Here is a 72,089-nt window from a genome sequence, read left to right as displayed (position 1 = left end):
TGCTCTCAACTCTTGTTAATTAATTTATACAAAAATGGGAGATAATGATGGAAAATATTAAGTTAGTTTTCAAAACCATATCCTTGTCTCATATTAACATATCAAAAAATATCCAGATGTCTTTAATTTTTTTCTTCTTCCGGTAAATTAAAAATGCTACCCAACAGCTCCAGTGAATAGAAAATATGAAATGATCCCCAAATTATATATTAGAAAAGGAATTATAATAAAGGCAGCCTACCTTTTAAGACAAAATCAATTGAAACCAACCCCACACAGCACCCTTTTTTTGGACAATAGATATTTTATTTTATCTTATCCTCAATTTCTTTTAATGTTTTCTTACTTTAAAATAAAAATTAAAACATAATCTTCTAATTATGGTGTTTTCTTTTTTTTAAAAAAAAAAAGAAGAGGTTTTAACTTTAAGAATTAAAATAGAAAAACTTTTAATTTATAACATCCCAATCAAATAAGAGGGCCTTTGAATGAAGACTATAAGTAAGTACTTGGTGTTTAAGCGCGCCATTGAATCAAGAATGCAAGTACTATGCATTTCGTATAAGTGCCGGAACCGGATCCTCTCAGAAGCGAATTTCTCAGCGTCTCTCAGAATCTGCACATCCTGTCCGTCCATTCCATCATGAGCGTCCAGAAAGTGACACATCATGGAACATTTAAAATAGCATCTAAACCGTTCATCCCATTATAATCCTCACGGCCCATTCAATTCCAAAATCCCTTCGGCCTTCACAAAAATACCTTCTCAGTTTGCCGTGAATTTCCAACCTAGTCGGCGACGCAAACAGGGAGCTCCATGGTTATCGATGATTAGGCACCATGAGAGAATCACCATAGTTTTGCCGAAAGCAACTTATTGGGTCTGGTATCTACCTTAAAACTCTTCCTTCATATCTTTGTTCTTTTTCCCATCCCTTTCTGATTGCGCTTCTTCCTCTGCATCTCCTTGCTTTTTTCTGTTCTTCTTTGCATTTGTCTACTTATTTAAATTCCTGTAGCTATTGAAAGATTTTTTGAATCTTAACATCCCACCGTTTTTTAAGTGAATTTCCGTATTGGTGTATTTTAGTAAGGCTATGAATTCAGAGAAGCTAGAATGAGGCAACCCATTCTGAATACTATAATTTTAGTGCCCTTTTTTGGCGTGTTGCATTGCATTTGACTACCTTGTGAAGAATTTGGAAATTTGCTTTAATGCTGCCTTCTCTTAATGATTCGAGCTTTGGAGAATGGATGTTTGTTTTTATTAAGTATTTTTCTTTACTGCACCTGGATTGAATTGATTTGTAATTACGCGAATGTCAGTTCAATTTCTTTGCTGTCAAATAGAATATGTGCATATTTTTTTTTATTAACTCCTCAAATTCTACAATTAAGTATGATGATAACATTCATTCAAGTCTCAATATTTAATTGTATCCTGAAGGGGCACTGAAAGGATTGTGGTCAAATAGGCTTTATGTTCTTCAGCTACAAGGTTTACAACTAATGTGTAATTAGAAATAGGAAGCACCATGTTAAAAGCCAGATTACATGCCCCATGCTAACAAGTTGTTGATGGGCAATAAACTAATTTTAAATGGGAGAACCTTTTTTTTTTTTGGATGAATTACAATTTACTTCACAATAGGATCTATCTTCAGTTTGGGAACAATTACCCGAATGGGCATTAAAATTGCTAATATCCTGAGTTTTGATTCTTTCTTTTTTCCCAATAGCTTCATATAATGATAATGATTGCAAAAATTATTATAATCTATAGTCTTTCTTAAAGATGTCTTAGATTTAATATGATTCTTTGTGTCCAATCTTTTGTTTTCTTCCCATACATATTCAATCAATGTCCATATCCGTAGGATTGATTCTCATGTCATTAACTATTTTCATGAGATTGGAATCTGGATCGCTGGATGAATTTAACAATTTATGTTTATTTGCTGATTGGTTCTGCATCATATAGTTGATTGAAGCTTCAATCTACTTGATGGTATGAGTAGTCCCACGGTTTGTCTATGTTTCAATAATAGTAGAATGAAGCTAGTGATGAAATATTTCTGTTGATTAAAATGTTTAAGAGATTATATTAGTCACTCACTTTTCCTTTAATTTCCTATAAGGTCTGTTAGAATTTGCTACCACATTGAACAAAATAGAATTTGCCATCATACTTTACTCCTATATTGAACAAAATAGGACTTGTTGAGATCAAACTAGCTGTATCCTACCATACAGAAGAGAAAGTTTCTGCTTGCTTGCTGTCAGAGCCAGCTTTGGTACATAAAAGAAATCAAACCCTCCAAAAAAATATGAGAGATATTTGAGATAAATTCTTGCTACATGTATTTTGTTTGAGCTGATTATCAAAAAACGCAGAAGAACTTTCTACATTAAATGACTAAATTGTTGGATTTTGAATTGTCATTGCAGGGAGTGGTTGCCTTGTCATTTATGCTGACTAAATATTGTTGAAGCTATAGAAGATGGACCTTCACCCACTAGGAATTGATTGGGCATTGGTGAAGCTATAGAAGATAGACCTTCACCTTCTAGGAATTGATTACACATTGCTGAAGCTGTTATGGAAAATGGACCTTCACCTAATGACAAGGAAGAAAGAAGAGCAATGCAGATGTTAGTATAGTGTTATAAAGAATGACAGTTCTATTTGGCATCATGATGTATTATATACATTGATTTTAATAAAAGTGACAATTTTCCCTTAACTTTTGTTGTTTCTATCTTGTTTTGTTTTTTTTTTTTTTGGTTGGGTACCTGTCAATAAAAATTCCTCTTCTTCCAATGCTTCCAATAATTGTGTTGGATCATCTAAGGGAGCCTATAAATCACAAAGAAAAGTATGCATATTATTAACATTAATAGAATAAGTCACAAAGGACATTAATTTTGGACAAAAAACTTACCATCAACATACTAGAAAATGACTGCACTTGAGGTAGTACTTGTAATGTTGGAGGTGCAGAACATGAAATTGGAGCATTTGATTCCTCACTTCTTACATTGGCTAGGGACCTACTTATCTTTCCCAGACGCTCACGAAAATTCTTAAATCTTTTCTTTCTCTTAGTTCCATCTCTCTTTTTGATGCCCTTGGGTTGTTTATGTTTCATGTCCATCTTCTTTTTTTCATTGCTGCCCCCTTCTTCCTTGCTTCTATCTTCTTCCTTTTTGTTGTCATCATTTGAATTCCTTAGCCTTGAACGGAAGTCTCTTGCTTCTTTATGAAGCTTAATTATAGAGTTGTGGACAAAGGCAGAAGTCTTTGGACAGTCAGACATTTCAGCTGCTAATGTTATCATCATGTGACATAATTGTCGATATGTTTGTGTGCTTTGAAGCTTAGGATCCACTTGTATTTCATTTCCTCTAATATCATGTATTACACCATCTCTTGCATCTTTGGTCCATCTTTTCAAAATGTATTTTTCTGGTAATTTTCTCACTTCATTTAGCTCATATACTTTTAGAGCATGACAACATAATATTCCAATTGATTCAAAATTCCTACAACTGCACCATATAGAATCATCCTTTGGATCAAATGTCAATGTCCACATTTTGTCTTCATTAACCATAGTACCAATATATGTGAACAATGGACCTTTCTCATCTCGTGAGGAAATGCATGTGGCAAAAAAGAGATCCAATTGCTCTTGGAACAATTCTAACACAGGGGCAGTGTAAATTTTAGCAAGTTGTCGTAGTATAGGTGAACTTTGGACCATCAATCGTGGTTTTTTCTCCCTTGCTTCATACTCACATTTCATCTCATTATACCTCTTATCTGCAACAACCCGCTCAAACTTTTGAAGAATTCATCAATATTATGACTTGGGTTTGTAACACTCTTGATATCTGCATTGACGCTTTCACTAATTTGTGTGCTACGTATACCAAGAGTAATATAGTATTTCATATAACACCATGCCCATTTCTCTTTGATTTCATATATAGACTTCATCCATAAGTTGTCTTCCAAATTGAATGATGATATTAGAGAAGCCCATGTTTCTTCAAATTGTGATTTGTCCTCAATAGCAAACATACATTTATTGAAGTCCCGCAAAAAATGTGAACCACCCTTCATCTTATTTCCTAAATGTTTTATCCCATTTTGCTCAATATGCCATGTGCATAATGCATGTTTCACTTCAGGAACAACTTCATGTAGTGCTCTTGCCATTGCTTGATCTTGGTCAGTAAACATAGTTGCAGGCCTCTTTTGCTTGTTTGCTTTGAGGAAAGTTTCAAACAACCACTTAAATGATTCTGTGGTTTCATCATATAACAAAGTTGCACCAAAAATTATAATTCCTCTGTAATGATTAAGTCCTGAAAATATGGCAAGAGGCCTATGGTTACGGTTTGTGCAATATGTGGTGTCCAATGAAATTACATCTCCAAAATAAGCGTAGTCTACAAGCATACGAGCATCAGCCCAAAAAATATTTGTAATTTGATTTTCCACATCAAGTTGGTATGAATGATAAAATGAAGGGTTCTCAATAATCTGTTCTTCAATATAATTCAATAACCATCCAACTTCTCCATTTTCCATACTTCTTTTTTGTTTAATCTTCAAATAATTTTTCATATCAACTCGTGTGAAACTGAGATTAGCTCGCCCACCTGCTTGCTTGCTCATAAGGTCAAATGTTGTTTTTTGTTGAAGTCCAGCATCCCTAGCCAAATCACTCTCATTTGCTTGTGCATCACTTATTTTTCGTTGAGATCTCATCATATGCACTGTTTCTTGAAGATGTAATGGGTGGTTATGCTCTTCTATGAAGCTGGTGATCTCGTATTTACCTTGCACTAAATTAACTATCATTCCAGCTTTACAATTGGTTCTAGTCTCAGGACGATGGTTGGTGGCTGAGGTGTACCTTTTATCTGGTCTTCGTTCACCCTCTTTTGAACATTTATATCTATATGCAATAATAGTCTTCTTATCTTTTTTACTCTTTGTCAACCCATTTTTTCTTGCACTAAAGCCTACTCTGGAAGCATATTCATTCCAAAAACCCCATGCCTCCTCTAGATTATCAAATTGTTTTCCCACTCTAGGAGCCAAATCAGTTTCCATAAATTGAGACCTGCAAAATAAATCTATGCACCACACATCATAAAAACTTCTGTAAAACTTAGAAATTACATAAGTTAAATATAAAAAAACTACATTTGAAAGGAGAACTAAACATTTCACAACTTTGATCTTATGTGATGAAGAATATATTATATAAAGAGAAAATAAACAATTTAGAGTGTAATACTAGTGACAAAATGCAATGTTCTTTTCTTATATATATATATGAACCAAAACGCAACATATTTTATATAATCAATTGTAAATTGATAAGCACAATAAATAAATCTGCAACAATGTTAAACAAGGGCTGTAAAACCCTTCACCTCAAAATCATAAAATTCACTACTATGGTAGAAAAGAAATCTGTTAAAATGAACTACCATAGTAGAAAGAAATTTGCATATTTTTAGAAATTGACTTTCAAACTCGGGTCAAACCTAAACACCGTTGCATGCAACTAAAATCATTCATTCACATCCACTGGGCCTCCGAGCCTCCAGCCCGGGTAACAAAATACATCTACATCAGCCATACAAATGGTTTCCAACAACGTAAATCAAAGTTCCACAAACAATAGAAAGGGCTAGAAGTGAGAAGATACACTTCCTCTGGTTTACTATAAAGCCGGGCAATCAAAATATTTCAAAGGACCCTACTGTGGCAATATATGTAACATCCAAAGTTTTAGGCCTAGAAGTACCAATAATAGCCTGAATTAGATAGGCTATCAGACCCCTTTTTAGCAGAAGTCCCAAAGATGAGAAAGGAAGTCAAAGTAGTTTCAGGGACTAAACTGCAAAGTAAAAGTTTCAAGGGGCTAAAGTATAATAAAGTTAGAGGCTCCAGTAAAGTCTCGAAGGCCCAGAGAGAGAAAAGAGACTAGATATAGGCCAAAGGTTGAGTTAGAAGCCTCAAAGAGAGGATTATATGAAGTTAAGTCCAACCAGGGACTAAACTGTAAATTCTGAAAGTTATGACTAACAGGGGTAAAAATGGAAGAGTACGAAGAGAATTCCAAGAAAATCCTAGAAAATGGGAAATAATATTCTAAGGCTCTTCTATGAAGAGAAAAGATGAAAATACCCCTGAGGCAGCTTCAACAGAATTTATAAGGTTATTACCGGTAAAAAGTATACCATGTGAGGTAATTATTTAAAATAGCAAGAGACCTCAAAAATGTATACAAAAATGAGGTTAAATGTTGAAAGGTTGTACTAATTTATAAAATTAGTCCCGCAACCAAAAGACCAGTGGAGTGGCTTTAATAAATTAAAGAGCCGGTTTTGCCGATAAAAGGGCATTTTGGTAAATGAATTTTTATGCAAGGTTTAAAGGAAGTGTTATGGCCTAAGAAAATTCATAGATATTCTCTAGACAGAACAATTTTCTGAGCTCCGAAAGGCCATAAAGAAAGCCGGAGAACCGTGGGCCAAGTAAATTCGGACGAAGCTTATGAAACAAGTTTGATCCAACGGCTAGGATCTAATCTCCCATCTCCTCCACCACTTTCATGACACTTGGCATCTTCTAGAAGGTTGAGGTAAGCATGATGTAATAAGATGATGCAATGATGATGCAAAAGTCCACTTGAACTTCCAAATTTGCCCTTACCCTTTCTATTAGCCACCAAGGGCATTTTGGTCCATTCAAGCCAACTTTTTGGCTATAAATAGAGCCTCTTCCCCTTCATATTTTCAGCCAACATGAGTTTAAGAGGGGAAACTCTGCCAAAATTTAGAGAGAAAAACGTAGGGGTGAAGGCCAAGAAGAAGGAACAAAGTTCAAGCTTCAAGATCAAGGTATGTGGTGGCTGTAGCATCTGATTTGATACCTATTTCGAATTAGTTACTGTTCAAATCTGATTCTGAAATTTGGTATGCTTGTAGTACACTCTGTGAGCTTTAAATCCATGGGTAGAACACTTCATTTGGATATGTGTACGATTTATGGTGATTTTTCAAAGTTAGGGTTTGAAATCTGGAAACAGTGTTAAGCTTTTGGAAGGGTGTCGAGTTCCGTACAATTCTGGTACTGTTCAGCGTAGAATTGGTTCCTGAAACTATTTTTCCTTTAAATTTAACTTAATTAGCTTTCAGTGAGAATTGGAAGCACTCAATTTGGAGTTTTCTAGATTTAATTATGAATTTTCAAAGTTGAGCAAAAATTCTGGAGATTCTGCGTGAACAGTACCGCGAACCAAAATTTCCAGATTTGGTATTCTTGAATCTAAAGCCATCTAAAGTGGTCCTAATTGACAGGAAATAGATCATAAGGATGTAAAATGATAAGATTTATGTTAGAAAAGCTAGAGAGAAAACCCTAAGACTAAGAGAAAGGGTTGAGGTTCAAGAGAGCTAGCTTTGAACTTTATGTAATCTAGTGGTCCTAATAGATTGTATGATCATTATGACTATGTTTAGGACCTTTGGAACATCCAAGAGGATGTTTGATGATGTTGACCGAAAGCTAACATGGTTGGAAAGTCAAGGGAGTCAAAGGAAAAGTAAGAGGAAGGCTTGAGGTGCAAGGTAGTAAACTTACCTATTGTCATTGCTTGATGTTGTATGCTTGTGTGTTGCCGTGTACATGTTATTGAATGTTATTGTGACATGTTTTAGCTGCTGTGATTGCTATTCATGATGAGTAGATTATGTCTCCATGGCCATGCATCAAGAAGTTAGCTTTGAGCATGCTAGTATGTCACTAATTAACAAGAGAATAAACAAGTTGCGTGTAGTGCATGAGCATCCATTTAGCATGATTAATATGGTATTGTTTGCTACTGAGATTCCCCCGAATCTCACCCCCTTCCTAACCAACCATTTAGGTCAATCAATGATGGGCACTAATGGCATGAGAAGCAAGGAGAAGAAGTGGAGAATTATTAAGGCAAATGAATGATATTAATATTCAATGTATAATTCTCCTATGCTGTAAATTATGTTCTGAATGCCATTACTTCAATGTATATGCTTAGTATGTTTATGGCATGAATGAAAGTATATGAGTATGAATGAGAAAGATTAAGCCCATGCTATGTATGTCAAAGAAATAAAAAGAATTAAAGTAAGGAGATATTAAAGGATAAAACGTAGGTCCTGAAGCAGTTAGTTTTGAGCTTCAGTTTGACCTACCAAATGAATGAGTTAAATCACGAGATTTGGTATACCTATAGTGCACATCCCAAGCTTCAAAATGAGTGGTAAATCACCTCATTTGGATGTGTATACGAAGAGATATGAATTTTCAAAGTTAAGGCGCAGAATCTGGAAAGTCCAGATTTTACCAAACGGATAGTAATCTTAATCCAATAAACTGTACGTTTTCCATGAGGATGAGTTCAGTTGAGTATTTTTCCCTTAAAGAGCATTGAAAGAGCTTTCCGTAGAATTTTGGAACACCTCCATACGATTTTTCTAGAATTAGTTATGATTTTTCAAAGTTGGACCTGTAATCTGAAAACTGGACAGTGAACAGTAATTTCCCGAAAATTAACATCCAAATTGAAATTTTTAAGTTTAAGACCATCCAAAGTGGTTTGGAATGGTTCTAAATGAATGCTAAGGTACTATATAAGTAAGGTGTGACAATATACAACTGGTCATACATAAACAAAGGCTAGAGGCCTAAAGCTAACCAAGCTCAAGCCTCTGCGTCTCTTTCCGAAGGCACACGCCTAGAACCTTCACCTGAAAACATTGTAAACCACGGGGTGAGACAAACGTCCCAATAACCAACCTTTCCAATTCAAGGTACTACTAAATAGGTACTCGTGAGGTGTCAAGTGGGGCATTTCACAAGTAATATTATAAATGATAGCCACAACAATTCATGCAAGTGCAATGATACAATTCCCATCAACCATATCCCTCACTTTGGGGGATTTTTAAGAGCCAAACCCGGCCTATCCCTCACTATGGGGGACGTAAGGAGCCATAAAAGGCCTATCCTTCACTCTGGGGGACGTACTGAGCCAACCATCATGCATTAATGGAGGCCTTACCACGTGGTAGTAACTATCAAAAATTCTCACCAATTCCCAATTCATGCATCATGCTCAAACCATAATCAAATAGTAATTGAACATTTCATAATTAACTTCTTTCAGTGGCATATCTTTCACAATTCTAAGATTCATTCATCATCAATCGAAACCCCACAAGACGGTTTTCCTTTTTATATATACAACATACACTTTGAATATAATTGTTACTCGGAGCACAAAACATAAATCTACTCAGAATACCACAGAAGCAGGTACTAAGGATTGGAAAGTGGTTACCTCTCGCCTGAGCAAGGAATAACAACCAACAATACGGTCCGTGCACCAACAAGGCTCACAACCGGTCTACACAAGCACACAAACACACAACCATCATTATTAGCTTTCAAACTAATAATGTGGCCAAAACAACACTTGAGGACACAAAATTCCTAGCTCCAACCAAAACTCTACCCAAGTCAAAGGGTATAACCATCAAAACAACACTCCAAAGTCATAAAAGTCCATTAAACATCAAATCCCCTTTTTAAGCATCAATTAGAGTTCAAACCTTAAGGACCCACTATAGGAATTCAACCTCCAAACATCCCATTTGAACAATTGAAGTCTTAACAACAATCTAAACCAATTAAACATCCAATTTAACCCTCCTTAACATAACTCAATTCACAAAACTCAAAATCAACCTCTACATTATCATCCTCAATCACAAACCTCCCATTTCCATAAACCCTAACTTCAAAAACTCAAAGTTCTTCAAATCCAAGAAAACTACACCGATTAAAAACTTAGACTAACCCAAAGCAATCAATTAAACTCAAATCAATCGGTCAAAAACCTCAATTCCATCACAACCTAGAAAACTCTAGGGTTCCACCATAAATCCTCAAAAATTCCAAGAAAGAAAGTAGATTAGAGGTTAAAATCACTTACTTGAGGTAATGGATCCTTAGAAATGCCCCCTCCAAGCCAAAATACCGAAACCCTAGCAGAGCCTCTCTCTCTACGTCAGATTTTTCTAATTTTCGCACAACTGAACCCCTCCCGTGACTATATAGATTCGGACTCCTTCGCCGCGGTGAACCCATAACTTCATTGCGACGAACTAATCCCGAGAGGGATTACTCACCTGAAAACTCGACTTCACCGCGGCAAAAGCTTCTCGAGAGGAAACTCTCGCTCGCCCAGAAAATCTTCGCCGCGGCGAGACCTTCCCGAGAGGGAAACCTCTCTCACCTGAACAACTTTACCGCGGCGTCTCCAAGACTTCGCCGCGGCCAAACCTCCCCGAGAAGACACTCCCCCCTGAAACTCTCGGTTCGCCACGGCGAAGTGAAGGCGAACATACCCTGAGAGGGGTACGTTCACCTATTCCTCCAACAAACCTCAATTCCAACCCAAACACCAAGATCAACATTTAAATCACTAATCTATCCTCAAAGTCAACCAAAAGAGGTGTTTAAAACCCGATAAAACTCAGGATGTTACAAGGGCTATATGGTATATTTTATGAACTTAATAAAAAAACCCAACTTTAAATGGAGAAAATTTCATAAATTTTTTTTTTGTTTAAATTCCAATTATATCACGTAACAAACAAGATACATTTTGCAGAATCATTAGTAGATAGAAGATTAAATAAACAGTATGATATCGCAACAAATACTAAACAGTGAATATGTGACAATGAAGATTTGTCATATTGTCTAAGAACATAAAAAGCTACCATCTTTTTTTTTATTAAAAAAAAAAAGCTACTCTTATTTTACCTTGCCTCTTACGAATGAAAAATGAATAGCCCCCAAAGTAATCTTGCAAACTGAAGAAGCAATCAGCTGAAATAAGGAGTCTCCATGAATATGTAGGTGGAGCAGCAGAATAAGAGAAATAATGGCTTTGAAACTTATGGACGGAGATTGCACAACCGCGCCAGCAAATTGCTGGAATTTTCCCACCACGCAACTCATAAAGTGCGGTCATGATTTGTTGATAATGGACGGTGATTATTCACTTTTAATGTTTTGATGATGTGGTGTATTTTTAACTGTTGGATCATATGGATGGATAGGATTAAAAGATACTGAAGGATTCTGAGAAAAGGGACAATGAGAGGATCCGGTTCCGTAAGTGCTGGAACCGTGGTATGCAGAGGAAGTGTATCCCAACAAAAATGGAAACGATATAAGGAAAAAAAATCATTTTGCCGGTATCTGTACTTTCATCAATTTTTAAATTAATACTTGTATGTTTTGTCACTTAATTAAATATCACCTCATGTCCTTATGCAAGACTCAGTTAATTAATTGGTGAAATTACAAAAATTAAATAAATTGCTTTATTTAAAGTATTATATTACTGTTTTTTCCAAATTAATTTAGCCGACTTATAAACTGTTATGCAATCACATGGGGCAGTGGATACAAATGGGACGAGAAATGGATAGAAGGGCAAAGTGGGGAATATGAAAAGATGGGAATAATTCTGCTTTGAGTGGTGGGTCTTGTTTTGGGTATAAATATCAGAATATATGCGGCGTTGGTTCAATTGACATGTGAAGACGCACAAAGGAACACGACGAAGAAGATGGTTTTGAAGAAGAAGTCACTTCTGCTCCACTTTGCCCTGACCGTAGCCGCCGCAGCTACTTGGAGCGCCGGCGAAGCCACAAGCTCGCCGATTCTCGATGTTTCCTCTCTGAATCGAAGCAGTTTTCCGTCCGGATTCCTTTTCGGCACCGCATCCGCATCTTACCAGGTTGGTTTAATCATCCGTTTCCTTCTTTCTATAGGTATGGCCAATTAGATCTGAAACGCGCGTGCACTGTACGGATTCTGAGATTATAAAAATCATTTTGCTTCATTAATACATACATAAATATGTGTGTGTGTGTGATCATGCATGCAGTATGAAGGTGCAGCAAATGAAGATGGAAGAGGACCCAGCATATGGGATACCTTTACTCACAAATACCCAGGTCTCTTTCTGTCTTTTTAAATATTAATCTCATATATCGGCTTGTGTGTGTCTATTCTTGGAAGTGGAAAAAATATTAAAGGAAGCACTGACATACAAACTCCACTACTCTTACTTGGTAGAGGGAAATACACCAATTAAAACACTATTGTAAGAAATTTCACTCTTACACACTCCATTTCCATGACTCAATCTGATCTTCATCAAAAACCAAAAGCAGAAAAAAAAAATTCTTGTTTTTTCGTAGTATATTGATTTTGAGGTGACTTTTATTATTGATCATAACTTAGGAATATATTATAAGTAACTTTATATTTGCTTTTATATAAATGTTAACTTTATAAATGTTATAGATTTCTCAGCCCTTTAACTCTAGTTACATGAATCATATTAAATTACCTTATATACGTGAATCACACAGCTCGATGAATCACACACAAGTTTCACATCCCACTCAAAACACCAGTTAGAGACACACATGTACACAACTGAAATCATTTTTGTTTGTCTGTGCATTACACACACACACACCAAACAAACACTCTACCCTAAGTAAAAAATCTCATAATAATAAATGAAAAATAAAATTGTATATTTATGTAAAGACTTTAATGATATGACTTATAAATAGAATCAAAAAATCTTCTTCCAATCCTCTACAAATATGATTCTATATGTTTATTTTCAATCAATACGAAACGCCATATTTTGATTGGTCAAAAAATTTAGAGGTCAATGCATAGACGGATCCATCTTAAAAAATGCATATACAATAATTAATTATTAGATGTTGTCGTTATTATTTAATCATTTAATTACTACCTTCAGTTCTAAATCTAGTTTGCAGTGCACTACAAACTAAACAATAGATGTTATATTTAGTTTCTAGACGATGAAATTAACTAATTAGATGTTTTCAGCCATGTAACGTCTTGGAAAAACAGTTCTTTTTTTGCCAACAGAAGATAGTATGTTTTTATAAACTTTATTCGCTATGGAGCGGAAAGAAAGAGTGCTTGGGGAACATAATCAAGTACTTCTTTAATGCCATTTTTAAAAAATCTTTGTTCCTGCTTTATAATACCTTGTTAAAATTTTAGGATGTTTTATAATATCTTTTCCCTTATACCTCTATGTAATGATTATTTTGCAATCCAAAATTAAAGAAATGATTTTATGATCTAAATGAAGTAGGACTTTTAGAAAAAAGGAAAAACATATAATTAGGGATAATAGATTTTGAAAATGAAAAAAAAAACATTTACACACAAGAAAACTTTCTTAGTCTCCATGATTTGGACAACTAAATACTATATTTAGCAATGGAGAGAGCAAAAACTAACTCGATATGGACTTGCCAATAAGCTTTATTGCAAATAAAATTCAAATAAATTACAAGTTTTTAACAAAACAGTACACACATTTAATGATTAATATCTTCATTAGAAATTTAATTTAATTTTCAAGATTAATCCAACGACTTTTTGGTCCAACAGTTTGCATATATTATTATAGAAAACGGTTATTGTAAAAAAAAATTTCTTTAATAAGAAGCAAGAACTTGTAGAAATTCTATTCAACTGACCAATTGAAAACTTTAATTTTAACCTGACAATCAAGTGTTTCTGCAGGACTAAGTATAGTAATAATAATTAGTGTTCAAATGATGTTCAAAGAATATTAAACATTTGGATGAAATTTATAGATAGAAATAACGAAAACGAATTAGTTATCAGCCCCCAACAAAGCCTCAAAATAATTGGATTCATCAAAGCCTTGTAGCTCAATGATACTAAACGTCCTTGCTAACCCTATGTTTGTTATGCGAGAAATGGAAAGGAGAAAAAATTTTAATGAGTTCCCCGGTACTAAATGGACCCGTAATCTTTCATAGACATGATTTGGTGAGTTGGAACTCTAAAAGTTATAAGAAACAATCTCATGGGATATTTACTGTGGGCCCATGGTTGCCCTTTTGGCAGTAAGAGAGTCACTGAGCCCCAAAACATAAATAAGAAACAAACGAAGAAGCCGACAAAACAAATGAAGCCCCATCGTGTCAGCCAAATCAGTAAGCTCATCGGAAGGGCCATATTAAACTTTGTACTTTTATAATTGATTTTATTGTACTCTTTCACAATTTACTGACAGATAATAACCTTTAAATTTAAATATCACAGTAAACTTTAAGTGTCGAGTAAATCAGTAAGTTGCGAGAATATAAATACGCGTGTTTTGTTCACTGGTGTGCAGAAAAAATAACGGATCGGAGCTATGAGGGCGACTATGTATAATTTGAAAAAGGTTGAAAACGAAACATGAAAATTTGGACTTTTAGAATAATTTTATTTATTAAACGCAATAAGTTTACTTCATTTTATTATTATTATTTATTGGGACCACGATGTCTCATCAGTAACGTTGTCACATGCATGCAATGGGATTAGTTCCCAAATAAAATAATGAAAACCTACATCATCGATCAGTTTAATTTTGTAGTTTTGCCCCATAATTTTTTATACAATATTAATTTTTTGTTTATATTTTATATAGGAAGATGTTGGAATCATGAAGTATATGAATTTAGATGCTTACAGATTTTCTATATCTTGGTCGAGAATACTGCCAAGTGAGTTTCAGATCATGAATTTTTGTCAATATGACTTGTATACTTCGTTGAAATTTAATTTTCCGAGGAGGTCGAGTTATTTTTTATTTTTATTTTTTAATTTTAGTATTTATAAACCATAAACATTTCCAGAGGGAAAGCTAAGTGGAGGTATAAACCGAGAGGGAATCAAATATTACAACAACCTCATCGACGAGCTATTGGCTAACGGTCACTATCCAAGCCTAATTAGTTTTAATTATACATGTTTTTCTTTAAATTCATACCAGAAAATTAAAATTGACGACCATGGACAGGTCTAAAACCTTTTGTGACTCTTTTCCACTGGGATCTGCCACAAGCTCTGGAGGATAAGTATGGGGGTTTCTTAAGCCCTGATATTGTGTAAGTGAGAAATAATTAATTAAACACAATAATATCATAACAAATTACTTCCTTTCATTCAAAATGTAAGTTTCAAATCTTTGAATGGGTCTTATTTTTTATAAGTTTTAATTTGAATTTATCTGATCATTTAATGTATTTTTTTCATTTTTACCCCTAATTAATTATATATCTTTATCATATTTTTTCCTATCATTCCCTCTCCCACTCAACCTTTCAAAAAAATAAAGGTGTTTTAGGAAAATAAGTTACATTTTACATGTTTATTTTTTTAACTGATTTTAACCAACATGATCCATTTCATATGAGGGAAATGGATGGAAAGAGAGGGGGGGGGGGGAATTTTAATAAGCTCAATTTAAAAAATTAGAGAAGTAGGGTTAAAAACTTTTGACTAGTTAACTCTTTTATCTTGTATCTTCTATTTATTAAAACTTTACAACCCTACTTCTCCAATTTTTTAAATCAAGCATTAAAATTTTTTCTCCCCTCTAATTTTCTCATACCAAATATAGGTTTAGAGATACGCAATTCAGTTATTCAAAACTTACATTATGAACCGGAGGGACTATATTTATCGTTGTGTAATGAATGATACACACACACACACACACACACACACATATATATATTGCGTGTGCGCTTTCAGGAAAGACTATGGAGACTATGTGGAATTATGCTTCAAGGAGTTTGGGGACAGAGTTAAGCATTGGATAACGTTGAATGAGCCATGGAGAGTTATAGCAATGATGGGTATGCAACGGGCAGTTTAGCACCGGGTCGGTGCTCTGCTTGGGTCAACCCTAATTGCACTGGTGGCGATTCCTCCGTCGAGCCTTACTTAGTTGGTCATCATTTGCTTCTTGCTCACGCATCTGCCGTCCAAATCTACAAGTCCAAGTTTCAGGTCATCTTAGTCAATTAAATTACACACACAACAACCACAAGAAGTAATAAATCATATCTCTTACTACCTTCGGTACTTAATATACAAGTTAGATAATTAATTTACAGATATTATAAAAATTAGTTATATTTGTTATCTGTAATAAATGTGTACTAGTTTTCCTAAAGTACCATATTTAATTATATGCATTGATACTAGTATGCTACCCCTTTATGGGGATCTTTACAACTAATACGGATATTTTGGAAAAAATTATGAATTTGAGAGACAAAATAAATTGAGATCTTATATTTAGAATCAAATATAATCCCCATCAATTAGCTTTTATATTAAAAACGAGGTAATATTATATTACACCTATAATTCATACCATATTACTAGTTTCACGTACATTATACCTTCTTTCTCAAGTTTTCTATGCAAACGTTTGTACATGTGTTTGATGATGACATATAAATGCAGGCATCTCAGAAGGGTGTGATAGGAATAACACTGGTGTCTCACTGGTTCGTGCCCTTTTCAGATAGTAAACCCGATCATAATGCCGCTTCACGAGCCATTGATTTCATGTTTGGATGGTATGTACATAATAATCGGCATAAGAGCTAATATCATCTTTAGTATTTAAAATTTAGCCTTATTTTAATTTTTGTTGGTTAATAATGCAGGTTCATGGGCCCATTGAGTAAAGGGAATTACCCAAGGAAAATGCGAGCACTCGTGGGAAACCGATTGCCAAAATTCTCAAGCGAAGAATCGAAGCTTCTTAAAGGCTCTTTCGATTTTCTGGGCCTTAATTACTATACTGCTAATTATGCTGCCCATTCGCCTTCACTCCGCAGTTCCAGACCATCCTACCAAACTGATGCTCATGCAAATCTTACAAGTAATTAACTAACTTTTATACATATAATATACACACACTCTCCTACATATAAGAGAATTTTTCTAGGAATGTCATGCTACTATTTATAAGAGACGCTACTAGCATGTCTGATATTCGTGCTACTATCATTTTTCGTTTTTGTCCCTCTTGACTATCGGCTACTCTCATTACATTAATTCCCATTCATTTGTTCTCTCCTCATAAATAATGGTATTTTTGAAAACTAATTTGTACTACCTCTGATTCTAAATATAATATCTATTTTGTAGTGTAATTTTATTTATGACCATATTTATTATCTTGGGTTAAGGTGCATCCAGTGGCCTAAAGTAATTTATAGTGCAATTTTGCCCTCAAAGTAATTAAAATGGTGCACCGGTATTCCATGCTAACAGATCTGTTACTTTGACCGTTAAATTGATGAGTCAGCATAAGTTTGACCAAAATAATCTGACGTGGCATGTCTAATAAGCAGGTGATGTAGAATTTTTTCGGGGTTAAGGTGCATCCAGCACCCCCAAGTATTTTTCCAGGTGCACCCAGTGGCCTAAAGTAATTTATGGTGCAATTTTGCCCTCAAAGTAATTAAAATGGTGCACCGGTATCTTATGCTAACAGATCTGTTACTTTGACTGTGAAATTGATGAGTCACCATAAGTTTGACCAAAATAATCTGACCTGGCATGTCTAATAAGTAGGTGATGTGGAATTTTTTTCAGAGTAAGAAATTTTTTCAGAGATATTCCTCTGGTCCTATTTATGGGGTAGAGAGAGAAGATATTTTTTGGTCCTCTTTATAAGGCACTGAGAGAAATTTTTTGTATGAATGTACAATTTTACCCCTCATTTATTATTGTATTGACTTTGTTTATATGAGGTATAATGTATATTAAATAGGGATAAAGTTGAGAAGTTATTAAAATTTAAATGAGAGTTAATGAAATTTAAGGTTTTCCTTGGTCTGTGTGAAACATGCTGGAAGTGTCTTATAAATAGGACCAGAGGAGTAATATTCAGACAAAACAATGGAATTAACAAGAAAAGCCATGTCACCTGCTTATTAGACATGCCAGGTCAGATTATTTTGGTCAAACTTGTGCTAACTCATCAATTTCACAGTCAAAGTAACATATCTGTTAGCATAGGATACCTGTGCACCATTTTAATTACTTTGAGGGCAAAATTGCACCATAAATTACTTTAGGTCACTGGGTGCACCTAGAAAAATACTTGGGGGTGCTAGATGCACCTTAACCTCGAAAAAATTCCACATCACCTGCTTATTAGACATGCCATGTCAGATTATTTTGGTCAAACTTGTGCTGACTCATCAATTTAACGGTCAAAGTAACAGATCTGTTAGCATGGGATACTGGTGCACTATTTTAATTACTTTGAGGGCAAAATTGCACCATAAATTACTTTAGGCCACTGGGTGCACCTGGCAAAATACTTGGGGGTGCTGGGTGCACCTTAACCCTTATTATCTTTAACCAATTTTAAGCATTTTGTTAATCTGCATAATTTTATTATTTGTATCTTATAAAAATGACTGATAATTTATTCATTCACTTCAATGTCTCTATGTATTATGTTCACCTGTGTTAATTATTCTGTGGTAGCTGAGCGGAATGGCACACCCATTGGTCCAAGGGTACGTAATTAATCGTCCTATCTCACTCCTAACATCAATATTTTTGCCTGATTGATAAACATGTATAGTATTTGTCTAATGAAAGTTAATCAGTCCGCTTATTTATATATGTGCAGGCTGCCTCTGATTGGTTATATGTTTATCCTGGAGGAATTAGAGACTTGTTGCTCTATGTGAAGACTAAACAATCCTCTTATTTACATTACTGAAAATGGTACTCAATTATATATGAACATGTTTTCACTTTTCACTAATTTTCTTTTTATTTTTCTCGCAGTAGTAGTGAATCATAAATATTAATTTCTTTCACTTGTGATTTCCTTCATAAACATCTGTAACACAGGTATTGATGAGTTTGATGATCCAACATTAACATTGGAAGAAGCCCTTATGGATACCTTTAAGATTGACTACTATTTCCGCCATCTTTATTATATTCAATCGGCAATCAAGTAAGTCGCTTCCTATTTATTATAGATAAAACTACGCTACTTTTAGTTTTTTTTTTAACTTCATTAATATTTTATTTTGGTTCCTTAACTCTGTAAAGTGTAGTTTCACGTTTTTTAAGCCTAATACTATTAACATTAAAATTTTAAATGTACATAAAATATTTTTAAATATTGATATATGAAGTTTACTCATCAAAACTTTTGTATAAAATTAGATATACCTTTTCCTTTATTAAATTACTCATTAAATATAAGATCTCTCTCTTTCTCTTCCCTCCTACTTTTTTTTTGGGTTTTTTTTTTCACTCTCTCAAGGGGTGGCGTCAACGTGAAGGGATACTTTGCGTGGTCATTATTGGATAACTTTGAATGGGCCAACGGATACACAGTGCGTTTTGGAATCAACTATGTGGATTATAAACATGGCAATCAAAGACACTACAAACTCTCGGCTCAATGGTTCAAGAACTTCCTCCAAAAATAATAATCTGATGATGTAGCAAGCCATTCCTAATAAAGAATGATGTGGATTATCATGTTAATCATGTCAATACATTTTATACAATGATAATGATCATGATGATATGTTGATGTTACATACATTTTCCTCAATTATTATTCCCCTTTTTTCTTTTCTCTTGATGTGTTTTGACTTGCAGTGGCCTATAGATCTATCGATTAAATGGACAACATCTCGCCTTCGTTTTAGTTTGTTGGAATAAAAGTTGATTATTTCAAGGACAAGTGAAAATGAAACTGTATGAAGAAGTATGTTTTTCTTTTTTGGATAAATATGAAGAAACATTTATACCAACCACAAGTCTAAAGCAATTGCAAGTCGTTCAACAAAGATCGGCTAAAAAGGCATGGACCCCTTACACTAGAAATACAATAAGTGACACATCTCATGTCTAGGCCATTCATCAGGATATAGAGACATTTTGAGAACCATCTTTGGCCAATTAAAACCCTTATGCCTTGTTTGGTACTGTGGAGGAGTTTTTGGTAAAAGTGAAAATGAAAATAGAAGTGGGGTTGAACAGTGATTTGAAGTGCTTTGTTGCTTTAAGTCTTCAATGTCTTTTAACATTTGTCTCACATAGATCCTGTTAGATATGATTAGTTTTGATGATGTCAAATAATAGAGCAAAAAGTTTACATAAATTATTTATCTCATATTTTGACTAACTATCATACTTAATATCTTGAGTAGTTTCCTCAAGAAAAGAAAAGAGTTATTATGTTGAACTTTGAGTTGTCGAGAATGATCAAGAGGAAGAAGAAGAAGAGAGATTGAGAAAAGAAGAACTTGCAAGATCAAATGAAAATATCAAGATTCAAGTTCATAGATTTGAAGTTAAATGTTGCTATACTCAATCAGAAGTTTGGATGGCTCAGTCGGAAGCTAAAATATACAACCGGAAAGTTATACCATCATATATTGAGTCACCCTTCATATAAATATGAAAAATAAGCTTCAGAGGTGATTTTCATGGGCAATTATCGATCACTTGATCGATCATCCATTTATGGATCAAGTTATCGATAAAAACACATACTCTGTTATGCTCTGTTCTTCGTTCAGCTCTGACATAGGTTCGGTATTTCTTCAATATCTCTCAAATCACAAATCCGTTTGAGATGAAACTTGATTCCTATGAAACTAGACTCAGAACACGGTTCATGGACACAAAATTCACCTTCAAAGAGTTTCATATGAGAGAGATAAGCAGTTCGAAAGATTGCAGTAAGGATTAACGCCTTTATTCCGACCTTTAGTCATTGTGATGAAGATAACTTTGCAACCACAACGAATTTTGGGGTGATTCTTATTGCATTAGAAAGTAGACTCAAAGAGCTTTCTGGGGATAGGTCATTTGCAAAATTTGGAGTTGAATTGGAAGATTTATGATCACCCAAAGTTGACCTTCGTTTTGCTGGAATCAGACTTCGAATTTATTGAGGCAAATACCAGAAGTTCTACACTGAATGATTAAGTTCTCAAGCAACATGCTACTCAAACATGTTATTGAGTAAAAGCTCTAGAAGAGATGAAGAAATGAAAAGCCATTATCATATGTTACTCGAGCCTGATCAAGCGACTACATACTCATCGAGTTACTGGTACTATCTCCTCAATTCCTCTCTTTTATCTTCATACATATTATTAAGGTTTTATCAGTAACATGTTGGATAAATGATTTTTGGATAACGTTATTGGTGAATATGTTTATCGATCACCTAATCGATAACTGTCAAGGTTTTATCGATCACGTGATAGATAATTTAGTCTGCTCAATAACTTGCTAGATTGATCGATCAACTGATCAACTAATCGATCATTGGTATTGCCGCTTAATATAAGATGTTGCGGGAAATAATTGATCACTTAATCGATCAAACCTTTATCGATAACTTGTTCAAATATTACATGTCTTCTTACTCAATATAGTGCTCTGTCAAAACCATTCATTCAAAATCTTTTATCGATCAATTGATCGATCAAACATTTATCGATCAAATGATCGATTATTATCTCCACTGCATTAACTTATGTTGAATCATTTTTTCGATCACCTCATCGATCAGTCATTTATCGATAATATGATCGATCATTGCTCTTACATGTCTACCCTGTTTTTCACGTAACGTGATCGATAAATCAGTTCTTTGAATTTACAGGATTAAATCTCCTTGTTTTACTTTATCGATCACTCATTAATCGATCACCTATTCGATCAACCTACATAGCATGTGTTTTCTCCGAATATACTTTTGCTTATTGTTTATCGATAAGGTTATCTATTATTTGTTTATCGATAATGTGTTCGGAAAATCATTACTTAAAATTCTATTCTATAACACTTTGTTTATCAATAACCTTATCCATCATCCATTTATCAATAATTTGTTCGATCATCAATGACTGAAGTTTCATTTCTGTAACACTTGGATTATCGATAATCTGTTCGATCAACAAGTGTTCGATCACTTGTTCGATCATGGAACGTCTTCCGTTTAAACATCAGTCGACTATGATGATTCTTAAAATCAATGATCTATTTTCTTTCAAGCTTTTCTCAGCGTTCTTTTAACATATAACTCTTTATCGAAAAGACACGAAGGCAAACAAAACTTGAAAGGGATTAACCTTGCATATTTCATTCGGAGTTCACTGTGTTCATGTTTCATCATTTATCGATCATTTCTTCGATCATCACATGATCCATAACCTATTCGATAATTGCATATATCTACTATATCTTTTCTTCATATAATTAATCGATAATATGATCGATCAAAGGATTATCGATCAAGGCATCGATTAAGTAAGTTTATCTTACTTTCTGAATATCTGAAGATCTGATGATTGATTCCATGTTTTCCAACTTATTGTTTCTAAGATTATCAGATACTTATCACTTGATCTGAGGAAGATTATTTCAGGTAAAGAGCCACAACGAATTTATGAGGTGAAGAATCGACTTTCGTCAGAAGCTTCCAATGGCTAGTTTCAACGGTCATATTCTTCAAGCCAAACGGGAAGAAAATGCTCAACGGTCAAGTACCCAACATCATCCATAAATAGAAGAGCATTCAAAACAAAAAGGAAGAGAAGAGTCCGAGCTTACAACATCAAATGCTAAAATGCCGAATCAATATATTCTCATTTAGAGCTCCGAAAGAAAACTCCCTGTCTCTGTGCTCCATAGACGAAAACATATGTATCCGTAAGATAGAGAGGAGAGTTTCCCAAACGTGCTTAAGATTCATCTATCACTTCTTTGAGAGAAGAAATATTCAATCTTCATTATCATTATTAGATTGTATCCTTACGTTGAGTAAGGGGGAGTATTACCTCGGTGTGAGGTTGTTGTTGAATTAGACTGGTTAGTCTAAGAATTGTAAGCGGCGTCACAAGTGCCCGGATCAAACTTGTGATTGTAGTGGTTCTCAAGTACCCGTGTTAAACTTGAGGGAGATAGTCGATTGAAAATCTCAGGGGGAGCCTGGGGACTGGACGTAGGTCAGTGAGGACCGAACCAGGATAAATCACTGTTCGCATCTTCTCTTCCCTTACCTCTTTATATTTCCAGCTAAACCATTTTACTACTGCGATTATGTTTATCTCGATTCATTGTTTTTATACTCAGAATTTCTTATGAATTTCATTACATTGCGAAAAGATTTTTAATTTTAACCAACACCCAATTCACCCCCCCTCTTGGGTGTTCAGCCATTCCAACAGATCCGACGCTTAGGGCCGTTAACACCAGTTCCGTTGATGAGTTCATAAAATCCTCAAATGCTCTTTCTGAGCAAGACTCTTTCATATACTCCTAGATGTTTTCCTCAACACGCGGATAAGAGTGGAAAGGTGAGGTCATTTCCTTTAACCAATACTCCAAATGTGGATTCCAAAACCTATGCTCCTCTCCACTCCAACTAGAATTAAAAGAATCGTCAAAACAATTTTGTTTCCTATAGCAAAATCATCTCCTATAGAAATAGTGGTTGTGTTATGGGGACAATGTGAACGACTTTGTCCACGATAAGCAAAAGACACGCAAACATATTAAAAAGAATCAACATATTGAATGTAACCAAGATTTATGTTCCTTTTATATTGCCTGCTTTCATTTAAAGAACTCAGACAAATTATCAGTTCATCTTGTATGGAAGACAAGGTATTCATTTTTTTTCCTTGATGTTAATGCTAGTTGGATGCCACGTGAAATCTGCTTTTTTTTTGTTTTTTTTCGCTAAAATATTAACAGAAATTCTATCCTAAGTAACTAATGACTAGTAATTGTTTACCTAATCTTTTATAATATTTAAATTTATTTATATTTAAAATCTTGCCCTCGAGGATCTAAAATTGTAAAATGAAGATATTGTTGCTGAAAATGAAAGAGTAGCATTCGTGATACGTTTTTATGCGGCAACCCCCCCTTATTGAACAAGAACTTCTATAATAATTTTTCTTCTTTTTCCTCTAGTTCTTCTATTTAAAATCTTTTCTAGAACCAATACTGGAGGACCTCAAGATAGTCAGGTGGTGGAAGTCTAGCTTGCATAGAAGTGGTTGGACATGGTTTTAATAGTGACACATGAAGAGTAGGGTGAATTTATAAGTCTAAAGGCAATTCCAATCTATAAGCAGTAGCCCCTATTTTTCCTATCACTTTGTAAGGACCGAAGTATCTAGGAGCTAATTTTATGAACTCCTAGCTGTAGTTGAAATGTGTCTATATGGTTGTAGTTTAAGAAACATCTACTACCCAATAGCAAATTTTCTATCAGTCTTGTGGTTATCACTTTGTAGCTAAGTGGAACGATGTATTATACCACCATTCAACTTTTGTGCAACCCAATTACGCCAATCTTTTGACCTTTCCCACCACATGTACCTTAAGTAAATTTCCAAACGGCGATTAAGTTCCTCTAACTAACCATTCGTTTAAGGATAGGAAGTAGAGGAAAGCTTTTGACTAACTCTCAATTTGCTTAAAAACTCCTTCTAGAAATTATTTACAAAATAGTCAGTCATGATTACTTAATATTTTAGTAGGTGTCCCATGTAACTTGTAAATTTAACCCATAAAAACCGGGGCAGAAGTAGTAGCAGAAAATAGACAAGAGGGCATAAAATGAAGCCATTTCATGGTTTGTTGCCTAAGAAACATCTCCTTGCCAATAACCTGCTTTCTTTTTATCCTTAGCAACTCACCATCCCATGAAAATTTTCTAATCCCCATTAGCTTGTTGCACTCTTGTTAAGAGAGCAAAAACAAAATCATCAATTCCCTAATTGATCTTGACATTCTAGATAGTATATTAGCTACTGAATTTTCATTTTCTTTCTTATATTGAATATCATAATTAAATATAGCTAGCTTGGGCACCAAAACCTTTAAAATGAAGTGTTCAAGTGTTGTCCCAAAAGATATTTTAAGCTTTACTAATACATTCTTATAAGAAATTTCTACCTCCCAAGATATGGCCTCCAATGCAAAACAACTAATACCACTACCATAAGTTCTTTCTCATAAATTGGAATTTATTGGTGCCTTTGAGCTTACCTTTTTGCTAATATGGCCTAAATGCTCTATAGTAGCTGTAGTAAAGGTATATTTACTCTTCTTGACAAAATAACCATTGTCTTCTAGAATCCTAAGTAGTGTCCTTAAGTCTTCTTAATGGTCTGCAAGAGAAGTACTATATATATTAATATGCCATCAAAAAAACACTAAAACAAATTTTCTAAGAAAGTCTAAAAAAAAAATCATTGTGTAGCATCCCAAATTTTGGCTCATAGATACAAGTAATAGCACAAGGAAAGGATGATTACTAAGTCCAATACAACGACAGTTTCAGAGATCCCTCGAAAGGAAAAAGAGATTTTCCAAGGACAAATATGTAAAACAATAGTGTTTATGAACTAAAGAATGATGAACTAGAAACAACTAGGGGCTAGAGGTTATGCCAAAAACTTGCAAGAGATGGTTCTGAAGGTTAGGCCTAAGGAGGGACCAAATTGCAAAGAAAAGATTCCTAGGCCAAGTAGGGAACTAATTGTAAATAATAAAAGTTCTGGTCGGCCAATGCTCAGAGTTAGCAAAAAGGGCTCAAAAATGACTTAGAAAAATTCTAGAAGAATGGGAATAGGATCCTAGCGCTGATATAAGGCTGGAAATGGCCGAAATGCCCTAAGGTCATTCCAGGGTTTTAGACAATTTGAGATAGTAACTTAAATTGAATTATTTAAGCTATGAGATGGCCTCAAATAATCAAGAAAAACTGGAAAATAGTAGTTGAGGAATTTACACAAATTGTAAAATTAATTCTGTCCCCAGAAACTGACAAGGTTAGCTTTAATTAAATTTAAAGCCTATTTATACCTTATCCGGGGAAAGTCAAAATAGCTGTCTAGAGTTTGACTTTTGACCCGAGAAAAATTAGATAAATTTCTCATGATAAAAGAGAAAGAATGAAACCTAGAGACAGATCAATAGAGTTACAAGCCGATAAAAAGAAGTTGGAGAAGGTAACCCCGATTAAATATTATTTAATAATATTTCTGGGAAAAGGAGAAAGGAATATCATTTCCCTATAAATGCTATCAGAGGAGTATAGGGATGTATTTCAAAGGTAAAAAAATGTATTAAAACATGTCCCAGAGATATCAGGTAGGTCAAGACTTGAAAAGTACCCGTTACAGTGTAAACCGGCAAGATAGGTGAAGGGATGTTTGAGGCAATTTTTTACATGAATTTTATATAATTTTTCCTCCCTATCACATTGCCATATGGACAAGAGGATATGCATGGAATTATACAAAAATGTGAAGGGCACAATTGGATTGAAAGAAAGGATTTTTAAGAGGATGATTAAGAAGCTTAATCAAGATAATTAAGCTAATTAATCTTGGATTAAGTTAACTAATCTTGATGACCTAATCAAGATGACACAAGCAAGATGACATCACCCTAGACAAGTGTCACATTTCTTGGAGAGAAAGCATACTTATTCAAGAAGAAAGAATGGACAGCCGAGATCGAATCGGAATTGACGGCCAGGATTTGTTTTAGCTTTCTATAAATATCATCCCTCCCCTTTTTGTGTAATGTTTCAGCCACACCAAGGAGAAAGAGGGGAGAAGCCAAAATGGAGAGGAGAAGAAGGAGAAGAGAGAAAGCAAGGGAAACCATGCAAGTTCAAGCTCAAAATCAAGGTATGTTCATGAATTTTGATGTAATTTCTACCTCCCTTATTATTTTTGAGCCTGGTGGTTGGTTTGATTGGATTTTTTATTATTGAAATCTTATGGAGAGGTGCTGCATGAAATTGATTAGAATAGGAGAAGATGATATGGATGTTAGAAACATGTTTAAAAGCTTGAAAACAACAAGAATCAAGTGGTTTGATATTGATTCTTGGAGAAATCCAACTTCCCCTTTCATTTGTGTATGTTTCTGCCATGACTGGAAATTTATGATGGGTCTAGAATTTGATGATTTTGATGCTTCCAATAAGTTTAAATGATGATTTTGTGTAGGGATATATGTAGAAAACATGTTTGGAAGCATTAAAACTGAAAATGAAAAATGAAAATTTTGGACATAAGGAACCTATGTTTCGGCCAAACCAGAATAGGAGGGAAGGAGTTGGATTTTGATTGTTTTGAGCTTGGAAATAGATTCTACATGTAAAATTATGTGGGTTTAGTATGTGGAAATAATTTTAGGATGATTGGAATTAAAACTCAAAAGTTAGAATTCGATTATATTCAAAAGAGAACCAAGTAAGAAATAGGTTGGTGTCTTGGTTGTAATGAATGTTTGGCATTGTGTATAGATGTGTTTAGGACATTGGAACATCCAAGAGGATGTTTAATGGTGTTGACCAAAAATCTATAGGGTTGGAAAGACAAGGGAATCAAAGGAAAAGTAAGAGGAAAGCTATGTTACAAGGTAGTGAACTTACCTATATTATGTGCTTGATATGTATACTTGCATGATGTGATTGTGTTGCCATGATGTGACTAAGCTATGATAAAATGTTTGCAAAGTTATGTTTGTAAGCTTATGTTATGTTTTTCCTTGGCAATATGTTAGGAAAGCATGAAATGCTGTAGCTTACTTTCCATGGCATTCATGTGTTAATGTTATTATAACATGTCATGCACGTGCATTATGTCTTGCATGCTTATGGGTAGTGTTTTCTATTGAAATTCTCTCGAATCTCACCCTCCCTTAACAACCCCTAATAGGTGCTACAAACGTGAAGGAAAAATCAAGAAGTGGAAGTGCAAGATAAAGGGAAGAAACCAAGCATGTCTTATGTTTCCATAACATGCTATGTTATGTAACTATTATGTTAGTTGATGTTATAATCATGTCATGCATATTCGATGATGTTTAAAATGTTTATGGTATGTAATATGGAAATAGCAAATGTAATGACAACATGGGCAAATGCAAGAAATGAATTTATTTGAAAATGTTGAATTAAGTTAGGGAATTAGAGAGTCTCTAAATGAGCCACGAATTGGTGCCAATGATGAGACAAAGCAAATGGACGAATTTTGCCATGAAATTTGGTAAGTATTTAGAGCACATCTTGAGATTTAAAAAAAGTGATAGATCATGTGAAATGGATGTGTATGCTAAGAGTTATGGCTGTTCAAAGTTGAGGCAGGACTTCTGGAAAACACTGTTTTAACCAAATGAACTATAATCTTTGATGAATAAACTGTAGGAATTGGCAAGGTTTAAGTCTAGATTGTTATTTTTTCCTTGTAGAGAATTGAAATATCTTTATGTGAAAATTGAAACCACTCTGTTTTAATTTTTCTATAATTAGTTATGATTTTTCAAAATTGGCCCCCAAATTCTGAAATGTGCAGTGAACCGTGATCATACAAGTCAAACTTTAAAACTTGATTTTCTAACCTGAAGGCCAATGAATATGGTTCTGAATGCTTTCGTGCACTATAGTGTATAAAAGTAAGGTGTGACACATTGCTCCATAAAATATGGCCGATACATTGGTTAACCTAAAAGGCATGACTAGCCACTCATAATGACTCGAATGGTTTTTAAAGGCTATTTTATGTGCATCTTCAAGCACCAAGTGAATATGGTGGTATCCTAATCTAAGATCCAATATAGTGAACTATCTTATAGTGCTCAATTTATTAAAAAGGTCATCTTCCAAGGGAATAGTTTTTACACACTTGCTCGATATCCCATCTTTCTTTCTAACAAAATTTATAGGAGCTAAAAAAAGTGAACAACTTCCTTGAATTACTCCGTTTTGTAGTAATCCATCTATAATATTTTCAATCGCATCTTTTTGAGCTACTGGATAGCAATAGGGCTTCAAAATGATTAGGTTAGTCCTTTTTTAAAGGACAATTGCATGGTTATGTTCCTCTCTTAAGGGAGGCAACCCCTTAAATTCCTCAAAAATCTCTTGAAAGTAATCTAAAACTCCTTCATAAATTGGTAATAGCAAAATACTATACCACTTTGCTTTTTAGCATAACTAGTTATAAGAGAAACATTTGATCCTACTTCAAGTGAGCAGCCTCAATTCTTGCTTTGCACAATTCAGCTTCTGCAATATTCTTTTAGACCATAAAAACATGGTTAGAGTTTCATAGTCTAACCATTCTTAATGCTTTTAAGCCATTTCAAATCGAGAACTAGATCATATGTTTTAAGATCTAAAATTATAAATTAAAAGATAAACTCTTATCCCTACATCTTCTAACAGATATCCTTCTAAATCCCATATACTCTATACTTCTTGCCACCAAATAACTTTATCAAAGATACTTAATTTGTATCAGCCTCGCATACTAGCTTTTTAGTAAGCCTAAAGTCCATAAAATCATGTGTGCAGCCATTATCAATAAGGATTTGATGACTTTACCAAAGATACTTTATTTGTATCAGCCTCCCATACTAGCTTCTTAGTAAGCCTATGGTCTATAAAATCATGTATGCTACCATTATTAATAAGGGTTTGAATTACATGCATTCCTACTAACCTTGAACGCTTATAGATTAAGCATGATCTACCCTTTTAATGGCATGCAAAAAAATACAAGAGCTTCCTTCTACACTATCAACTTCTTCCAATTCAGGTTCATCATACTTAGCCTTTCTTTTTCTTCCAAGATAACAAAATAAAGCTTCAATTTTTGGTGCTGTGAGCAATTATGGTCATGAACAAACTTTTCATGACAACAAAAACAAAGGTTCTTTAAATGTATTTTCTACTTCCTCCTTTGTAGTCAAATGTTACATGGGTTCTTTGGTCTTGTGGATGAAGAAGATGAATTTTCAAACAAAGAGAAAGTGGATTATGAGAGCCTTGTCATGCTATGCCTTGAGGTTTTTAATCAATAATTAACCAAGGGATATAATATAGTGCAACCTGAGGTCATATTCACATTTGGGAGCCTTTATTGGTGTCTTAAGCTAACTAGATGCCATGAAATACAATAAAATGGGTTTTGGTTTGCAAAAGCAACTTAAACTATAACTAGATGAAGCGAATGAAATTAAACCTAAGTCACTATATTTTTGGTATTTGTTTATCAAAGAGAAATATATGATAGGAAATCTCTTCAAAACGGTTTTAATAGCAATCATAGTTTACTTAAGATAATGAGAGTTTTATAAAATTCGTTAGGCTTTCATGAATAACAACTTTAATGATCCATTGAGTACAATGTTTAAATCAATGTGCCTCATTAATAAAAACATTGTTAAACTCTCCTAATGTGAAATTTGAGAATAATTAATGCAATTGGTTTAATATAACTCAAAATCAACTCAATAACAATATGACCATACAAGATAACAGAGAAACAAAAGAGTTACAATAAAATATATATGTATCCACATATATTAAAGTATGAAACTCAACATTAACCAATCCAAATCACAAAATTAATCCATAGTACTTAATCTAAGCAACTAAGGTTCAGTCACAAACTACAACCATTCAAAGTGAATAATCATAAATCTATAACTAAATAAATGGATCAAAACAAACGACTCTCCTTCAAAGCTTGGAAACTCATGCCACTATCACCATCCTCAAGATTAGGAACCTTAGCCACTCAATTGTAATGACTATTTTGAAAAGTTAACCATGATAGGAAAAAATAAACCCTAAAGTCATGAAGACCTCTATCATGGTTAAAAAAAATTGACTTACATCACAAGCATCCCATGTGAGGATAGACTCTACCCAACTAACATGGTTTTACAATTAAGACACGCCCCTGATTAACTAAAATAACCATAATAAGAAATCCACATTTTTGGGCTTTTGAAGTCCAGAAATAACATTTAACCCTAGGCCCAATCATAAAATCATACTTCTAAACATCCAAACAGGTAAATATTATCATAATAAACTATAGAACTCTAGTGTTCAAAAGTTAATGGTATAAACAAAAGTATCGCATGCAATAATCTTAGAAACCTCTGGCCTTCTACTAGTACGCTTATAGAAAAATAGTTAATTAAAAGTATTTAGTTATAAATCAGAGTTAATAAGCCCTAGGTGGCAATGTACAACATATCAACACATAATAAAAAAGAGAGACGCCATACAATAAGTCATAGCACTCTATGCTTCCGAAACCTTCTCTAATTTACCGGTGCTAGAACTTTTACCTGAAAATGTTGAGAACTATGGGGTGAGGCAATCATCTTAGTAACCAATATTCCAACTTATCATGCATATTAGCATGTGTTCTAATAATTACACAAATATCAATTCATCATTATCCATAACTTAATATATAGAAATTATCTCGATACCTCCCATCAATCTATCCGAATTGCCTTATTCCTACTAACTACACCCATAGGCTAAGTATCTATCAATGTTACTAGCACTCGAAAACTAACCGGTCATCTGATGAGGACTATCTAAAATTTTCAGCACACACAACTGAACCATGGGTCTTTTTCTTGTCATTTAAATGAGGTGTCACAACCTCTCATTAAACTAGTGGGATAGAAAATGAGCTAACTATTATGCACCAATGGGGGGGCCTTACCATCTGGTAGGATAACCAACTCCATTAACAACCAAAACCAACCATTTCAACTATTTGCAATATAAAAAATAATGGGGTTTCATAAGATAGCCATAAAGCACTTGATCTATAAATGCATATTCATATAAGTTCAAATCCCATATCATACTTTTTCATTTCAAGTAAAACAATTCCCATAAGTCAAGTGTAAGTAAATATCATATCAATACCATTATACAAGTCCTCAAATCATATATAAATATACGTTCTCATAATTACTCATAAGCACACATCAACATATACAACAAGTAGAAAGTGGCTATGTCACATCCCTCTAATTCTGACCCTGAAAATGTGAATAATAAATTAGACAAAGGGTCAAGTAGTAAAATAGATTGAACCAGAACAACTCTTGAGTTGAGATCTGACTTTTGTTCTAACTAATATTTTTGAAATTATCGATCCAAGAAGGGAAAAATGAAAAAATTAGAGAAAATTAGAGAAATTTTTTTGAAAAATGGTAAAAAGAGAAATTAGAAGTTTTACTACAGAATTTTCTATAAATTGGGGTTTTTCGAAAAAAGATGGTGAAAAATTAGCTAGAAACAATTATTTTAAATATGCAGAGGCCTTAATAATTTTGAAAAAAACTATGGAAAAATTATTTAAGGATTTATTTGAGTTTATAAAATTATTTTCAGGCTCTGAAAGTGAAATAATTAATTTTAGAATATTCATTACCGAAATCTTATTGGTGAAACCTGATTTTGGAGAAAATTCAAAATAAATAGTTAGATGTTGAGATAAATTCTGAAAAAATTCAGAAGACCTCTATATATTAAAAGGGATTTTTTTTATGTGAAGAAATAAATTTTTAAAGGCCCAGAACTATTTTTGAAAATAGTAACCAATATAGTGGGTTTTGGTTAGAAATTGATAATTTATGATTGGGCCACATTTCTCTTTCTTCTCTAATTAGTTTTGGACTTTATTTGAGCCAAGGAAGCCCACAAAATTTGTACAACCCATGGCTCCTCTTGCCAAGAGAGTTCAAGCCCAATTTAAGCCCAAAATACATAAGAAAAATAAAAAGGAAGGAACACTTGGCATGAGCTACAATTCAAGGGTTAGAGAAGAGGGCCACATATCCCCTTATGTGGCAGAAAACGAGGCATTTCGAGGGGGTTAATGTCAGCTTGTGACCTTTATAAATACCCCTTTAAATAATGCAAAATTCAGCCAACCAAAATCTCAACTTTAAATAGCACCTAAAACCTTTCAAAGCAAGGGAAAATTAAGCAAGGATCTATTAAGGTATATTTAAGCTTGATTTTGATTAGATTTAAGAGTTCTTTTGGCTGAAATTTCATGACAAATCCTCAGTCTACATGCTGTCCAATTTTTGGTCACAATGAGAATGGATTAGGAAAGGATAGAAACCATGAATATGAGATTGGAATGGTATGTTTAATTGATGTTTGGATTGAATTTTAGAAGAAAATCAAAGTTAGGGTTTTATGCACCCTATTTAGCCGCTAAGAATTCTCAGGTTTAGAAATTGTTTCAATATGATTTGATGATTCTAATGAGTTTAGAAGGTGTTTTTGTGTAGGGAAACACCAAGGAAAAGTGTTTAAAATCATTAGAATCAAAAATAGAAATTTTGGATCCCTAAAAGCATACTATTCGGCCAAAGCAAGTTAAGGGGGAAGGAGCATGATTTTGTTAAATCTAATTTTATATTTGGATTTTGCATGAAAAATTGTGTGGTGATGGCCCAAGAGATTGACTGAAACAAAGAAGAAACAATTATGTCAAAAATCAAGGAAAAAGAGTTTAATTGAGTATATTGTTGAATAATGGTATTTATGCTTGGATTATTGGTAATATGAAATATGTTTATACTTGGATTGATAGGCATTGAGCAAGAGAACAAGGAGGAACCCAAAAAAATCAAAGAGGCCAAAAATTGTGGATTGAAAAGAGGTAGCATGGAATTTAAAATCTTGATGTTAACTCGCTTGGTTGTCACATAATATGATTCTTTGAATATATACCATATTGTATTGAAATTATTTGATGGTGATAACATGTTAGTTGGTTGCATTGTATGCCTTGGCAATATACATTAACATGTTGATTTGGAATGGATTGGATTGATACTTGTATGGCATAAATGTGAATAAATGATTATGAACTTGTTTGTAACTTACCTTGCTTGCTTGACATTATTATTGTAATTCTTTTGCTACTAAAATTTCTATAAAATCTCATTTCTCTCTATGTATAAACAACCAATAGGACCCTCAAGTGATATGGCCAAGAGCAAGGAGATAGTATTTCTATGAAGGAAATATGCTATGGAATCATATTGGAACTTTATGTACAGGTTTTGTAATATTTATGGGTACATGTTGGTGATTGAGCTCAAATTGTTTATATTATTTGATGGCATTTTCTAGGTTTTTGTTACACTTTTTGGCTCATTTTAATGATATTTGTACTTAATTGAGATTGAGAATTTTTGTTTTGAGTTAGTGTTATTTGAGGGTAAAATTACCATATTTATTCATTAATTGCATTCAATTGATTTTTGGAACAATCGATACCTTAAACCATTGCTTTTTATTTTAGGACAATCAAGAAGGAGAGCCAAGAGCGAAGGCTAAGGAAGTGCAGCACATAAGACGCAACAACGCTCTGCCAGGTTTCGTCACGGCTAACTCATGTTTCGTTGTGGCTAAGCAAGGATTTTCCACCTAGAAGTTGGTCGCAGCGAAGACACATCAGCAAGTAGGAGTGCTCTCAGCCATGGTTCACCGCGGCGAAACCATACCTTCACCGTGACGAACCCCTCAAATCAGCAACCCAGACCCGAACCATTTTCAGAAATTTTACCTACCCACTCACACAAACCGACCTAGTACACCTCATTACCAGTTTAGAAACCCTATTTTTGTGCAAGTGACATCATGCACTCCTACCACAGCCTCCATCTCCGTTCTCTCTCATCTCTCTCTCATCTAACCCTAATTGCTTTCATTTTCCACTGTCAAACCTCCACCATAGGAAGCTCAGATTCATTCCTAGTTGAGATGCTTTAGATTTTTATGTGTGGCTAGGCGTTTTCATTCTTCTTGAAGGTGTAGCAATGGCTGGAGTTCAATAAGCTAAGAAGGGAAGTAGATTAATCCTAGTTTAGCTATAAATTTATTAATTTCTAAGTTTAAGATTTGTAATTTGTAGTTGAACTACCTGATTATAGTAGTAATCAGTTTTGGATATTCATTTGTGTAGTAGATTGATTATTGTAGAACTTTTGAGCTTAAATCTTTTGAGCTTAAATATATGAAGTATCATGTATGTCAGTTGTGATCTTTTGATTGTCTCTACTCTTACACAGTTGTGTCTTGATATTGAATTGATTTTGATTGCATTTGGCCTGTTGCATTAATCAATCTTTCTGCACACATTAAGAGCACTTTACAGGATCTTGAGAAATGGAGTTCATTGATTAAGATTCTGGACTTAAAGAGTACTTTAAGGTTTATCATTTGAAACTTAGTGATTTCTACTCCCACATCAATTGATTTTGAACTATGACAGCCTGAGCACGCTTTTAAGAGGATCTTCATCATTGTTTGGTTATCTGTTTATCATCATTCATTGCTTATTTCCCTAAAATCTAAAAATATTTTGTTTATCATTCAGTTCAATTCACTTAATGATTTCGAAAAACCAAAACCCCCTGTTTATGTTCAAGTTTGCACTGCATGACATTTAAATTAGCTTAGGTCTATTTCACTAAGGCTCTATTTAAGTGAACTGACCCAAGGTTGCACCCTGTAGTGCAATCCTTAGATAAAAATTTTGATTTAACCTCCAAGGTCTAGAACAGTTTTTGAAAATCAGTTGGATGACTTTTATGGGTTGTAAATTATGAAGAATTACTTGTTATATGTAGTAAAATGTGACTAAATTATATTTGGAGTGGTTATGGTTTATTTTGGTAAGTTTTACATAAAAAGGATGAAAGTTGACCAAATTAAGGGCAATGTTTGACCACCCAAAATTTTGAGTAATTGATGGGGTTTGGATCTGAAACTTAGCAGTCTAATAAATTATATTTTTAGCTTTAAAATGAGTGGTAATTTATAAAAATTTGGAGTTAAATTAAATGACCAAATGAACAGTATACCTTAACATTGAAATTGGGCACACATGAGCTGGATTCATACTGTGAACGTATTTTTTCCTTAAAAAGCTCATTGCAAGCTTTAAGCAGGACTTGAAATCATATCATTCAATTTTTCTATAATTAGTTATGATTTTTTAAAATTTGGAGAAATTAAGGGTTACAGTGAAATTACCTGAGAAAATAAATTTAAAAATTCAAAATTCTTCAACTGAGTGACTTGGGAAATGGTTCCAAATGCTTCCGCTTGATGTAAAATTGGGTAATAAAATAAGAAATGACAGGTTACTATCATTGAAACAAGAAGAAGAATATACTGTAAGAATCCTCAGGTTGAAGCCACAACTCACAAACAGTTTACGTAACATAACACAACCACAAAGTCAAAACATAGCTACTTGAGTGGTTGTGTATAACAATTAGAGATCTTGGCCTTCTAAGCACTCAAATCTCACCAAAACCATAAATCAATCCATCTAATACTAAACTTAGAGTCCTAGTAGCTCAAATAACCCTCCAAGTCATCCATTAAGCTCAACTTATATAATTCGTGTAAAAATCCCAATTTCAGACTTAAGCTTTAACCTCAAAAATACCCATTTCAGTAATTCAAGTTCTATCAACAATCTAAACTAATTAATCATTAATCGTAACTCATATTAGCATAGCCCAATCATCAAAACTGATTTCTAATCTCCACATTATCATTAACCATCAAAACTTCAAGAAATCATAAACTTTAACCTCAAAAATCTTCAAAACTCCAAATATAAAAAACCTATTAAACACTTAATCTAACCCACATAAACCATTTAAACTCAAACTAACTGGTCAAAGTTTAATCCAATTCAAAATCGTCAAGAAACATCAAGATCCAACTATTCAAAGATATGAAAATTTAAGAAAAAAGAGTAGAAATCAAATCTAGGAAGTTTACTCGAGTGTTAGAAAGCTTAAAAACACCTCCAATGGGTCAAAAATCTTTGTTCTAGCAAAGCCTATCCGAAACCCTTCTTCTTACCTTCTTTTTCTTTTATAGCTAAAATCTAGTTTTAAATACTAGCTTTTGATGCGTTTGTTATAACAAACATCTAGGAAATGACATAGACCAGAATATCTTATTTCAAAAATTTATAACTAACTCTATGAATCTCCAAAATTACAAAATATGTCTCTTTAAAAAGCTTGAGATGTCTGTTTTTTTAATATAAAAGGTGTAACATCCTAAATTTTGGCTCATAGATACAAGTAATAGCACAAGGAAAGGATGATTACTAAGTCCAATGCAACGAAAGTCCCGGAGATCCCTCGGAAGGAAAAAGACATTTTTCAAGGGCAAATGTGTAAAATAATAGTGTTTGGGGACTAAAGAATGACGAACTAGAAACAACTAAGGGCCAGAGGTTATACCAGAAACTTGCAAGAGATGGTTCCAAAGGTTAGGCCTAAGGAGGGACCAAATTGCAAAGAAGAGATTCCTAGGCCAAGTAGGGACCTAATTGTAAATAATAAAAGTTCTGGTTGGCCAATGCTCAGAGTTAGCAAAAAGGGCCCAAATGACTTAGAAAAATTCTAGAAAAATGGGAATAGGATCCCAAAGCCGATATAAAGCTAGAAATGATGGGAATGCCCTAAAGTCATTCCAGGGTTTTGGATAATTTGAGATAGTAACTTAAATTGAATTATTTAAGCCATGAGACGGCCTCAAATAATCAAGAAAAACTGGGGAACAGTAGTTGAGGAATTTACACATATTGTAAAATTAATTCCGACCCCAGAAACTGACAAGGTTAGCCTTAATTAAATTTAAAGCCTATTTATACCATATCTGGGGAAAGTCAAAATAGCTGTCTACAGTTTGACTTTTGACCTGAGAAAAATTAAAGGAATTTCCCGTGATGAAAGGGAAAGAATGGAACCCAAAGACAAATCAACGGAGTTACGAGCTGATAGAAAGAATTCAAAGAAGGTAACCCCAATTAAGTATTATTTAATAATATTTCTAGGAAAAGGAGAAAGAAAATATTGAAGACCATCATGACGACACTGAGTCAGCATGCCGAGTCACTAAATGCAATCATGACACCTACGAGTCATCATGCTGAGTTAGCAGAAGATATTTTTGAACAGCATAAAAATCAGAACGCAGTAGGGGAATATTTTAGACAGTCCTTTGTCTACCTGTTATAGTGAAATCTCTACTGTGTGACTCAATAAGGTTAAGTAGCCTGTCAGTAAAACTAATTATTTTTATCTATGCTCCTCTAAGATGGCACCATATATGTACTTAATTAAGATGAGAAAATGGTGCCAGAACATGTTCCAGTGGTATTGGGTCAGTCAGGACTCAAAAAAGTACTCGATACGGTGCAGAATGGCAAAATAGGTAGAGGAATACCTAAGGACTATATTTTACACGAATTTTATATTAATTTCCTCTCTATTTTAATGCCAAAATGATGAAAGAATATGGAAGAGACAAGTGTACGGTTAGATGGGAAAAGAAGGTATTATGTATACGGTTGGATGAAAGACACGTGTACGGTCGGATGCAAGACACGTGTGTGGTTGGATTAAAGACATGTGGCTTAATGATGTAAGCATGATGTCATCAAGATGAGGTAAGCATGATGTCATAGGACACGTGTCATCACAAGATAAAAAGAGAAAATGGACAGTCCAGATCAAGCTACGTATTTTTAAGATCAACGGTCGAGATTTGATCTTGTTTTCTATAAATACCCCTCCCCACCCCTCCATTTCGTCCAAGCACAAGGAACCCATGGGGAAGCTCTTGTAAAATGGTTTCTAGCGAGAGAAAGAAGAGGAAGAAAGAAAGGCCAAGTGATCCCAAGCCAGATCAAGCGCTAAAACAAGGTATGTGTGCCGTTTTTGATGTAGTTTCTACCTCCCTTGTTATTTTTGAGTTGGTGGTTGGTTTGATTGGATTTTTGATGATTGAAATCCTATGGGGAGGTGCTGCACGAAATTTATTGGAATAGAAAAGGATGGAATGAATGTTAGAAACATGTTTAAAGGCTTGGAAATAACAAGAATCAAGTAGTTCTATGTTGATTTTACAAGAAATCTGACTTTCCTTTAGTTTGTGATTCTATTCGGCCTTGACTATTCTAAATGGTTAGGATTGGATTTTGATTGTTTTGAGCTTGGAAATGGATTCTATATACAAAATTATGTGGGAATTGCATGTGGAAATAATTTTAGGAAGGTTGGAATTGAAAATCAAAAGTTAAAGTTCAAATATGTTCAAGAAAGAATCAAGTACAGATAAGTTGATGACTTGATTCTAATAATTGTTTTACATCATGTATTGATATGTTTAGGACTTTGAAACATCCAAGAGGATGTTTAATGGTGTTGACCAAAAATCCATAAGGTTGGAAAGACAAGGGAATCAAAGGAAAAGCAAGAGGAAAGCTATGTTACAAGGTAGTAAACTTATCTATATTGTGTGCTTGATATGTATGCTTGCATGATGTAGTTGTGTTGCCATAATGTGACTAAGTTATGATGAAATATTTGCCTAGTTATGTTTGCAAGTTTATGTTATGTTTTGCCTTAGCAATATGTTATGGAAGCATGAAATGCTTTAGCTTACTTTTCATGGCATTCATGTGTTAATGTTATAACATATCATGCATTTGCATTATGTCTTGCATGCTTATGGGTAGTGTTTGCTACTGAGATTATCCTAAATCTCACCCCTCCCTAACCAACCATTTAGGTCAATCAATGGTGGTCAATAATGGCACGAGAGGCAGGGAGAAGAAGGTGGAGAATTATTGATGTCAATGAATGATGTTATTATTCAATGTATAATTCTCCTATTTTGTAATCTATGTTATGCATACCAATAATGCCATGTATTTAATTACAATGTTTATGGGAGGAATAGAAATGTATGAGGATGATTGGGAAAGCATAAACCCAATTTATGTATGCCAAAGAAATAAAAAGAATTAACGTAAAAAGAGGTTATGGGATAAAACGTAGGTCATGAAGTAGTGAGTTTGTAGCTCCAGTTTGACCTATCAAATGAATGAGTTAAGCTATGAAATTTTGACAAGCTATAGTACACATCCCAAGCTTTAAAATGAGAGGTAGATCGCCTCAATCGAATGTGTACACAAGGAGATACAATTTTTGTAGAATTAGGTATGATTTTTCAAAATTGGACCTGAAATTTGAATTTAAACAGTGAACAGTAATCCGAGTAGTTATGTTGAAATTTTAAATCCAAGGGCTTGTATTTTGACCTGCTTGAACCATAACACTTACTAATGCACATTCTAAGGGGTTAAAGGTAGGATGTGTCAAAAGGAGTCACTCAAAAGTAAGATTATTTAGCCCTTAAAAATACCCAAATTCCAAGATCACTCAAAAAAGTCTAGAGACATCACCTCCTACCATATATCTTAGTATTTCTAAGCCTCAAACTTCCAATTTGAATGACACAATACTTCAATTTTTCTTGCTAATCAAATCTTAATTAACTCCAAACCACATATTAAAAACTCAAAATGTTACACATAGCCTCTGAAAATGCACCAAGGAGAACGAATCTTCTACTATTACTATTGGATATGGAGGAAAGTGATCAGAAATGAAGAAAATGGAGGAGGAAGAAAATAGAGATGGGAAGATAAGAAGAGGGGTAAAGAGAGGTGTAGAAGATATCAAACATAGCTTAGAGTTCAAGTATTATGTAGAGGAAGTCAGGTCTAGCAATAAAAAATTGAGTAGGATCCATATTTAACAAAATCTGAAGCCCAAAACGTTATGTTGCGAAATATGACAAGTTTCTTGTGGTCAAAATGCATTTTTGCCCCAGTAAACTGCACAGAGAGCCACTTCTTGGTTCTTGTGTTGTGTAATCCCTTGATCTTTGATCTTGGCCCCAATTCTCAAGTATCCTGCAATGAAAACTAACATTTTGAAGTATCAACTGCCCTAAAAATCAATTAAATATAATTAATAACTAATTATGGTAATTTTAGCCCCAAATTAAGCTTGAAAATCTAAATTATACAAAATTACATGCAAATGAGCCTATAAAACTTAGTATAAACCCTTAAAATGATATGAAATAATATAGAAGAATTAAGTTCAATTAATGAACTTATCTCGTTAGTGGGATCCGAGAAGTATAAGAGTATTCTTGTAGTTAGTCAATGTGTTCAGAGCAAAAGAAGCCATTTAGGTTGTCACAAACACGTGTGTAGGGGATTGGTCAACATGTTTTTCATGCTTTATATTGAGGGGGTGATCTCCTAGATCCTTACAAGTCTTCTTGCTTCTCTCACAGTTCTTGGAGAGTAAACAACATGTGCACAGGCCCTTTAATGCCTTCCTTCACGGCCAACATGTATGCATTAACTAGGTAATCTATTGAGAGGTCTAATTTCACTAAAACTAAGTCAAACTCAGCATTGAACTCATTTAAAGTCTTTGTTTGGCATAGAAGGGTAAAGTTAGTCATGGATGTCTAGTACAAAGATGAGAAACTTTTTTTAAGAAGATCAACATATTCTTTCCATCTTAATGGCTGACCCCACTATCTACGTTTGTGCAATGGAATGTCTTATCATCTAGTGCATGCATAGGTATAATCTTTACTTTCACATCTTTTGGAGTGTCATCAAACTTAAAAAAATAATTCATAATTGAGTGTAAAAGTAAGCATGTCTGACGATGGAGGTAACCTTAGAAACTCCATATTAGTGAACTGGGTAGGCTTTTAATGGCCATTTCTACCCCTTCTTTAGGATTTCTTGAGCTTGCATTGTCTCCAATACCATAATGGCCCCTGCTTTGATGTGACACACCATATTGTGAAGTTCTTGTTTGAAACCAATATCTGTTTCTTGTAATTCATTGTCACTACCAAGCTTCTACCCAATCGTTCATGGCCTTTCTTCCATATTTCTTGTTTCTTGACCACGTGTTATCTATGAATATTGCCAAGGAGACCTAGTTCTGGATACCACTAGTGTTGAAAATAATATTTTGAAGAAAAAGCGGGTTTGAAGTGGGGAACTAGAAGTAAAAACAAAGATTGTACAGAGGCAAAGGAAAATAAGAGAACATAGAATTAAATAATATACACTTAATTAACAAGTAACCAAATCATACAATTGTCCATGTGGTCTATTTATAATACAGTAAGTCTAATTATAATGCTATTCTAACAAACTTCACAACAATTCTATCTTAGGTGACTAATGGTTAAAAACTATTTACCTAATCTTTTTTTTCTCATCAAGAAGTTATTTTATTCTTTTTTGGTCCCACATGCAAGCTAATTATTACCTCCGGTTCTAATTATAAGACCTCATTTGTAGTCTACAAATAAAATCTTATAAATAGGACCGGAGGTAGTACTATGTAAGCTTTAGACTTTGTATTGCCTGTTTTCCAATTTTCCTTGGACCCACCTCAACATTGCCTCTCAATTTTGGATTGGGTTTAGCATGTCCTAGGCTCCTCAAATTGGGCTTGGCCGTGGATTAGTTTTATTTTATGGGTTTAGGTAGTGAATTCACCATCCTTATCTTTCAATACTTAAATTTCCAAATAATTTCAGAAATTATTTGGGATCTCTTTACAAATAGTTTTGTCCTCCACTAACTACTTCACCTTGTGAAATAATTTTCCTAAAAGTTTTAGGTCAAACGATAATCTTTAACTACTTCTTTAGATTTCTAGAAAATATGCTTTTAATTTACAAAAAGAAATTAACTTTAAAATTATTTATAGCTCTTTCCAGAGAATAATTACTTCCATAAACTTTTTGAATTATTAAGATATATCTATAATTTTTTTCTCAATTTTTTGAACCTTTAAATAGTTTAATAATTATTTTCTCCTTTATTGTCTTAAAATTTCACCCAAAAATAAGGTTTTCAGTCAAATAACATGCACTTTTTGATAAAATGAAACAAATAAAGGATTAAATATATCTTTTTTTGTTTGCCTCTGAACAAGTGTTTTTAGGGGAGCTATGTGCTATAACTCGCATGATTAAACCAAATTAATTAAGCATGGTTGGAGCCAAATCAGGTAGATGAATGATTTCAAAATGTTAGATGAATGATTTCAAAATGTAAGCCTCTAGGACGGTATTTAGAAGTTTGCCCTATGATATATAAATATGTAAGTGAGACGTATGTATGCTGGTAATAAGCTACTTAAAGTTTCGACAAATCCTAAATACTACCTTTGATTCTTAATATAAGAGCTAGTTGGAGGATTAGGTTTGGTCCTAAATATAAGATTTTAATTCACATTATCTCCCAAATTTATAGGCTTTTCTCTAAAATATCCTTATTTATTAATATAGGGGGTTCCTACCCAAAGGTGATTCCAATCTCATGATTAAAGATGACGGTTTAAAAAAGTCAATACACATTTATTACAATTATACTAACTTAACTAATTTCTTTATTCTTTCCAAATTAGTTATCTAACTCTTATATTAAAGAAGGCAGTAGTAAATAGTAAGTTATTTCAAGTGCTTCTTGTTTAAGAGATTATATTCTTTGCAAATACCAAGTTGTCCAATTACAAGAGCACAAGCTAAGAAAATTAGGATGAAACCTACCTTGAATTAATAGACTTGGATAAAGCAAGTAGCAATTGCGCAAATCTGAACAAAAATAATCAAGATGAAAATTTAATTTGAGCTGAAAATGTTGTTTAAAATTGTCTGAATTTATTTAGATGGAAATTTGGATTAATTAGGCACAACTGAGATTAAATTTTCGTTCATAAATGGTTTAAAGAATTAGAAAAAGATACCACATATACGTGTATAGGTAAATATAAATTAGGACTTTGCATGGGCAAGGCTAGGCAGGACTAAGTGACGTGGGCTTCCCTGCCCATCTTAAGTGATGATGTACTGTTGCGTTGTTCATATTATATAGAGATTTTCACCAAACCTAGCAAATAATATTTTGATTTTTAAATTTTTTTATAATTTCACAGTTTAGAATATTTCAAGAGAAGAAATAATATAAACAATACACAACATAGTAGGTTTTCAAACAACATCCATAATCAAATATATCAACAATTTAAATCTTGAAATATATAATTCTATCATATATGAATATTACATTTGTGTGTGTATGTATATTAAATATACATACATATATAAACTCTGGACAGAGTTGAATGGTCAGGGCAGCATACTTTGCCCGATACCTAGCCCTGCTCGACATTTGGTGCTACCTGAAAATGCCCATTTATTGTTTGGGCTGTTTTTTAGGCTTGAGTTAGGCATAATTTCACAGAGTTCAGGTGGGTATTGCGGCTTTTTGAGTCTCATGAACACCCCTAATACAGATAATAATTTTGATGCTATCGTAAGATGAGCAATAATTTGAGCAGAAGTCTATTGTTTCCTTTTAACACCTTGGAAACATTTCTAGAAGTTGTTTTGAACTTGTTGCGTGCATATACTTTGCACCTCAGTTAAAAAAGAACCAAGAGAGAAGTACTATTAGGTCCCAAGGAGGATATTTAATTATCCAAAAATCCATTAACAACTGAAGAGTTTGTAATAACAAGTTCTAAAGTAGAAAATATAACACATTTAGACTGCTTACTTATTATTGAAAGCTTTTGGTAACTAAATCCATTTTTTCGGACCTTATAGTAATATTCCAAGAACCTATGCCAAAACCTAAAAGTGTGGTAGTGACATATTTTTGCAATTAAGTTGGAATTATATATATATATATATATATATATATATAAAAGACTTTTGGCACCGGTTGTTAAAATAATTAGTGCCGAAAATGTGCTCATTTGCATTTTTTTTTTAAAGGATTAAAATTCAATTTTGCCTCAATAGGTTTTGCGTAGGAGTTGTGAATATCTGATTTTTCTTGGATCAATATTACCCCAAAATTGTTAAAAAATCGAGTAATGTAGCCTTAATTGTTAAAAATGATAACAATCAATGTTAGTTTTTTAATATTCAATATTATTTTTTTAATGATTAGGTGACACTAATCCTAAAAAAACTTCTAAATAATCATAGCTTCCATTTAAAAACTTTAAGTACAAAATTACGCCTTAATCCTTTTTAATTAAGTTGAAATTGTGTAGGACTTTTGGTAAAACAACAAGTAGAGAAATCATTATATTACCTCTAGTCCTTAATATAAGAGTTAGTTGATTAATTTGAGTAAATTAAGAAAGTTTGTTAAGTTAGTTATTTGCAGTAAATATGGTTATCTTTTTTAAAATACTCTTCCCAATCATGTGTATTAGTTAGGAAACCTTTTACATGTGTAATTATTACAATAACTACTTTGGAAAATATGAATAAATATCAAAGACAAAGTAGATTGGGGTCTTATGTATTTAGGACCAAATTAAAAGTTAAATTAGCTCTTATATTAAACATCAGAGGTAGTAATTTCTTTTAACCTAACCCCCCCCCCCTATTTGGCCAAACCCCACTCTTCCTCACTATTGCATTTCCTCTTTTTCCTTGCCCCAGCGACACTTGCGCTCATGCAGCGGTTCCTTTTTTTTTTTTTTTAATATTTGGCTATAAATATAGAATATATGTAGCTTCTGTTCAATTGAGATGTGACGACGCACAAAGGAACACGATGAAGATGGTTGCAAAGAAGAAGGTATTATTGTTGCTCATCTTTACTCTGGCCATATCCGCATCTAGTTTGGGCCGCGCGGATGCAACAAGCTCGCCGATTCTCGATGTTTACTCCGTGAATCGAAGCTGTTTTCCGGCCGGATTCCTTTTCGGCACTGCATCAGCCTCTTTTCAGGTTGGTTAATTTCATCGTTTTTCTTCTTCTCTCTGTGTATGGCCAATTATATACGAAACCCTGGCATTCTACGGAGTCTAAGTCCACAAAGGCCATAAATAATACGACTTGCAATAATTCGTATAGAGTCCATGTAGTAAGGATGATCTGCAAAATTATTTGGTTGATTAATTCATATGCATTCAGTACGAAGGTGCAGCAAAAGAAGGTGGAAGAGGACCCTGCATATGGGATACGTTCACTCACAAATACCCAGGTCTCTTTCCGTCTCTTTAAATATTAATCTCGTGCCTAACCTCTTTTATTATAAAGAATTGCCTGGAAGCCAAAAGTTAATACACCCTTTTTATTCATCAAGTCGTAATTTGATCTCAGAGCTTGTGTGCGCGTGTGTTATTTTTTAAAGTAGAAAAATAATTGGTAAATACAAAATTTAGACACTTGTATATGAAACTTCACTCTTACATACTCCATATCTATGATTCTACCTCTCATTAAAAAAAAAAAAAACTTTTTATCTTTTCACACTACATTTATTTTGAGGTAACTTTTACTATTCATAACTTATTTATATGAATTTATTTTATATATATATATATTCATATTAGAAATGAAGTGCTCGTCTTGTAGGCCAAAATCTGTAAATGCATGGAAGGAAGGTGGCTGGATAATTTTTCTTTTTTAAGATTTTGTTGCACTTTATCATATGTTATTTCTAGCCTCATCACTTTCACCATTTCCCCCCTTGTCGTCTCCTTTTCTTTTTTTTTTTTTTTTTTGCCCCTTGCCTGTACAATTTGCTCACAGATAATAAGCTTTAATTTTACCAACAAGCTGTTGATTGATGTAATAAGTAGTCTCATCCCTATAAAGAGGAGAACGCAAATTCAAATTCTAGAAAACATACTTGTTGAGAGAGGCAAAACCACTTTATCCTCTAAACCTCAAAAGGAGAAACCCTTCATTAAATGAAAAAAAAAAGTTTTAATTTTAAAAATTCACAATAAGCTTCAAGAGTCAAATAAATCAGTTGTCTAATGACGTTCATACACGCCTATTTTATTCACTGGCGGACAGAAAGAATAGCGGATCGGAGCAATGGAGACGTGGCCAATGACCAATATCATCGCTATAAGGTATGAGGGTTGAATACTAATTATGAAAATTTGGACTTTCAGAATAATTTTATCAAACATAATAAATTTACTCTATTTATTATTATTATTATTATTATTATTATTATTATTATTATTATTATTATTATTATTATTATTATTTATTGGGACCACGATGTTTCATCAGTAACGTCACACGAATGCAATGGGATTAGGGGATTCACAAAATAAAAATGAAATCTCCATCAATTTAATTTTGTAGTTTTTGTTGCCATAATTTATTATACGTTGATGTTGTTCGCTTGTATTTTATATAGGAAGATATTGGGATCATGAAGTATATGAATTTAGATGCTTACCGATTTTCTATTTCTTGGTCGAGGATACTGCCAAGTGAGTTAGATTTTTCTCAAGACTATTTGTATAATTTGTTGAAATTTTCCGAGGGCTTGAGTTTCATTTTTTATTTTGTTTTCTAATTTTATATTCATAAAAAATAAACATTTGCAGAGGGAAAGCTAAGTGGAGGTATAAACAAAGACGGAATCAAATATTACAACGACCTCATCGACGAGCTATTGGCTAATGGTCACAATCTAATCTTAATAAGTCTTAATTAAGCTAAATTATGCAAAGTCTTCCTAAATTTTATGTTATATATATAACCTTTCTAACTTTTGGAAATTTTCGATAAACCTTCTTAAATTTTCAAATCTATAGAGATAATCCTAAACAATCAATTTTATATCCCTTAAATCTATGCATAAATGTAAAAGTTCAAGGAGGTTTATCATAAGTTTCAAAAATTAGGAAGGTTATTTATGTATGACAAAAAGTTTAAGGAGGTTTTATATAATTTAGCCTTTTAATTATACATTTTTTTTATTTAAATTCAAATGGATGCTGATATGATGCTGCGATAACCAAATCACAAAAATTGACGAACGAACAGGCCTGACACCTTTTGTAACTCTTTTCCACTGGGATCTTCCACAAGCTCTGGAGGATGATTATCGCGGTTTCTTGAGCCATGACATTGTGTAAGTAAGAAATAATTAATTATACATAATATATCATAATTATGTAATTCTAAATATAAGAACTAGATAATGGGGTTCAATTTGATCTTAATTAAATATAATATCTCAATCCACTTTGTTTTCAAAATTTATATTACCTCAATCGTTAATATAAGAGCCAGTTAACTAATTTGAGTAGATTAATGAAACTAGTTAAGCTAGTTATTGTAATAAATATGTATTGTTTTTTTCCAAAATATCTTTACCAATCAAAGTATATTGGCTAGAACTATGATTATTATAAGGATCACCTTAAAAAAACAGATAAATATGAGAGACAGAGGAGATTGGAGTCTTATATTTAGGACCAAAATAAAAGTCAAACGAACTATTATATTAAGGACCGGAGGTAGTAATATTTTGCCCAGAATATCTCTATTAATTGCACATACATATATAAATAAGATACTACCTCCGGTCCTAATTATAAGACATTGTTTGTAGTATGCAAACGAGATCTTATAATTAGGACCGGGGGTAGTAGTTTAGGAAAACTAAGACATTCTTACAAAATATAACTAACTTAGCTAATTTTATTAATATTTATAAATTAATTTTTAGTTTTTATATTAAAAAAAACCGAAGGTAGTGTATGTATGGATGTGTATATATAATTGTGAAATGAATGAATGAGTGTGTGCGCATCTGTTTTTCTTTCAGGAAAGACTACAGTGACTATGTGGAGCTATGCTTCAAGGAATTTGGGGACAGAGTGAAGCATTGGATAACACTGAATGAGCCATGGAGTTATTGCAATGGCGGGTATGCATTGGGAACTTTTGCACCAGGTCGATGTTCTTCTTGGGTTAACCCTAATTGCATCGACGGTGATTCCTCCGTCGAGCCCTATTTAGCTGCTCATAACATGCTTCTTGCTCATTCATCTGCCGTCCAAATCTACAAGTCCAAGTTTCAGGTCATCACCTTAATACATTAAATTACATACACACCCACACACACTCAGAGCAACATCAAGTAACAAATTATGTCTCTTATATATATATATATATATATATATATCAAACACTTCATCTCATATTACTAGTTTCACATTTCATCTTCTTTCTCAAGTTCTTTGTGCATATCGATTAACTAATAAAGATGCATACATGTGTTTGATTTTTATACATATGCAGGCATCCCAGAAGGGTATTATCGGCATAACATTGGTGGCCCACTGGTTCGTACCCTTTTCAGAGAGTAACGACGACCAAGATGCCGCTCAACGAGCCCTTGATTTTATGTTCGGATGGTATGTATGTAATAGTAGTAATTGATGTAGTTAAAAAAAAAAAAAAAAAGCCAAAAGGGAGAATTACTGTGAAATTTCAACCAAGAAAGATAATTACTTAAAAATCTCAATGACAAATGAGCAGTTGAAACATATTATATCTTGCTCTAAAACTTGCCACTATAAGTGCTCAATTACTGTAAGACCTTTTTGTGAATATTTTCTTTTTTTGAGAAAGCTATTTTGAGGTCCAAAAAAAAGAAGACAATTACTAAAAAGTTCCAATAAAAAGTGAGCAGCTAAAGCATATATATTATTATATTCTGTTCTGAAATTTGTTTAATTGTGAATATTTTCTTTTCTTGGAAAAACTACTTTGAGGTCTTAAAGAAGGAAGATAATTATCGAAAACTTCTAATGATGAGTGAACAATTGAAACATGTTGTTATATTCTGCTTTGAAATTTGTCATTGCAAATACTCAATTATTATGGCACTTTCTGTTGAATATGTTCTTTTTTCTGAGAAAATTGCTTTTCAGGTCCTAAAGAAGCTAAGGAAGATAATTATCTTAAAATTCTAATGATAAGTGAGCAGCTAAAACATATTCTTATATCCTACTCCAAAACCTGTCATTATAAGTGCTTAATTGTTATGTCACTTTTTTGTGATTTTGGAACCTTATTGCAATTCTCCCAAACAAAAAATCATCTAAAAACATATTTCACACATATATATAGCATGTTATTTGGAAATATATATTATTGCAGGTTTATAGAGCCATTGAATTCAGGGAAGTACCCAGCGAGTATGCAAGTACTAGTGGGAAGCCGATTGCCTAAATTCTCAGCAGAAGAAGCGAAGCTTCTGAAAGGCTCTTTTGATTTTCTAGGACTCAACTACTACACTGCTTATTATGCCGCCCATACCCTCCGCGCTCAGAAACCCGCCTACCAAACTGATTCTCATGCAAATCTTACAAGTACTTCACCAATAATATGGATCTTAATGTTAATATTTTTTGTTATCAGTGTTAAGTTTAAAGAACTCAAAAGACACTTTATAACATTCATTTCAATGTCTCTATTTATTGTATTTACCTATTTGTTAATTATTTTGTGCAGCTGAGCGGAACGGCGGCGCACCCATTGGTCCACAGGTGTGTGGGTAATCGCGCCATATATTTCACTCCCACCTTCAATAACTTTGTGTGATTCATAAATATAGTATTTTTGTCTGACGAAAGGTAATGTGTTTATATTTTGTATATATTTGCAGTCTGCCTCTGATTGGCTATTTGTTTATCCAAAAGGAATTAAAGACTTGTTGCTCTATGTGAAGACTAAGTATAGCAATCCTCTAATTTACGTTACTGAAAATGGTACTTATGGATAAGCTTCTACTTTTCGTTATTTCTCTTATTATTTTTCTCCTTGGGGATCATATATATTTGTTTTTCACACTTTAATTCATGATCTCCTTGATATTTATTTTCTGTACTATATGTAGGTGTTGATGAATATAATGATCCAACATTAACATTGGAGGAAGCCCTCATGGATACTTTTAGAATTGACTTCTATTTCCGCCATCTTCATTATCTTAAATCTGCGATTAAGTAAGTGATGATGACTTCTGTTTATTAAATTATTGGGTTAATACCATCTTTATTGTTAAAATTAATCTCATTTTGATTTTGGTCTCTAAAATTTGATTTCATCATTTTGGTTCGTCTAAAAATTTAGATCCTAAAACAGTGTTTTGGGTCCTGAAACAAGGTTTCATGGATCAAAACATACTCATTTTAAATTTTAAGAACAAAATCAAAATGAGATCAAATTTCAGATACTAAAAATGATATTCATCCTAAATTATTCATTGAATTTAAGGTCTCTCTCCTCTTTTAACTTCTGCTTCTTTGTTTTTTTTTTTTTTTTAACCCTTACAAGGGATGGCGTCAATGTAAAAGGATACTTCGCATGGTCATTACTGGACAACTTTGAATGGGCTAACGGATATACAGTGCGTTTTGGAATCAACTTTGTGGATTATAAAAACAATAATCAAAGATATTATAAAGTGTCGACTCAATGGTTCAAGAACATCCTCCAAAAGAAATAATTTAATGATTTTGGAAGCAATTCATAATCATGTCAACACTTCTTATATGGTAATGACGATCATGACGATATGTTGATGCGATAGAGCGTCAATCTTCCTCTTTTTTTTGCTTTTCTCTTGATGTGTTTTGAGTTGTAGTACCGTATGAAATAAAATTGTATTTAGATTAGTAGTGACAAAAATGACTTTTTGACTTTTACAAATTTAAGTTAGAATAAATTAAAAGTCAATTAGTGTATTGTGGTTTATGTTTGAATTGACTTTTATTATTGATGAGTTAGTTTGCAAGTTAAAACTTATTTGGATGATTAAAAAAAAACAAGTTCAGATGTAAAATGATTGAAAATTACATGAATTTTGTTAAATAATACCTGTATATATTATATGAACATATGTGATAATTTTAAGAGAGATATTAAATTAAAGTTATAAATGTGCATTATTGGGAAAAATTTGAACATTCTAAAAGAAAAATACATAAACTTTGGCTAGAAAAAATTGGATAAAGGTGCCCAATTGAAAATCTAATTTGTGAGAAAGGATCTAAATCAGAGGACAAGTACTTTGTGCGCATCAAATTTAATTTACATAGTACCAATACTCAGTGTGTATAAAAATTTATCAACTACTTCTCACCAATTAAATTTCTAATGATAATTTTTTTTCTAATTTTTCCCATTTTATAAATAATGATAAAGAATGATAGATTTTTCCCCCAAAAAAATGACAAAATTAATCTAGTAATATTATGCTGATCATAAACTTTCAAAGTTCCAGAAAGAAATTATCTACTTATAAAGATTATTTTTTCTCACCTCCAGGACCCTACTGTCCGCAAAACCTTTAGTCATCTTAACCTACCTTATAATCATAACGCCTCATTTACTTCCAGACCCCACTCTTTTAATTAGAATGACATATAGGGTGCATTTAGCTTAGTGATGGCAAAAGTAGCTTTTGTGTTATCTGATTTTTACAGAAGTGTATTAGGATAAAAGTTAGTTAGTATAGCTTAATTTATGTTTGGATTGATATTTGTAGAAAAGTGATGTGAAACGAACAAGACAAAAAGGGGAAGGGATGAGATCAGATAGAAGGGAGAGCAAAAAAGAGAGAAATTGAGAAGGAAAATAACTGTCTGCAAAATCAATATCCAACTCTACTGTGAAAGTGAAAACCTAACAGTATATATCCTAAACAAGTAAACTACTTAAAATAATAATTAAAAATGAAAATAAGGAGGAGTGGGGATTGGAGGTAACTATGCACTACTGATTAAAATAAAATAATTAATTAACATGAAAATAAATTAAATTAAATGGATTAAATGGAGGTCTTTGCATCTTTTCCCCTCAGGTGGGAACAACTTGCCACTGGAGAGTTAGATAGTGGTTACTCATCAAGAAAGCCGGGTCTAGACGTTGAAACTCATCCTCGGTGAGCCATGTAGCATTTGAGTTAGCACATCATTTCCAATAAACAAGGTAGTGGCGAATAGAACCTATGCGAGTCCAATAAACAAGGTAGTGGCGAATAGAAACTATGCGAGTCAAGGTCATCTACTCATCTATCATGACATCAATGGCTTCAACAAGTGGTGCAACACTGGGCAATGGTAGAGTTGGGCTATGGTGGAGTTGGGTACATGTAGAGTCATCAGAACACAAAGGGTGTTAGATTTAAGGTTTTGATGATAACAAAGTAAATAGTTAAACTTCTCTGCATATATTTATTGATGAGTGTTTATCGATAACTTTATGGATAAATAGAGTATTCGATCATGTATTAGATAAATGATTGAGTTTCTTTGAATTTAGTTACTATTAAGGTTTTATCAATAACCTTATGGACAAATGCGTCTTTGGATAACGTTATGGATAAATGCGTTTTTGGATAACCTTATGGATAAATGCATGTATCGATCACGTATTCGATAAATGGCTAAACTTCTTTGAATAGTGCTATTATTAAGTATTTATCAATTACTTGATTGATAAACAAGGTTTTTTGATAAGCCATTAGATAAATAGTAAGTTTCTCTACATAACTATTAAGCTTTTATTTGATCATCTATTGGATCATTTGTTGGATCATGTGTTGGATCATTGGTTGATAGAAAACATATTAGATAAATGACTATTTATTATGAGTTCAAATACTGTTAAGTGTTTATCGATAACATGTTAGATCATTACTGTGCTAGATAACCTGTTAGATAAATAAACTATTCGATCATCTGTTCAAACTTTGTAAAACTGTTTAAATATGATTACTATCAGGAAATTATCGATCACTTGATTAATAATTCAAATGATCGATGAGCTATCAGGTAAAAGGGTTAAGTTTCTCAATATTGATAAGGTAATCGATCACCTTATCAATTAAGAAGTTATCGATCATGTTTCAGATAATTGGTAAGTCTCTTCAACTCGCATATTGTTTGGAATGTTTTATGGTTTATCAATCATTTTATCGATCATTCACTTATCGATAACTTGTCCTAGAATTATTTGACAAAACTTCTTTTTGGTTGATCAATCAGCTATTTGATCAAATCCTCTTTGTTTTACTCAGTTCAAATTTCTCTTAGTCAATAATCAATCACTTGATCGATAATTAAATTATCGTTCATTTAATAGATTAATGTTATGGTTTTCTATCTAAATCAGTCTAAATCTTTTAGAATAGCTTTTGCAATAACTTGTTCAATCAAGTCTTTATCAATAATGTTTCAGATTAATGTGTTTAAAGTATTTTTCCACAATAACTTAAATTATCAATCATCTGTTTGATAAAATGATTATCGATCATCTGCACCAAAAACTTAAAACATTTTTCTTTAAATTGTTCTTCACAATGTTTTTCATAGAAATTTATGCTATATTATCTTTAAGCTTTTCTCAACCTTCATTAATTATTTTATACTCTTGTAAAAAGTAGAGAAGGCACCTAATTCAAATTACAAGCTTTTCAGATAAATTTTCTTGATAAAATCACTTTGACTACATTTCACCATTTATCGATCATTTGTTCCCTAAAGTGAATGATCCATAATGACATTGATAAATGATTTCATCTTTTAAGTCTGATACCTTTTCTATTAATCGATAACTTAATTGATTAAGGGCTTATCGATCAAGACTTTGATAATTTGATTCTTACCTGATTTTTGATTTAATGATCTTTATTTTCTGTGTTAAATCAAAGGATCAACATTTCTTCTATTATTCATTCATATTTGCTTGAGAAGAAAACTTATTTTTATATTATGACATTTTCACAGGTTACGATGCTCAATGGATACATTTTATAGGTTCAAGCTACTAGTGTCAGAAGCATTTATTATGAACAACCGTTGTAATTACCGAACACACGAAAGCAATATCCTAATGACTACAAGCTCTTCTGTCCAACAGAAAATTGAAGATCTCTAACTATAAATGGTGTGAAGAGTATTAAATGAAGTAGTGAATATACCGAGCTACCAATTGTTGAAATTAATCTCTGCATTCATTACTCTGTTTTTAATTCCTGAGCTTTAGTGCTTAACATATATACTCTAAGAGAGAGTTTGTGATTCTTCTATTCAAATATGTGAGTGACTTAAGAGTGTGGGACTCTTGAGGGGATTGTAATCTTACGGGTAGTAAGGGAGAGTGATTAAGAGTGACTCAATTGCTGTACTGAGGCACCAAGAGCCTGTTGAATCTTAGGGAATTAGTGGAAAACTCAGAGGAGCTCTAACGGCTAGACGTAGGTCAATTGGTTGAGAACGAACCAGTATAATTTCCTATGTCATTCTTCTTCTGTTCATCCTCAGTGAAATCTTTCTAAACTTGTCTCTATGCTTTATTTGGTTATTTATTTTATTAAGTAGATTTTTAATATATCACCCAATTTACCCCCTCTTGGGTGAAACTACCACTAACATTTGATATTAGAGGAGGTCTCTTTGAAAAGGACTTAACTGTCTGAAAAGAGATCCTAAATGGTAGGATTTGGTGACAGTGTGCTATTCGAACGTTGTTCAACGACAAAACCACCGGGCTTTAATTGAGAGAATTTTACATTCTGGAAGATAAGAATGAAGATCTTCATCAAAGCTACGGAATACGGCTCATAGAACATAATAAAACATGGTAACTTGTTCCGATGAAGATCATAAACAATCAACAAGTTCCTAAAAGTTTGAGTGAGTTCAATGATAAAGATAAAAGGCTCATTCTGCTGAATAATAAAACAATCAATATTTGACCTATGCCTTGAGTCAAAAAGAATATTTTCAGGTTTTAAGTCTGGAAACCACAAAAGAAATATGGGAAGCACTAGAGATTGCTCACGAGGGAACAACTGGAGTGAAACAGAACAGAATCAATACTCTCACTATTAAATTTGAATTATTCAGAATGAAAGATGGAGAGAGCATTCAAGAGATGGAAGTGAGATTCTCGCACCTCATCAATCACCTCACTACACTCGGCAAGAACCATAGTCAAGAGGATGAAGTGAGGAAAATATTGAGTAGACTCACTAAAGAGTGGGAACCGTAAGTGACAGTCATTGAGGAGACAAAAGGAGAATCAATTAGCTCGGTTGCTGCACTATTCATAAGCCTGGTAGAGTATGAAAGCAAGTAGAAGTACAAAAAGGAGATGAATGAGAAGAGTCACAAAGGTATTGTTCTCAAGGCTCAAGAGAGTAAAGTGTTGGTGCCTCAGTATAGTAATTGAATCTCTCTCAATCACTCCCCCTTACTACCCATAAGGTTACAATCCCCTCAAGAGTCCACACTATTTACTCTCAGAATTGAGTAAGAGATATAATGAACTCTCTTACAGAGTATATATATATGTGATAAACACTGAAGCTCGGTTCAGAAAAGTAGAGTATTGAATGCAACAGGAATTTCAACAGTTGGTAGTTCGTCTATTCAATACTTTATTCAATGCTCTTGGTGCTATTCATAGTTAGAGTATTTCAGTTATCCGCTAGACAGAAGAGCTTCTAGCCGTTGAAAGATCGCTTGCCTATGTTTGGCAGTTACAACGGTTGCTCGCCATTAATGCTTCTGACACAATAGGTTAAGTCTATAATGTAACCGTTGTGCTTTGTAATCTACAGAAGTCTCTTAGGAACAAGTAAGCTTTATTCTTCAAGTAAATATAAATGAATAACAGAAAGGGTGATGATTCTTGATATTTATACAACAGATGAAAAACATAGAATCAATCGTCAGATATTCAAAAAGTGAGAAGAACGATTAACAATTTATTGATCATTTGATTGATAAACAAGGTTTTTGATAAGCCATCAGATAAATGGTAAATTTCTTTGCACAACTGTTAAGCTTTTATTCGATCATCTGTTAGATCATTAAATTGTTGGACCATCTGTTGGATCATTTGTTGGATCATGTGTTGGATCATTGGTTGATCGAACATGTGTTAGATAAATGACTATTTATTATGAGTTCAAATGTTGTTAATTGTTTACCAATAACGTGTTAGATCATCACTGTGCTAGACAACCTGTTAGATAAATAAACTATTTGATCACTTGTTCGAACTTTGGTAAAACTGTTTGAATATGATTACTGTCGAGAAATTATTGATCACTTGATCAATAATTCAAATGATTGATGAGCTATCAGGTAAAAAGGTTAAGTTTCTCACTGTTGACAAGGTCTTAATCGATCACCTTATTGATTAAGAGGTTATTAATCATATTTCAGATAATTAGTAAGTCTCTTCAACTCACACACTATTTGGAATGTTTTCACTCAATCCCCAAGATTGAGCAGGCTCTTGGTGCCTCAGTACAGTAATTGAATCTCTCTCAATCACTCTCCCTTGCTACCCGTAAGGTTACAATCCCCTCAATAGGCCATACTATTGAGTTACTCTCAGAATTGCGTAAAAGATATAATAAACTCTCTTATAGATTAATGTGTTTAAAGTGTTTTTCCACAATAACTTAAATTATCGATCATCTGTTTGATAAAATGATTATCAATCATTTGTTCCAAAAAGTTAAAACACCTTTCTTACTATTCTTCACAATGTTTTTCAGAGAAATTGACGCTATATTATCTTTAAGCTTTTCTCAATCTTCATTAATTATTTTATACTCTTGTAAAAAGCAGAGAAGGCACCTGATTCAAATTACAAGCTTTTTAGATGAATTTTCCTGATAAAATCACTTTGACTATATTTCACCATTTATCGATCATTTGTTCCATAAAGTGAATGATCCATAATCACATCAATAAATGATTTCATCTTTTAAGTCTATTACCTTTTCTATTAATCGATAACTTAATTGATTAAGGGCTTATCGATCACGACTTCAATAATTTGATTCTCTGATTACCTGATCTTTGATTTCATGATCTTTATTTTCTGTATTAAATCAAAGGATCAATATTTCTTCTATTATTCATTCATATTTACTTGAGAAGAAAACTTATTTTTGTATTAAGACATTTCCACAGGTTATGATGCTCAACGGATACATTTCATAGGTTCAAGCAACCTGTGTCAAAAGCATTTATTATGAACAACCATTATAACTTCCGAACACATGCAAGCGATATCCCGGTAGTTACAAGCTCTTGTGTCTAATGAAAACTTGAAGATCTCTAAGTATAAATGGCACAAAGAGCATTGAATGAAGTAGTGAATACACCGAACTACTAATTGTCGAAATTAATCTCTACATTCATTACTCTATTTTTTAATTCCTGAGCTTTAGTGCTTAACATATATACTCTAAGAGAGAGTTTGTGATTCTTTTACTCAAATCTCTGAGTGACTCAAGAGTGTAGGGCTCTTGAGGGGATTATACCCTTATGGGTAGTATGGGGGAGTGATTGAGAGTGACTTAATTGTTGTACTGAGACACTAAGAACCCGTTGAATCTTAAGGAATTAGTGAAAAACTCAGAGGCCCTTTGAGGACTGGATGTAGGTCAAAGGACTGAGATCAAACCAGTATAATCTCCTGTGTCATTCTTCTTCTGTTCATCCTCAGTGAAATCTTTCTAAACTTGTCTCTATTGCTTTATTTGGTTATTTATTCTAGTAAGTAGATTTTTTATATATCACCTAATTCACCCGCTTCTTGGGTGAAATTGCCACTAACAAAGGGGATGGCTCAAAAGTGTCCTAGTAAGGAATAAGATCATCAACATTAAATACCGGATTGATGGACAAGTCCAGAGGCAACTCTAATAAATATGCATAGGGCCCTAACTACTTTACAACATGAAATAGGCCAATGGCACGAGCACATAGTGTCACATGCTATTAATTTGAATTTGAGGAATTTAAGATTGACTAATGGCCAGGTAGTGTAGTGAAAATGTAGATGGAATAACTTTTGAAGTGAAACCCAGGAAAGGACTTGATCGTCATTTTGGAAAGTTTTGGTCAAGCAAAGGCAAAATTGAAAATTATGCCCGAAATTCCTGAAAATTCAAAAAATTTATGAAAAATATAATAAAAAGCTTAGGATAGTGTTTGAGACCTGAAAGGTGAAAATAACATGAAAATAATTTATTTTGATATTTTCTATAATTTCATGAAATTTTGGCTAAATAAGGGAAAATTGGACAAATTGAATTATTTAAAATATGTAAAGGCCTCAATAATTCATGAAAAAAATGAGAAAAATTATTTGAGAGGTTATTACGAATTTTGAAATTGTTTTTTCCCTTTGAAGATGTAGAGGTTAGTTTCAAAATATTTAAAACTGAATTATATTGGTAAAAAGCCAATTTCAGGAAAAAAATTAATTGAAGGAGTTATGGGTTAAAATAAAATATGATAAAATTAGGAGAACCTCTCCTCATTAAAAAAAGAAACTAAAGAAATAAATTTTTGGAAGCAGTGGATTTAATAGGATCAAAAAAATATTTAACTGATATTATGAGATTATACAATATAATAGTCATAAGCTTTGTTTACCCAAAACAAAAAAATATTATAAGCTTGGTGAGACAAAATTTTTTGCTATTTTTCTCATTGGAATGGAAGCAATAATGAGGAGGGCGGACGTAGGTGGAATAATACACATAGTGAAAGGTTAAGCTTGGAAGAATGGAATTATTAAATAAAAAATTATAATTTCTCCACATTCGTGATAGATGGCATATGAGGTGCCCTATGAGGTGGCATTTTCATTCAATAAGGAGGACACTTAAAGGGCTTATGTGGCATGATCTAAGAGAGAAAGAAGCAAGATTTGAACAAGTGTTATGTAGTGAAAGTAAATGGTGAAATTGGAAGATTACCATAGGGTAATTAGGCTTGTATTATAAATACTCCCTTCCCTCCTTCATGGCCAAGTTTTGGCCAGATCAAGAGTGAAAGTGAAGAGAGAAATTTTGGCCAAGGAGGAAGAAGAAGGAGGAAGAGGAGATCAAGCCAAACTTAGGTCAGACCAAGAGCTACACTAAGGTAAAAGTTTAGATTTTCATCTAGTTTATGATGTCATATGGTTTGATTATTTTCAATATGTTTTTGATAGAAGTTAAAGGTTGGAAACCCTAGGATTTGGTACTGTTCAATTTGGTTCATGATGAGATATGAATTATTTAAAGGTCGTATATGGATTAGGAGATAGAGAATAGTTGGAAAATGATATTTAAATCTTGTTTTCAGAAGAATTTAAAGTTTTGAAACCTAAGGTATCATTTTGGCCAAACCTAGTTCTTGGTGCTAGGTTAGATTTTTGTTATTTTGATGCTTTTAATGAGTTTAAAAGGTGAAATTATGTAGGGATATCTGAAGAATATGTGTTTGGAAGTATTAAAATTGAAAATAGAATTTTTGAATTCCAAGGGATACCTCTCGGCCAAGGTTAAAAATAGGAAAAAGAATTGGATTTTGATAAATATAAGTTTATATATGGATTCTACATTAAAAAAAATCATGTAGGAAAAGTATGTGAAAATTAAGTTAAAGAAAATGATACTAAAACTCTAAAATAAAGGTTAAAGGTCTACGGTTTTATGTTAAAAGTGTTAATAAAATTGTTAAGTTAATTAGAATGCCATTATTGTTTGCTTGATAAGCATTGCCATTGAACAAGGAAGGCTCAAGAACAAGAGGAAGAGATAAAGGGTACAAGTTTGTAAAGAGGTAGCAAGAACTTATAATTTTGATGTTGAATTGCATTGGTTGTTTATGTTATGTGTATATGCCATGATGTGGTTGAGTTTTGAATGTTGAAATGTGATTAACTCCTTGTATTGATATCTTGGCAAATATGTTTAGTTGAGTTGTTGAATGGTATGTTATGTGCTCCCTTTCTATGACATGTTAACGGCATCATAGTGCATAAGTTAAATGCTTGCATATGACATGAACTAAACATGCATTTTGATACTATGATTGATGTTCTTTGCTATTGGGATTTCTTTGAAATCTCACCCCTATTATGTTTAAATCCTAATCACTTAGGAGATGGAAGTACTAAAAGGAAAGGTAAGGAGGTGTCATTGCTTGAAGATTTCTTCCCTTGTTATGGACTTTTAAACTATGTTATGTAATTATGTATTGGCTATAATTGGTTGACTCTTATACATTGTAAAGCATGGTTAGAGTATTATTATGTGTTGATTGGTGTAATAAATGATATCCATAAAATGATATGGCATAATGGTGCAAGAATGCAGGTTAAAAGGGATAAAAATGACCTAATTTGCATATATTTTTAAGTCCACATGATTCTAAGAAAATGAAGGAATTTGATACTGAAATTTGGCAGTCTAATAGCTCTCATTTTTAGCTTTAAAATAAGTGGTAATCCATTAAAATTGAAATTTTGTGTAAAAAGTTATGGCTATCCAAATTTAAGCATAAAATCTTTAAAAAAAAATTTACCATATAAACAATGCAAGTTTGCGTGAAAACTGGGCTCAAGTGAAATGGATTTTCAAGTAGAGAGTATTTTTTCCTTGAAGATCATTCAGTAAGCTTCAAATAAAACTTGAAACCACTTCATTTCTATTATTCTAGATTTAATTATAATTTTTTAGTATTGGGCTAATTTTACGGTTATAATGACTAGTAACCCGAGGACAATTATTTTGAAATTTAAATTTTCCTAACTTAAGGACTTAATGAATGGTTCCAATTACTTCTACTTGATGTCAAAAAGGGTTAAAAACTAAGGTGTTACATGTAGCAACTTGTAAGGATTCTTTAGGAAATACTCAGGGCGTATGTAAGCCATGACGTGGTCACCAATGTCAAACTCCTGTAACGTTTATGGGTGTCAGCAACTATCTTGTACTTGTCATTGCTTAATGGTAACTTACGCCTAACCTCTGCATGAAGGTAATAACGGTGGCAGGTGAAGGTCTCAGTAGATTTAGAAGGGCGAATAGACAAGGGAAGGGGTATAAGGTCAACAAGTCATTTTGGGTTGTAACCCTAAACAATTCAGAATGAGCTCATACCAATAGATCTATTCCTCAAGTTATTATAAGTAAATTCTACCACAAGCAAGACTAGATCCTAGTTACTAGGCTTATCTCCACCTAAACTTTATAGTAAGTCACCTAAATTATGACTGGTCACCTCAATTTGACCGTTAATATGGGGATGAAATATAGATGAGAACTTCAATTGGGTGTCAAAGAGCTTCCAAAGAGTCTTTCAGAAGTAGCTAATAAACTTAACATCTTTATCTTAGATAATGGTAGTAAGTAGACTGTAGAAATGCACAACCTCTCTAAAGAACAGCTTTGTAAGGTGGGAGGCATCAGTAGTTCTACTGTATGGTACAAAATGAGTCATCTTTAAGAACCTATCAACCACAACCAAAAGAGAATCATGTCCTCACATTGTCTTACGCAACCCTAGCACAAAGTCAATGCTAATATCCTTCCACGGTGTCTTAGGAATGGAAAGGGATGTATGTAACCCAGTATGCCTTTTCTTTGCCTTTGTCGTATGATAGGTAGGGTATTGAGAGAAGATCTGAGTGATATCACACTTGAGAGAGGGCTAATAGAACTTTTCTTCCACTAAAGTCGTGGTTTTCTAAATGCCAAAATGGCTAGCTAAACCTCCAGTATGTAATTCCTATACAAGAAAATCACGAATCGAAGTTTGAGGAACACACAACCTAAACCCTCAAAATAGGTAACCATCATCAACTAAGAAATTCATGTGGTCATGGCAATTTTTGTTAATAACCTCTTAGTAAATGACTCAAAAATCAAGAGATGTAGTGTATTCATCCTTAACCCTATCAAATCCAATAACACTGACTAACAGGGTGTTGAGGAGGTGGATTCGTTGACTAAGAGAATCATCTACCTCATTCTCTACTCTTGGATAGTGTTTAAGCACAAAGATGAACTCTTGAATGAATTCACTCTATTTTACATGCTTGTCATTTAAATGTCGTTAGGAATTGAGGAACTTGAGGGCTTAGTGGTCTAAGTCAAGAACGAACTATTAGGGAAGAAGGTAGTACTTCCAATGCTCTAAGGAGTAGACAATGGCGTAGAACTCCTTGTCATAGGCAGAGTACTTCTGTTTCGCTTCATTAAGCTCCTCACTGAAAAAGGTAATAGGATAGCCATCTTGACTCAAGATGCCTCCAATTCCTATCCCTGACGTGTCATAAGTGACTTCAAAACACTTGTTAAAGTCAGGTAGTGCTAGAACAGGGGCACACAAGAGTTTCTCCTTAATGGTACAGAACACTCTTGAGACATCAAGGATCCAATTGAACTTATCCTTGTTCAAGCAATCAATAATTAGGGACATGAGAGCACTGAAATCTCATATAAAGTGTTAGTAGAATAAGGCTAACTCATGAAAGCTTTGCACTTTGTGCAGTAATTATGGTTCTAGCCACTCTTGGGTGGCTTAAACCTTTATAGGATCAGCACTTAGACCTTGTTTAGAGATGATGAGCCCAAGAAAAATGACTTGATTTTACAGGAAAGAACATTTAACGAGGTTGAGATAAAACTTTTCCTTCGTAAGGGTAAGGAAAACTTGCTCGAGGTGATTCAAGTGGCATCTCTGGATTTGCTGAAAACCAACATGTCATCAAAGTAAACGACAAGAAACCTTCCCATGTAGGGTTGCCGTGTAACATCCTCAAATTTTTTTTGGGGATTTAGTGCTAATTATGATTTAAGCTATATAATTAAAGAGTAAAATGATTTTTTAAAAAAAGCATATAAAAAATATAATAATAAATGTTATTTTTGTTAAAAAATGTGTGAAGAAGAAATACTTTTACAAGATAAATGTTTTTAGATATGTGTGTGTAAAAATAAAAAAATGAAAAATAAATTAGAAATTATTACTATCAGTATTATTTTATTTAGAGTAAAGAGAGAAAGTATTATATTATTATTATAATTAGAAGTGAGGCAAAATCCTAACCTTAAATCTCTCGCCTATAAATTCTCTTTTTTCCTTACACACTCAATGCTTTTAGCTGCTACTCTGTCTCTATAACCTTACAGGTGTCTCTCTCATTTTCCTCTCTCTTTTTTCTCTCGTTCCACGTTCTCTTTCCTAATTGTATCAAATGTTTACTTTCTATCTTTCCTTCTTCCATGGCTTATTGTTTTGTCTTCTTGTATATGTCTTGCCATGGCTTCTTTTCCCTTATCAAATTTTGTCTTTGGGACTGTGCATGTTTAAATATATAGCTCCTGGTTCCTAACCCCACTTTATCACTCTTTTCTTACATGTGTTTAAACATTTTATTTGCTCTTATGGTCTTTTTTTTCCCCCCTTGCTTGTGGTTGTAAGCTAGTCATAGTAACTCATTTTTCTTTCTCATGCGTGTTGTGTATATATATGTATGTGTGTGGGTATGTATATACATCCTATTTTGTTGTCTATAATAACCCACTTACTTTCATCAATCTATTGTCACACCTAAACCTTGCCCTTTTTAGTGTTTTAAAATTCCCATTCATCTCCTCTTTACTCTCCTAATGTGTGTGTTTTATTTGATTTACCTCTGCAACTCTTTTTCCTTCCTTTTGTGATGACTGGGTGTATGAATATATTTTAATCAAATAAGGATGACTCCAAGCCATTTCTCTCCTTTCTAATATCCTGTGTTTTCTCTCTCTTCCTTAGAGATACATATGTGTGTGTGTGTATTTTACGTCATCATTCTACTATTGCAAACCATTATCCTTTCTCTTTTAATTCTATTTTTATTTAACTTATTTGTTCCCTTTCTCCAATACAAGATGAGCTAGTGCATAAAACCAGAAAAACAACAAAAAAAAAAGGTATAGAATGGAAATGAAATGCTTCCCAAGTCTCATAGTGACATTTTCCCCTTGTTAATACAAGATATATATATATATATATATGTGATAAGGGTTATAAAGCTTACATGTACTTCACGTTGACTCTTGTTTCAAAAACATATTTTTCTGGCACCATGATAAATACCTTTCATTGTCAACAAAATATAAATACTAATATGTATTATGACTTTTAATTTAAAACTTGATGCTTATATCTATATATATATATTATAGCTGGGTGTGAGAGGGTAGTTTTAAGGTCTTAATAGCTTTAGGTTGTTTTAGAGTAACTCTAAAGTGGTTTTGAGATTTATATTAATAGATAATTGCAATTGTCATTTTGTAGACTCTCTTTGAGAACTTAAAAGTAACTTTATGCGATTACCTATTAAGCTGAGGAGTAATAGGTAACTCTGAAATTTCTTCCATATACATATTAATTATTTGTGTACATCATTACTGTTAGATAATTTGTAAAATAATTGTTTTAGTATGAAAAATGTATGTGTGTGTGTGTTTATATGAGATACTTACTAATCATCCAAATAAATAGAGGTTTAATATAGATATACATTTCTATTTTTACTCATAACTTATGCTATTAAAAAATAATTGTATTAATTAAATATCTTGATAGATATGATGATTGCATTATAATGAATTGTATTGTTGATAATTTGATTTATATTTTTATTATCTTAAGAGTAATAGTGTTTGTTGATATTTATTGGTATATTTTGTTATAACATCATTATCATGGCATATGCATTTTTGTCATAGACTGAGGTCCGATGGAAATGATATGTTGATTAATTACCATGTGGTATGCCATCATTCGGTGCATAGTAGATGGCACTTGTCAAGGCCCCTTTTCCCATGTTTTCCTTTAGCCGCGATTGTACTGGCAAAGTTGTGGGACATATGACACATTTTTAGCTTTGTTTTTTTAAGGAGAGAAGCCATAGTCCGGACTTGGGCTCTATACCTTTGGCCGGTTATATCTCAAGTACTAGTGAGCTTGGGACAATCCAGTTAAATAGATTAGTTTTGATTAGACTATGTGTTTACCTATAGCTCCAGTTAGCATAATAAGGATGGATGGTGATATAAGGGAGGCTGAATAATGCATTTTATTGTTGTGAAATGCATGTTATAATGAATATGGATTGATTGTATTTTTGATTTAATGATGAAAATATTTGTCCAATCTAAGTATTTGTTATTCATATGTGTATATATTTATAAAAATTAGTTTTGCTATTATATAAATGTTTTGGTTGTATATGTTAGAAAGTTCAGTTGTTATTAAGATGTTAGATCTTATCCCTTCCTTTAACATTTTTAGTTGAGGGATCTAGTAGAAAGTAAGGAAGGCATCAATGGAGTGAGCCATAAAGGTTTTGTACTCCTTGAACACATGTTATGTTATTTTTATTTACCATGACTTAAGACTTCATTATTCTATTTCGTTAAGATACTTTAAGGATTTATTTTGAAACTATGATATGCTTTGTTGTTTGGAGATACTCATACTCTTTTTGGTTGGTTTGGACACAAAAAAATGCTTATAGGCTAGTTATGAAGTACTTTTTGTTAATTATATGGATTATGTGCTTAAGGTGTTACATGCAACATGTGGGTTATCACTCTTATAAACATACTTGGAGTGTTCATTAAGCCAAAAGGCATGACAAGCCACTCATATAGTTAGTCTTGAGTTTTGAACATAATTTTCTATACATCTTCGGGTCTAATTTGAATTTGATAGTAGCCACTGTGAAGACTGAGCTTGAAGAACCACATAAATCTAGACACTAAGTTAAGCATGTCCTCTATCCTCAGGATTAGAAACCAATACTTGACTGTTATCTTGTTGATGGCTCAACTATTGACATACATTCTTCATGAACCATTTTTCCTAGAGGTTAGAAGGGCAGTGGCGACATAGGGACTAAGGCTGTGTTGGATGTAACCCTTCTCTAATAATCTATTGACTTTCCAGTTGAGCTCTTCCCTATCTTTTGGTTTTATCCTATAGTGTGGGAGGTTAGGGGGCTGTGACATGAGAATGAAGCCAATTACATGCTGAATATCTCACATAGGCAGTAGATCAAGGGGAAGTTCCTCAGGTGGAACATCTTTAAACTCCTTTAAGAGTTAAACCAAAGCTCTAGGAGATTGCTAGGTGTGGGTATAGGTGTAGGAGCAACCTTAGAGACAACATCAAGAATAATATCAACCTCCTTACATTCTTGAATGAATTGTTTCTCTATTAGGAGGTGAAGGTTGTGGTGCTCAAAGGTGGATCAATTGGTGGTGACAAGGCCCTTTCTTTTAGGGTCAGGTTTAACAAGGTAGAGCAAGATTGTTTTGCCCTTGTGTTTAAACATGTGGTTGTTTGCCTGACCATGGATGGTGGCATCATGATCATAAAAGCAAAGACATCCTAAAAGGATGTGGGACACATCTATAGGGATGATAGTATACAATACATCTTCTTCGTAGTCAACCAAGTGGAGGGAAATATGACACTACTATGTGATAGGTAGTAAAGTATTATCGACCCAAGCAACACAAAATGGCTTTACAAGTGGTTCTGCCTTTATTCCAAGACGAGCAACTCCTCAACTAGAAATAACGTTCCTTTTACTTCCACTATCAATAACCAACTTGCAAGACTTGTCACCATATTTCATGAAGGTGTAGAAGATGTTGTTTGGTTTTCATAAGTTGTCTGGTGATGGAATGGTTAGAAGACATCGTATCACTTTGAGGTGTTCTAAAAGTATTTCAACTATAATTATCTCTTTATCGACATCAGATGGACTATCAATAGGGTCAATGACAATATCAAGGGTGCTTTCCAATAATGTCTCTTTTTCTTGAGACTCCATGAGTAATGCACATTGTAGCTACCATAATGGAAAAGGTTTAGCTCATTTTAAATGAAATCCATGATAGAAAAGAATCAGTTAATGACTTAAAAGGTCTATCAAGAATATTTAAAATTCTTTGTTAACATTCATCCAAATTAGTGTTTTGAAGAAGTATTTAAATCTACTTTTGAAAGTATATATAAATGCATGCGAAACCATGTTAAAAACGGTTTAGCCCCGCTAACATAGTAATAGGAAATTAGCTTTTATTTACCACAAATAACACATTCTAAACATCTCAAGATGGGCCTCTTAGTATCAAACCTGGGAATAGCAAATTAAAGCCCACTTCACAACCAGGCTACTAAATAATACTCATAATATATCAAAATAATCAGAGTGGATCCATATATAAGTCTCATGCATCACCCTAAGGCCTTTGGCTACTACCAGCACTCAACCACAACAATCTAGTGAACAATGTATAAGTCAACAATCGAATATCCAATCAACATAGAGTATGCAAAAGAAAAGGGCCCTAGGTAGCAATATACAATCTTCCAACACATACAAAAAAAGATAGAGGCAGTACAAGAAGCTATAAAAACTTAGGCCTTCAGATTCTTCCTCGGCAACAAGACCCTAAAACTTTCACCTGAAAATATTAACAACCACATAGTGAGACATAAGCTCAATAACAAAATGACTAGCTAATTAAACATACCAATATATGCTCGTGAGGTGTAAAATAGAACAGTTAAAAACTATTGCATAACATATATAAATATCTTATATAACAACAATTCTCAACTTGTAAATAAGTTCCTTGAACTCATAGTTCACAAATTAATGTCATATCCATATGCAATCCCTATAACTACTTTCCCTCACTGTGGGAAAAGTAAAAGTCTAAAAGGTTAATCTCTCACTTTGAGAGAAAGAGCCAAAAAGGCAATCCCTCACTATGAGGGACATAAAAAAAACCTGAGTCTTGTGCCTCACTTTGGGGCATTAAAACAAGAGGTTGCTCACTTATTATGAAGAAACACAGGAAGCTAACCATCATATATTACTGGAAACCCTCATCACATGACGGTAACTAACACAGATTACTCACTAATTCCCATCATATGTATCACGCTCGAGAATGTATTCATTCAATTCCCTAATCACATAATCCATTTCCAAATCAACACTTATAGTGATAACATGGTATATTGAACTCAAAAGATTGCATTTTTGAAACCCACTTATTTAATTTCAGTATATGAATATAATTCTAAGTGCATGCTAAATATCTTTCATAATTTCAAATTAACAAAACTACTAACAAACAACATATTAGCATACATAGTGAGTAAAACGTAGTTACCTCTCATCTAAGCAAGAATCAATTACTACAAATCAAGTTGTCCCATGCACAACAAAACTAATCACAAATAATCTACACAAATACACAATCACCACATATTAATTAATAAACTAATCAAGTGGTTAATAATGACAACTGGGGACTCAAAATACCAGCTTAAACCAAAACTCCTCTCAACTTCAAATTGACCAATCCAAAAGTCAATACACTATCCTAATAAATCAATCAACTCATCAGAATCATCAATTATCTCCTAATTACACTAATTGATTAAAAGCCCAATTTTTTCAATCTAAATTCATCACAAAAAAATACCCAAATATGAAAATCAACTCAAATCAACATTCTAAATAGATTAAACATCAATGCTAACTTATTAACATAACCCAATTATCAAAGCTCATTTTTAATCATTATAATATCATTAACCATCATAAATCTCCCAATAATTACAAACCCTATGTTCAAATTCCTCTAAACTCCAAATCCAAGAAAAATAAAGTGATTAAACATTTAGACTAGTCTACAAAAGTCATTTAAATTCAAACTAATCAGTCAAAACCTTAACCCATTCCAAATTATTGAAGAATCCTAAGATTCAAGTATCTCAATTTTGAAAAATCCAAGAAAAAAATGTAGAAATAAGGTTAGGAATACTTACTTTGATATTTGAAAGCTCAAATATACTTTCCTAGACTGCAAAACACCAAACTCTAGCAAAGACCTATGAGTTTTTCTCCCTAGACCTCCTAAAAATCATATCTAAAACTGATTTAGAGAACCAGATTTTGGCATATTTGCTATAGTGAACATCTAGTGAATGACATAGTCAACATACTATGTTTTCAGCTATACCAACTATCTGGTAAACATCTAGCAGAAATACAGATAAACAATGTTTAACTTTAAAAATTCATAACTGACTCCAAGGATCTTTAAAAATTACAAATTAGGGCTCTTTGGAAAACTTGAGATGTCTATTTTCCAATGCAAAAAGTACCACTCAAAAGCAAGATCATTTGGACCTTGAAAGAGCCCAATTTCTAAGACAACTCAAAAAGGCATAGAGATATAATCTCTAATCATGAATCTTAGTATTTCTAAGCCTCAGCATCAAATTTCAACTACTTAGCACCTCAATTTTTATCGCTAAACAAACCTTAATTAACTATAATTCTTGGATTAAAACTTAAGATGTTACACCAAACTTGGCTCATTTAAGTCATTTTGAATCAGCAGATCAGGAAACTGTGTCACCAAGTCAGTTATTGTAGTAGTTGTGTGCTTGAGGTTAAGCAATTAGCTATATAACTTGCTCTTGTGGCTAACTAGCATATATTGCTCTTTTAGGTTCAACTTTATTTCAGCCCAAGTCATTATACAAGGTTGCCCTGAGTGCTCAAGATTACCTTGGATGTTATGCCAATACTTCCTCATGGATCCAGTGAGCTTCATCCTAGTAAAGCAAACTCATTACATGTTGCTTGTGTTATACTACTTAAAATACTCATCCATAGTAGCTAACTAATTGATGAAGGCATTCAGGTCTAACCAATCATCAAAGTCAAGTGCCTCAACCTTAACCTTTTTCATCACATCATCGACATAGTCTAGCCATACCTAGAGTTGGCTACATAACCTTTGTAGGTGTGTCTGTTCTCTCAGTAGGGGTTCATAGTAGGCATTCATACTGTGCTTATCTCAGGGTTCCTCTTCTCCTTCAAGAGGTTGGGGGACCTCACTCTAGAGTGAGGTGATCTAGGGTATCAGTTACTTAGACCTCTAGAGAATTGGGAGTCCTTAGTATGAGATGGTTCAATGTTATCAAGCCTAGTGTATGCTTGGTTCTTTGTAGGGGTACTTCCAAGTAGTCCATCAATACCTTTATTTAATTCTAGTAGCGAATCCCTAAGTGCCTAGTTAGCTCCAGGTATTGAGAATTGTATTTTTACCTAAACTCAACCATAGATTCCTTGAAACACTTGATAAGTTTAGTTATTTGGGATTGAAAAGTTTGAAAATTTTGGTCCATTTGGGATTGAACGGAGCTAAATCAGGTCATGCAATAAATTGGTGAAAGCTAGCACAAAGTAATGAAAAGTAACCAAGTAATAAAAGTTGCAAATAATAATAAAAAGAAACAAATTTCTATTTCATTTTTTTCCTTTTTTTGCCTTTTTTCCCTCTTTTTTTCAAGTTATAAATTAAATAAAATCAAATGCAACAATATACAGAACTCAATAGTACAACAAACCATCCAACAATAGTAATAGCAGCCTCTAGTAGCAATTAGAGGACCAAAACAGTAAAAGAATAGCCTCTACTATATAAAAGTCACAATAACTAAAGAGATGGTCAACTGGGCCTTACCTGCGTAGCTTAAGGAGACTAGAAAAGAAAATTTACCCCAATAGTGCCCTTATGACTCTCTTCGGTTTTCAGAAGGCCAAAAACTGAAGAATGGTGAAATTTGGGTTTGAAAGTGAAATTTTCTCAAAAAATGGGTCATACAGTACAATGTTCTCCAAAAATTTGGTAGAAAAGTATAATTTTTATGGAAAGTCACTTTTAACTTGAATAGTGGTGGAAGCTTATAGATTGTGCAGCTGATCTTCTACCAAAGCGTGATGGCATGTCTAGTGGTCAATGGCAGCGATCTTAGTGGGTTGAGCCATGTTTGACGAGATGGTTCAAATATGGGTGATTTCGTCGTGACTGGAGGTTGAAAGAGTGGCGAACGGTGACAAACAACGACGACAGTGCAACTCCAGACAAGTCAAGAGATAGATCACATGTGAGAGGTCATGAGGTCATGGTTGGCTGTGAAATTTTTTAATCTAGCCTTGTTCTAGCTAGTGATGATGATGGGGGTGGCGGTGTGGTGAAACAGCATCAAAAAATGGCAAAACCATGAAGAATGGCAGTGGTTATGAATGGTTGTGAAAGAACGGTATATTTGCACTGAAGAACAAATGGATTAAAATTAAACACACAAGGGAAGCACTAACCATGCTCTGATGTCATAATTGATGTGAAACAAATAAGAGAAAAAAGAGAAGGGATGAGATTGGAGAAGAAAGAGTATAGAAAAGAGAGAAACTGAGAAGAAAAATAACTATATGCAAAATCAATATCCAAGTCCACTATGAGGGTAAAAATCTGATAGTGTATACCCTAAAGAATTAAGATACTTGAAATAATAATTACAAATGAAAATAAGGAGGAGTGGGGATTGGAGGTAACTACCCACTACCAATTAAACTAAAATAATTACTTGAATGAAAATAAATTCAATTAAATGGATTAAATAGGGGTATCCGCAATAAAATCACATTGCACAAACTAACTTTGATTTTAACTTGAATTTGCAAAAGTTAGTTAGAATAAAAAT

At 33.2% G+C, this 72,089-nt stretch overlaps 2 protein-coding genes, 1 long non-coding RNA gene and 1 pseudogene across 3 annotated transcripts; 3 read left to right on the top strand and 1 right to left on the bottom strand.

The window, feature by feature from the left end:
- Positions 1-596: 596 nt before the first annotated feature.
- On the top strand, positions 597-2,744 carry LOC114756743 (uncharacterized). The gene is made up of 2 exons (XR_003741496.1): positions 597-886; positions 2,449-2,744. It is a non-coding gene; the product is annotated as an uncharacterized LOC114756743 (long non-coding RNA).
- Positions 2,745-3,802: 1,058 nt separating this feature from the next.
- LOC114756747 (protein FAR1-RELATED SEQUENCE 5-like) lies at positions 3,803-5,125 on the bottom strand. Its single transcript, XM_028945679.1, has one exon. It carries the CDS (start codon positions 5,123-5,125, stop codon positions 3,803-3,805), a length of 1,323 nt encoding a protein of 440 aa, XP_028801512.1.
- Positions 5,126-11,709: 6,584 nt separating this feature from the next.
- Positions 11,710-19,652, top strand: LOC114756742 (beta-glucosidase 12-like; annotated as a pseudogene).
- A 6,536-nt stretch (positions 19,653-26,188) lies between these two features.
- Positions 26,189-51,148, top strand: LOC114756746 (beta-glucosidase 12-like). The gene is made up of 17 exons (XM_028945677.1): positions 26,189-26,206; positions 26,653-26,751; positions 34,219-34,291; positions 36,843-36,856; positions 45,451-45,603; positions 45,790-45,859; positions 46,681-46,739; positions 47,036-47,111; positions 47,229-47,306; positions 47,671-47,758; positions 48,458-48,713; positions 48,934-49,049; positions 49,798-50,009; positions 50,152-50,186; positions 50,306-50,408; positions 50,537-50,645; positions 50,977-51,148. The coding sequence occupies exons 1-17, from the start codon at positions 26,189-26,191 to the stop codon at positions 51,146-51,148; spliced, it is 1,731 nt and encodes a 576-aa protein (XP_028801510.1).
- Positions 51,149-72,089: the final 20,941 nt, after the last annotated feature.

Source organism: Neltuma alba, unplaced genomic scaffold (assembly GCF_004799145.2).
Source record: "Neltuma alba isolate B1F8T4 unplaced genomic scaffold, ASM479914v2 tig00010471_pilon, whole genome shotgun sequence".
Classification (NCBI taxonomy): domain Eukaryota; kingdom Viridiplantae; phylum Streptophyta; class Magnoliopsida; order Fabales; family Fabaceae; genus Neltuma; species Neltuma alba.
This window is presented reverse-complemented; position numbering and strand designations above follow the sequence as displayed.

Coding starts and splice junctions, on each gene's coding strand:
- LOC114756747 (XM_028945679.1), bottom strand. CDS start 5,125: ATGGAAACTGATTTGGCTCCTAGAGTGGGAAAACAATTTGATAATCTA.
- LOC114756746 (XM_028945677.1), top strand. Junction 46,740..47,035: donor ACCAATATCATCGCTATAAG/GTATGAGGGTTG, acceptor TATTTTATATAG/GAAGATATTGGGATCATGAA. Junction 47,759..48,457: donor TTCTTGAGCCATGACATTGT/GTAAGTAAGAAA, acceptor TTTTTCTTTCAG/GAAAGACTACAGTGACTATG.